Source organism: Tinamus guttatus, unplaced genomic scaffold, assembly GCF_059628265.1.
Source record: "Tinamus guttatus ecotype Peru unplaced genomic scaffold, ASM5962826v1 Tinamus_guttatus_pri_ptg000071l, whole genome shotgun sequence".
Taxonomy (NCBI): domain Eukaryota; kingdom Metazoa; phylum Chordata; class Aves; order Tinamiformes; family Tinamidae; genus Tinamus; species Tinamus guttatus.
The window spans coordinates 354,354-426,442 of record NW_028288605.1 but is presented as its reverse complement, the minus strand read 5'-3'; the positions used below and the strand labels follow the sequence as shown (position 1 = coordinate 426,442).

General features: G+C 44.2%; 2 protein-coding genes and 1 pseudogene across 2 annotated transcripts; all 3 read right to left on the bottom strand.

Moving 5' to 3' along the window:
- Nucleotides 1-20,060: 20,060 nt before the first annotated feature.
- Nucleotides 20,061-23,144, bottom strand: LOC148595726 (uncharacterized). The gene is made up of 3 exons (XM_088519784.1): nucleotides 22,522-23,144; nucleotides 20,424-22,463; nucleotides 20,061-20,064 (listed from the first exon to the last, which is right to left on the bottom strand). The coding sequence occupies exons 1-3, from the start codon at nucleotides 23,142-23,144 to the stop codon at nucleotides 20,061-20,063; spliced, it is 2,667 nt and encodes an 888-aa protein (XP_088375910.1).
- A 3,621-nt stretch (nucleotides 23,145-26,765) lies between these two features.
- LOC148595725 (uncharacterized) lies at nucleotides 26,766-27,982 on the bottom strand. Its single transcript, XM_088519783.1, has 2 exons — nucleotides 27,849-27,982; nucleotides 26,766-27,483 (listed from the first exon to the last, which is right to left on the bottom strand). Exons 1-2 carry the CDS (start codon nucleotides 27,980-27,982, stop codon nucleotides 26,766-26,768), a joined length of 852 nt encoding a protein of 283 aa, XP_088375909.1.
- Nucleotides 27,983-43,899: 15,917 nt separating this feature from the next.
- On the bottom strand, nucleotides 43,900-44,777 carry LOC148595724 (endogenous retrovirus group PABLB member 1 Env polyprotein-like; annotated as a pseudogene).
- Nucleotides 44,778-72,089: the final 27,312 nt, after the last annotated feature.

Below are 72,089 nucleotides of genomic sequence, written 5' to 3'. Positions count from 1 at the left end.
GGAAGTTGCAGCAGCTGCTAACAGAAGCAGAACAAATAATCCAGGGTCAGAAAAAAACAATTGAAAAACCAAAGGCTGGCCCTGAAAGATCTCGGGAAAGCGCCGAAAGGAAAGCTTAATGAAATAGATCTCCCACTCACAAATTGGCGCCTCATAGCTAAAGAATGTGCCCTTGATAGTATTCGCTTACAACATAATGTGTTTCCAGTACGTACGATTCAGGGGGGAGGGGTTCAATGGGAACCGTTAGATTCAAAAATGGTGCAGGCACTGTTTTTAGTGCCGTCAGAATGAAAGGCCCCATCATTTACGATGGTGAAGCAGGGATTGCAGGAGTCCTATGGAAATTTGGTGAATAGGCTCGTGCAATCCCTGGAGCAAGCTACTGATGAACAGACCCTCTGCAAGCTTTCGATCTGGTGCAGAGAGAAAGGGTTCAAAGCCGAGCCCCACCTAGTATTCGAATCCAATGTAAAAGCCAAAAGGAAAGTGGTCGTTGGAGCCATGTCCGCCTTTGCGAGCACTTCAGGACCGGGACCACCACGCCACCGAAAACCGCTGGTGTGCGGAAGATCCATCGCCAACCTCCCCCCGCCCGTGCCTGCCTCTGTGCCAGCACCTGCGGCGCCTACAACGTCTGCGCCCCCGCTTCCGGACCCCGCCCCGTGGCACCTGGAGAACGGCCCGGCTGTGTCCAGGACTTGTTAGATCGCCTTGAAAAAAGGAGAAAGGGGGGGCCGGGGAAGAGAAGGCGAATGAGATCAAGCAAACTTACGTTGCTGAGGACTTGGCAACAGCCAGGGGGGAGGTGCAGGGGAATTTGATCTGTCTTTTAAAGTGGGGGTTGAAGAATTGTAATGCTTTAAGTGAGGACAGAAACTGTTATTAGGGCTATTATTTCTATTTGCTACATTCATCTCTATTATGTGTTGTATCCTTTGTATATTGATGCTGACACGAGGTATAGTTGAAAGCTGGAAATTTGTATGATCTGTAGAGTCATAGGACTATTGTGCGAAATAGAATCCAAGACCCTGAGAAAGAAGAGGTTTGCCTGCCTGGGCTGAGCGATAAGGAGCGCGGAGGCGGCTGCTCAGCCAGGCTCACAGCCGACCTCCTCCGAAAGCAGTTGAAGGCGGCTGCTCGACCGGGCTTGTAGCCAACTTAACTGCAAACATCCTCTGAACTAGTTGGAAGGTCAAACACCCGAGAGGGAGGAAGATGAGAAAGGCAGGACCCTCAGACTGACGGCTGGGACCACTTACTGGTATGCGCACCTGCGCAGCCAGGAGGGAAGGTTATGTGACTGAAGGTGGAGTTTGTCCGCCCCCCGGTCTGCCTGCTGGCACGTACTGGCCCTACGTGGCAGGATGCACCGGGCATAAACAGACAGTGCGGAGAGAGGGGGGGTGAGACTCCTAACACTGAGACCCCCGTTGTCTCTGCGGGGACACCCGCCGAGCTAGGAGCCTGTCAGCAACCCTCTAATCCGCCAACTCGAGAGAATGTTCAGTCTCAGTGCCCTGCTGACAACCAGTGGAACTCACTAGCGAAGTGCACAGCTACGTGAGGTCGTGCCACTGGATAGAAACTGTGTTTGTGCTGTTTGTGTGGTCTTTAGATGTTTATTGTGTAATATATATCAGCAGAGAGGGCTGAATAGGCACAACAAGTAAGTGCAGAATTCGAAAGCGGGAAAGCCAGGAATAACTCAGACTACGGCGTTCCCCCCCACCCCTCACCATTGGAGGACTGGGAGCCGTACTCTGACTTGTATCCTTGGAAGGAGAGGAAACCAAATTGAAGCTATGCAAACATAAATAGAAATGGAAATAGAGAACCTTCCAAAATGATTGGGACATCTTAATAAGTGATTTAAAAGATTGTTTTTTCACCATACCATTGCACCCTGAGGACCATGACATAGTGGAACATATGAACCAAACGCTGAAACGCCAGCTACAAAAAAAAAAATGGCAAGAGCAGTATATGTTTTAATTTTTTTGAGATTACCCCAGGATAGCCTAGTCCCTCTGATGGTCAAACACAGGGCTGGGCTAAAGGGAGCCCTGACAGAAGTAAAGTTGGGTCCATGTAAGGTGATGCTGAGAGACTGGAACACGGGAAAATGGACGGGACCCTTGGACTTAATAACCTGGGGAAAAGGGTATGTTTGTGTTGTTACAGATACTGGAACCAGATGGGTGCCAGTGAAATGGGTGAGACCTTGGCTGGAAGCAAACTCGCATACATCAGACGTAGCAGGCAAGCAGCCGGTACCCTAGCTGTAGAAAGTGTGAGCCTGCAGAAGAACAACATGGGAGGAAGAGGTGTTACTGTTATTATTAGCTGTATATTGTGGCTTTTAGGAGGTAATGTTGCTTTTAACGCTATTATAGGAGCTGATGCTGCTTTTAACGCTAATGGATATGTTATGCTTCTCAGGCGGATTGTTAATTATACCCAAATTAAAAGTTGTTGGCTTTGTGGGACAGCAGATCTATTTGATGCACTGGTGTTAGGTATTCCTGCATCCATCGCCTAGGACAGCTCATCTCCACCCGGTGGGCAGGACGGCGATGCTCTGAGCTTCCGATATGCCTCATGGTCGTCTCCAACCCAATCTCGGTGTTTGCCCTCATCATGCAGTGGCAAAAGAAAAAAGGGGGAGAGGATGATCATCACTACACTCATCGCTTTATCATTCTGGAATGGGTATTTTTAGCAATGCAACCAAAAAAGAGTGTTCAAACTCGAATGGAAGCGCTCGGTGAAGCAAGCAAAAGGGCATTAGATATGTGGCAAATGGACATCACGCATGTACCTGAATTTGGATGCCTCAAGTATGTCCATGTGTCCATAGACACCTACTCTAAGTTTTTGTGGGCCATGGTGCAGACCGGCGAAAGGGCCCTATATGTCTGCAGGCATCTAACCACATGTTTTGCGGTCATGGGCTCGCCTGAGCACATTAAAACAGATAACGGCCCTTGCTTTCGGTCTAGACAAACACAAGCATGGGTGGAAAAATGGGGCATCCGATTGAAACACGGAATCCCTTAGAATAGTCAGGGACACGCTATTGTTGAACGCGCGCATCACACACTTAAACAGCAGTTAACTCGGCTTGGGGAGGGGGAAGGATATACAGGTGGCATACCTCAGAAAGAACAGCAAAAACTTTTAAGTCTAGCCCTTTATGTGTTAAATCACCATTGCCGTGGGGAAGAATCAGTAACACCTATAAGTGCTCATTTCGGACAAGGGAAAAAAGATAAAAGACCACTGCCAAAGGTGCGGGTGTGCGCTGGAGTGATGATAACCTTCCTTCTAATAATGATCAAGATGACTGACGGAGGGTCCTGAAAAGATCCAAGACTGTACAACCGTCACTATGTGCAACAACAGAATGTCTGGGCTATTTCCTCCTCTGTGGTAACCGAGCTTGGAATGGGGACCCCACCAAAACAATTGGAGGGCCATGTACAGTTGGACAGGTCAGTATGGCTATGCCTTGGGTTCACCCAAATGCAACACAGCGGGTGAGGACCTGACGAGAAGCAGGTAGTGCAGTATTGACAGAACGGTACGATGACACCGTAAAACTATGAAATTGGTGGGAGGCTTTCTTTACGTCTCCTTTTGTACCAGGAGCAGCAGCTGCGCGCGCACACAAGAAACCTCAACACTCTGGCCTGTTGGGCAGTAAAGCAGGCTAATGCAACCAGCCTGGTTCTTTCTGAGCTCGCGCTTGACCTCTCGCAAGTTCAGCATGCTGTACTACAAAATAGAGCAGCAATAGACTTCTTGTTATTGACGCATGGGCATGGATGTGAAGACTTTGAAGGAATGTGCTGCATGGACCTCAGCGATCACTCTAAGGCAATACATCAGCAAATTCAACAGTTGATGGATCACACCAAAAAGATACAGGAGGATCTGGAGTTTTTGTCTGGATGGACTCATGGATCTTTTCGGACTAGGGGGATGGCTAAAATCTATAGTTAAGACAAGAATCATGCCCTGTATTATCATAATAGTAGATGCTGTGATGCTTAGCTGTGCTTTACGCTGTATAAGACAATTAATAACCGTCCACATATTACAATTTCTGTTAATTCCGCAACGCAAGAAGCAGACACTGAATAAACGCTTGCATGGGGAGGGGGAAATGTGGTCAGATATGTAGATAGAGCAATATGGCTTCGTGCTTGACATAGGCTGACTTGGCCAAACTTAGGCTTAGGGCTTGGCGCTCGGAAGATCTCACGATGTTACGGAAAGCAAAGGGTTAACAGAAATTAAGGCGAGTCAGCTGTCTTACTTTGAAGAATCAGTACCTAGCCATGTGGGGTGGCATTGTTGCTGATTGGTGGCAGAGCAAGTTTCCGCATTTGCAAGGAGTATAACTGTAGTGAGCAGTAAACAATAAATGGCACTCCAACCATATTGGTGTTATGTGGTTTGTCCCCTAGTGGGGTAGGATGGCCCCGGAGAGCCCGACCTCTGGGTGAACATGTTTTGTTGCTGGAGCCCGGAGACGGCCACGAGCTGAGACTGGAGACAGCAGCCAGCAACACATGTGCATTGCTCAGTAAGTGATATAATAAATATTAATTCATCACTGTTCTTGAAGTATTCTTTAAAATCTTTAAATTTCTTTAAATGTTTGTATTCTCAGGAAAAAGAAAAACTCTTAGAATAACCACAATTACCTGTAGCATTTTCTGCAGCAAAATTATCCTATGATATTGATTGACATTGTGCCAGTGTATCTGCCATGAAAACGTTAGTGTTAATGTCATGTCTCACTGAGACAAATGCACCTTCTGTGTTCATCAATTCTGAATCCATTATGAAGACCCTAATGGCAGCAGTATATAAAGACATGCCACATAATGACATCTTAAATGCTGTTTTTAAATTCACAGCATGAAAAGCCTTTTAGAAATCACTGCTTATGGAGAGAGAGAGAGTTTTTTTTTTTTTTTTTGATAGAAGTTTTCAGTTACTTTCAAAAGAAATAAATGTGTCCAGATAATTAATCATGAAAGCAGAACTCAGGCAAGCTTGCCTGGTTAGTATACAGCAAACATTAGAAAATGTATGCCAGAGTTTAGAAATATATCAGCAGATTACACAAGGTGAAAAGAATAAAAATAAAGTTATAGAGTTATATGTTTAGAGTTAGATATAGAGATACAGAGCATATTGAATTTGGAATGTGTGAAATGTTGCAGTTTGAAAGCCGTAGTGGTAGTGGGGGGGGGGGGGGCGGGAGGAGATATCAAATCAGTATCGGATTCACAGTCTGTGGACCGTAGGTCCGATCGCCTTCCTAGGAGTGAATCGAGTTCCCAAATAGTCCGATTGCCTCCCCCCAAACAAGTAGTCGAGTCGGAGCTGAGTCCATGCGTACCAACCATCCTGGAAGTGGCAACTGTGTATCACCCCAAGCAAGCTTCTGTAATGCCAAAACTTCTGTTAGGTCCTAGTTTTCCTCTCAGTTCCCGCTTTCAAACAATTCTTCCACATTATCCACCCCGTGACTATAGTCACTCAAGCTTCACATGAAGTCGTTTAGGTGTTAATATTATATGGCCTAAACATGATGCAGTTAAGCGAGTGATTGCACATTGGTACATTAGATGGGGGGGAGTTATAGAAAAGGCAGGGAGTCTAGTTCTACAAGAATACATACAGAAATTATTGCAGTTACAATAGTAAGTAATGATTATAACAAACTTTGTATCCACCCCGTTACTCCAGTTACCATTGTATATTGAAATTTAGTCTCAAATTAGAGTCTTAGTATTCGGGACATCAATTGGGTCATCTGCCTGCAAAGGGGTATAAGCGGTAAACTGAATCATCTTTATGTTAATAGCATTCATTATAGTAGGTTTTACACAGGATATTGCTATGCTTAGGATAATCATCATCACAATGAACATCACCACATACTCTATTAAACTTTGGATCCAATCAGTGACACCAAATCCAAACCAACTAAACACCTTCGCCAGCCAACTAGTGTTCCTTGATTCCCAGAGTTCATGGGTGTCTTTCGCCACCTGTCCTATCTTCTCTAATTGGATATCGAGGTCCTGTGTAACATTAGGGATATAAATGCAGCAGTCGGTACTGGAGAGGTTTAGGTAGCCACAAAGTCCATTTTGGTGTAACAGCAACAAGTCCAGTGCCATCCCGTTCTGAAGAGTCATTTTTGATGTGGCTTGTAATTGACGATTGAGCAACTGTATACTAGCATCAGTGGCATTAGCTAATTTTTCTACTTGATAGGCTAGCTTACTTAACCATAATCGCATTTGCATGGTAGCAAAACCAAATCCAAAAAAAAAAGTCCTTCCAAGACAGACCCTGGAAAGAGCCTCAAAACTAAACTGTGGTTTCTTCTTTCTTATGTTCCTTTTTTCCTCAAACTCAAACCTTGTTCTTTTCTCTTTGATCCCAACACGTCTCTCCCCACATCTTTTAACATGCACATATCTTCTCCAACATTCTGTAACACATCTAACCATACCTGTGCTAAACATTTAGCCCTCATTTATTATTTACTGTGTGCAAACTGGAGCTCCCAGGACCCCAGTCACGATGGGAAGACTGGTTTCTTCTCAGTCCTGCCATCCCTCTAAATGTCCTGACAGTTCTGTTTTTACCTGTTTTGCTCAAGCCATCCAGTGGGGTCAGAGAGGAGTCCTCCTCCACATGGGGCACAATGTTGGAAGGCCTAAGGTACACTGGAGTTCAGGTAATCCAGCCCACGAGGAGGTATACATATTGCCATCACTGCAGGCCCAGATCAAACCAGCCAGAGCATCACCAGAAGCTATATGGCAATCATTATGAGGCGCAAAGTCTTCACTTACTCATTTATATTTTATGCTGTGATTATGGCACAGACAGCCTATTTTTAGGGAAATGTAAACTGGCCAAAAGTGTCTGTCCCAATTGTACTGTTCCCAATTGGAGCAATTTATCACATTTTGGCAATACAAAGCCAGTCCTAAAGAAGTGTTTGAACACTGGTAATTATATTAATTATTTACTGATTGCAAACCAATGAGAGATTGCTTTGTTAACCTTTGCGTAAAATGATCGATTGTAATGCTAGTTAGCAAGGGAAGATAAAGCAGCTTAGCTATTTATGAGCACTTTGAAACTGAGTTTCTGGATTAAAATTAATGGAAAGTCTTAGGCTCCTAGAATGACAATATTTAAACCCCAGAAAAAGTAGGAAGTATATTTACTCCTGTGCTAACTTCTTCACTTAAAATTAGTATTACTCAGACAACGAAATATATAATGAACAGAAGATTTGTGAACAGTAAAGCCATTTGACTTTTTTCTTCATTTCGGATGAAGTAGTAGATTGCTCTTGTGCCCAAATAGTCTTTAGATTGACCAGTTTGCCCCTTGGAAGTGTGCATAAATGCTAGCTAGTTTACAAGATAATCATCGTGACACACAGCATTTTTTATTTAGTGAGAAGTTAGGAGGCATCACAAAGCAAGAAATATCTACTGTGTTGCTAAAGATAGAAAAAAACAAACAAAACAACAACAGCAACAAAAACAAGCTGTATTCATAACCTCCCTAATGCTCCAAAGTTGCTCCATGCTGCTTTGAAATATCTGTAAAGAATTTTGAGGAAATCAATACAATTCAAGGAAAGACATAAACTGCAATAACTTTGAAAAATGTACATCATCATCATGCTCACATTTTACAGAGAATAAAATTATTAACCTTTCCTAAAAACTTCATTGGATGATATCTACGAACGTACATTAAGATGCTTTCAAGTATATTACAGATATCAATTTTGGGGATGAATGTTTTTATTTTAGGTTGAGCAAGTGTTTCAGGTAGAAAATCTAAATAAGAATCTGTATTTAAACAGGATCTATACCTGTTCATATTTTACTAGATACTAGTAACACAGTATAATAAAATTTAGACAGATATTATATTCAGATCAGAAGATATTTTGACATTGATATGGCATTTATATGGCAAAATATACTCAATGCGTGATCCCATCTGTTCGCTGAGAGACAAAAAGATTCAACCTTAAAAAACACTCACTTTAATGACACTAACGATGTCCTTATATATGCAATTTTAACCTTGGAACATAAATTAGATACATTAAAAATGACAACAGCTTTAAGTAAAATTTCATATTTTAAATTACTTTAAAATCTTCAAGGTACATTTAGACAATGTGGAAAAGCTGGAACTAAGTTAAAAAAAATCTTTAGGAAACTGACTCAACCAGGGCTGTAGGGCTACAGTCTTACAAAACTATTTAAAATAATACATTTAAGCATGAAAGTATCATCTGCTCCTGAAAGTGACGGTTTCTCTGGATCCTGCTTCAGCAAACCCAGTGACGTCTACACAGGAGGACTTTCTTTGCATGTTATATCTAAGTCATCTTAATCCCCTAAACGTCAGTCCAACCACCCAGACAAAGTGTACACCAAGAGATGATACACTCTCTACAGTGGGATTTAGTGCCTTGTTTCTATTTAGCTCCAGCCTTGGCTATCCTGTCTCGGGATATTAACAGGGGAAGCTCCTCTTCTCAGCCCTCCAAGGTTTTACAGCTCCTTCTCAAAGGTTCAGCATGAGATGGACAACCCCTCCTCCTATCTAGATGTGATGGAAATGATGCTTATCCCTGAAGTAACATGATTTTCTACCTATTGCTCTGCTAGATTATCAAAATTTAATAATACTACAAAGCCAATCAGAAAGTCCTTGGACATTTAAACAGCTTTATCATATTCACACAACTAGAATCCAGGCTTTCTTGGACTAGGCAGCTCCTAAACCAAGTAAAGAAGAAACTATCAGCAAGCAGCTCAACAGCCTAGAAAGCAATATAATTCATCCACACAAGAACACACACAAAAGGCTGATTATGGTTTTCATCTTGCTGATGCTTTGTGAAGATTACTGACATCAGTCTCACAGTCCAGGTATTTTAAGGAAAACTTGCAAGCACTGATAGCCCTTGGAAATTCTCCAGTGAGAATGCACATGCAGGTAGAAAAAAATCAGAGAGCACATTTCCGTCATTTATGGATCACCTCCATCTCTCATCACAGAGTGAGGGCAAATGTATTCATGTCACCATCACCAAATGTCTGCACCTGGTTCTTAGGGGCTAGAAGCACTGTTTACATCTCTCTGGGAGCTAAAAGCTTCAGTCATACATATATTAACCAGAAATTCCAGAACAGAAACAGCTCTCTATTCTCTACTTTGACAAAAAGATAAAACTTTTTCATATAAATAACCTCATCTGCACAAGCTAAGTGCTCAATAGCAGCTTATGCTTCCAGGGCATCTGGAGAGGATGTGTATTTAATTTTCCTCAGCATCTCGGAGGCAATTTGAGCTCATTTAGTGATTTATTAATATTTTCACTGCTGAGAAACACTTGGCACAATAAATTCCCTGACAATTCCTACAATTTATTCATATATTTTTAAACATGGGGGGATAACAAAAGTAAGTATAATGAAAATAAGGCATATGATTTAGAAATGAATGACACAGAATATTATGGTATTAAAAATTAATCTAGAAGTCTATCCGCATTTTACATCTATCCGAAAGTTCCCTAGTTTCTAATCTACTATGCAATTCAACATCAGAAGCCAAGCTATTCTGTCACTAAGTATAGGTCCAGATTTCTACATAGGCCCAAATTCTTGGCTATTAAACAGTCCTATATAAGAGAAACTTGAGCTATATTCCCCCAAAGTGACTGCATTTCAAAAGCTATACTTTCAAAAAGCTAAGCAAACATGTAACTTAACATCATCCTCCAGCTGCCAGGAAGTCAACAGCCGAGGGCACTAAGATCAGCAGTTATTTCTGTTTCTGTGCCTTTTTCTCAAGAATCTCTCTCTCTGATAATAAACACTTTTTCCTCCTCTCCTTTCTCCTCTCTTTTTCACTTCAAATCTTTGGACTTTCTTGCATTTTTTAGCTCTGTTTGTAAGGTATATCTGTTATATCTTCTTTGACCCTAGTGGATGCACACTACAATTGCTTTTCAGTAAGCCAAGCTCACCATTTCAGTAATATTCCTGAAATTCATCACATAGGTGTTTTGAGAGAGTAGCATGTAAGAACTAAGACAGACAACAGGAGTCTCAGCTGGTGTTACTGCTCACTCACCTGATCATCTGCCTCTAATAATTCAGCCAGAATCCTAAAGATGACAGCTAAGCTGGGTGCCCTAAAGCCATGACAACTCATCCATTAAGAGTCTAAATTTCTTTTAAGGAACACAGACTAGTTAGGCCAGTAAGAATTTTCTGCTCCAAATGAAGGTAGATGACAATGTTTAAGTTGACCATTTTGGTGAACAGAACACAGTTCAAAACAGAAGTTATAAATAGCTTCGATCAGAGGACAGGTATCAATATATTTTTAATTTTCTACATAAATGATCATGTTTCACTGAGGTGCTGTACAAATAATTAACAATGTTTTGTAGGGAGGCTTCTCAAGCACACCTTGCTACACAGCTTAAAACAAGTAAGCACTGTGAAATCTGTGACTCAGATTTGCTGTTGTCAAATGGGGAAGCGAAGAAACTGAGTTTTCGGGCAGCCTACAATTGGTTTCAGTTAAAAAGAAAAAAAAAAACTGTGAATAATTGACAGACTTTAGCCAAGGAACAAGCAATGGGTAGAATGCATTTAATGCTAATTTAAAGGAAGGAGCAATGCTTGAATAAGCTGCAGATAAGGGCTCATCTTTGAATACAGATGAAAGCCGATGCCACGAAGGGAGTATAAATGACATTTCATAGCAAACAGATAGGCAGGTGATTTGTCAAATAAAAGCCTTTTGTCTCTGAGCTTTATCCAGCACCATGACTAAACATAAAATGAACTGTTATGCTGTGTTGCAAAGACATACCAAGAAAAGCAGCCAGGTAATATAACCATGAACAATGAAGACCTATACAGAGTTCTGCTTTGTGGGTTTCGAGGGGATCTTTTTTAAAACAAATGGTAAACAAAATGATTTACGACCAAGAAATCTATTCATACTGTATATCCATTTTACCATACATCCATTTTTTTCTTTCATGGATCGGTGTGCTTTTTTCTAGAAATCCCACAAAAAATATTGCAAAACTTATGTGTTTTCAGCAACAGAAGCCATTGGATGTCCAGTGATTCACAAAAAATAACTGCCTCAGCAAAAAAATATTTCAGCGAGATTTTTTTAAGGTTGAACATAATCTTGTAATTAGATTCGCTGTCATATGATTTATTCCATATGTGCTTTTTCAAATAAAAAGCCAGACATTTACATTTCCTTTAGTAATCACTGATTATCGATGCAAGAAGCCAGTGTTCTCGGGGAGGTCTCCCAAATCTTCTCCCTTCTAAGACAAATTCCCTCCATGTCTCTTGGGTCATGAGGCACCTTCAGGGAAATGCCTAAGTGTTTTTAGCATGTGTTTTTCCCCCTTCAGTTCTTAAAAAAAATAAAATAAAATACAATACAATAAAGCAATGAAGCTTTCAATTTCAGCAAAATTTTTAAATTTTTGTTTAAATTAAAAGCATATAAAGTGTTTAGATGCTTTAAGCATGTGCAATGATCTACTAGTGAATCATTAAGTTGATACCATTTCTAAAACAGTGGAAGTTTACATGTAACTTAAGAAGTTAATATTTGCTGGAGTAAACTGCTCTCTTGTAGGGGAAGACAACAGCTTTAAGTTAAATTTCATATTTTAAATTACTTTAAAATCTTCAAGGTACATTTAGACAATGTGGAAAAGCTGGGACTAAGTTAAAAAAAAATCTTTAGGAAACTGACTCAACCAGAACCCTGTATCATACAGATGTAAGAACTACTGAAGGTAACAAATACATTAACCACTTCACTTAGCACTTCTCAACTCATACTCCAAAGATTTCTGATGACTGACCTAGCATGTTTCCCAGGACTTAAGGAAATTGCTAGCAATCAGATACTCATGACCTGACCCTTCTCTCCCAGGAACCTCGGTAATGAGTATCCTTGTAAGGATTCAATCCATGCCTATAGATTAAAGAGCTATTTTATTCTGACTAAAACAACAGATCTTAGCATGGCTACATCCTAGACAAACATTGCTCTTGCCCTATTTAGATGGTTGCAGTCTACAGGATCAGCAGATGGAAAGCTAGGGACTGTGCTGTGAAAGCAGAAGCAATAGCTTAGCCAGGTAAACAGACCAAGCAGACCAAAAGTCTCAGCTACTGCAACAGAGCCGGGTACAGCAGCCAGAGCGCTAGTGCAAGCTACTCTCCTATAAGTCATAACTTAAAAAAAAAAAAAAAAAAAAAAGGTTTCTCACGGAGACAAAAATGAATGTACTTAGCTGAAGGCAGAAAGTGCATGGTGAGAGGAAGATGAAGAGAAAGCGAAGAAAGGAAGGAGGTGGAGTGCTGTCAAAATTACACACAATCTTCCTCTGATTTGCAAAGGGTAGTGGGAACATGAACCAATATTTTTATCATGGAAGCCTACAGGCTTTGTACCTATGAGATTTGTGCGGTATCAGCAGTTTTACCTAGTATCCTATGGTCTTCAGATGCGAGGAAGAAAAATTACATCAAAACAAAAGGCTGGTGCTAAAGTTAGCTTTGTATTAATTTAGTCTCTCCTTATCTTCCTACCTCCATATTTTTCCCACCCAGTCCCTCCCTCCTCAACTTGCATTTACTGTTTTCCCCATTCAGGCCCTACTGCTTTCTGAACACCTCCAAAACTGAATCCAATAGCCTACTCTGTACAAGTCTTATGAGAGAGTTGAGATTTTTTGGTCCAATTGCAACTGGTTACATAAAAGCACTTTTCAATTTTATTGACTGATGAATGAAGACACATGAAGTCACTTTGGTCATTCTTGAAACCTGAGATTACCCATTATCATCATAGTCACCAGTGAGGAAAGTGTTCAGGTTCTCCTATTTTCACTTTTGTGCTTACTGAAATAGTTTAATATTTTTACTAAATGAAAAATAAAAACTCTACTCAAACTAAACAAAGGAATTCCCCTTGAAGTAAAATGGAGGGCGCTTGAAAAGACACTTTCTGGCATAGTTAATTCACTTTCTGCTATGGATACCAAAGCTGTGGATTAATTGGTTTTGTTTTTCAAAGGATTAAGGCAGTTATCTGGTTAAAGGTGGCTGAGAAATACTGTAATACTGTTATGCAAAAACTGTAGTAATTTTTACACTAGAATATATGTTGCAGCTTGGAGCGGGTCAGGAATGCCAGACATCAACTTCATAGAAGCTGGAACTGACTTCGTTCATTAGCTTTTCATGCAGTACATTTATATGATTCTTAACAATTAGTGATGTAATTACACAGGCTCCTAATTGGTAGACAATGATCTAACTCAGACCCTTACAGCCCCCCTTACTTGTTTAGCTCATCCTTTTAGTTCAACAGCTCTTTTATTCCCTCTGACCTTGGTCTACTTTCTTATCTCCTAGTTAGCACTCCCTTTGTTCTTTCACTGAAACCTGAAGGCTGGAATTGAGCAGGCCTGCTGGGCAGCCATGTACGCGGCTCTCTAGCCATCCCTCTACAAATATATTCTCAATATACTCCAAAATATTAGTTCATATAAACATTATGATATACATTTTCATTTTAACTATGCTAATTCTAAATGCAGTGACTACCTACTATAGAGAAGTAAATCCTATACTTGAATTCACATTCCTGAAAAAGGCCATTTAAAATAAGCACTTGATTTATATTTACATATTCAAATGTATGCATGAGTTTTCAAGAGCAATGGGTATCATCCAGCAACTCATTTGGGTATCCAACTTTTGTTTGTATGAAGAAAGTGCTAGTGTAGCTTTGTATTCACAGACAGAATTTGGAATGTCCATGAGCTATTAATGAATAGTTAATGATACTTTTTAGAAGCTGTAAAGAAAAAGGTTACCATCCTGACTGCAGAGATACTTGCCTGGGCAAAGGTGAATTACTGCATTTGAATTTGTGAGGAATACAAAATAAGGCCCACCAATTTCAGTATGATGATTAGTCCCAGGTGATCAAGATCATACCTACTAATGGCTATCTCAGGGGAATAACAGAAAAGATGTCACTAGGTAAGACTTGTGAATTGGGAATGAAAGATGCAAAAAGACTAATCCATCTCTCTGATCACAATTTTCTTTAAATCCATCAATTTCCAAGAAAAGTTCAGCCTTTAGTTTCTAAGACAGATGAGTTATATTCAAGATACACAGAAAGATAATATTGATATTTCTGATGATACAGCTGTAAAAAATGTAATCTATCCACAACAAAAAACTAAGCTGTTTTCATGGCAAATACTATAGAAAATGCTACAGAGTTTTGTGCCTGTCTTCCTACACATAAAGTTCGCATAAATTTGTTATAGGCAGTGTACCATGTTGGTGTTGGACTTTGAAACTTGTTAATTAGCTTATAACTTGGAAACATGTTAGCTAGTATCTGTTGTCACCCTGCAAAGATTTGTAAATCTTATATAGTATAGTGCACGCAGTTATAAGCTAGGAGGGTTCTGATAAATTTAGGTATATGCCTAACTGCAAGCAGTCATTGCTTGTTGAGAGCCTGTGTTTGTATGTTTAATTTAATAGCTTTCTGACTAAGAATCACCCTTTTGGAGAGAAAAAAAAATATTACTCGGGGTTCACATATTTTATTCCTGTTTCCGTTGTGCAAAGATGGATAACCAGATTGAAAGGAATGAACAAATAGGACCCATTATTTACTTTCATGTGAAAATCTTCAGGATTGAATCTCAAATTATACTGTCTTTCATCTAGGTACAGATTAAACCTTCATAAATTGCACAGAAAGTAGTAGTCAAGGAAATCACCATAATAGCATCAGCCTCAGTCACCACGTCACTATATATTACAGTTCAGTTGAAATGTGTGCTATTCTGGATATCATTATCTTAAATATTCAAAGTGATTAAATGTTTTATTTTTAAAGTAGGTACATCAAATAAAATCATACCACCAAAGGTTGATATCTGGAATAAAAATATCTGTTGCAACTTGGAGCGGGTCAGGAATGCCAGACAACAACTTCATAGAAGCTGGAAATGACTTCATTTATTCCACGTTACACACCACAATATATAGGCAACTCGCATAGCAACATTCTGGCAGAGCATCAGTGATTGGTTACATGCATTGACGCGCTAACATTTCATAGGTTGCTAAGCCGTATCCAGGAGCCCAACTGTAACAACCACACTGACATCTCGAGGCGGCTATGCTACCTCAGAGCTGCGCGCCTCAACGGGCCAGCCCCTCCCTCTCATTTCGGCCTTGCCCGGTCAAGGACACCCCCATGTCCCTGTCCTCCACATTTCCCCCTTTCAGCCCCTCCCTCTCGTTTCGGCCTTGCCCGGTCAAGGACACCCCCATGTCCCTGTCCTCCACATTTCCCCCTTTTTCTTTAAATTAGGTGACCCCAGGAAACAAGCCAGCCTTGAGGTGTCAGATTCGGATTGCGTGAAAAAGCAGTTAAGAAACGTGATATTAAAACGCACAAACAGGTCCAAACAATCATTAAGCCAACTACAAGCAACAGTCCCCATAGTAACAACATTAACAGCGATTTCACTAACGATCCTCACATTCTGAGCTAAGAGAGTTCGCTGCTCTTTTTGATCGCCTTAACAGGGTCTTGCTGTTCCCCGGAGGGCCGTGTGGCCAAATCATACTAAAGCAACCAAATGTGCAAGGCCCACCCATAGGCTGGGACGGAATGCCAGCCCAAGCTCGGTTCCCACATGTGGGATTTCTGAAGGGCAGTGGTCATGTTGTGAGCAAGCCAGATAAGGACAGAAGGACTGCTAACTAAGAGATAAGGAGTGCGGCTGAGAGTCAGATAAGGAGTTAATGAGCTGAGCAGTTGTTAAATGTAAGGACACGTGGGCACTGTTAGTTAGCCTCTGTTAGTTAGCCTATCACACTGTATAGTTAGATGCGTAGACACGGGGTCTTAACCAATGATTGTAAAGAAGCGCTCGCGTGCACGGGGAAGTCTTGCATATAAGCGCGATTGGAACCCTAAATAAACTGGCACTGCTTGATCACATTGATCGTGTGAGCGGTGTCCGAGACCCCCACGTCGACAAGTGGCGCCCGAACAGGGACCCTCACGCCGAAGGCTTCCAGGAGCGCTTACCAGCGGCGGTATCCGAGGGTGCGGGAGGATCCAGCCGAAACAGGCGCTGCCCCGGCGCCTGGAAAATCGCCGGCGTAAAGACGAATTTGGAATCTCACCCAGGACAGGTGAGCGGCTGGGGAGGAGATGGGGTCCACGCTAAGCTCTGAGGAAGAAGCAGTGGTTAAGCTCCTCCAACATATCCTTTCTACGAGAGGATTTAAATATGATAAGGCCTTACTCGAGAAACTATTGACATGGGCCCGTGAGCGGGATTTGATCCCTTCAGGAAATGCGGCCTTTGAGATGCCCACGTGGGACCAGATCGGGTCAGAGTTGTGGGAAGAAGTGAGTAAGGGGTCAAAAGATGCTGTCAAATTAGCCACTGAGTGGCGGTTGGTACGACAGGTATTAAAGGAAATGAAGGCCAAACGTGCTGCTGCAACGGCGGTGCTTGTGGCTACCACGTCACCAAGTTCAGAGAGCGGGCCGACGAAAGCGGACGAAAGCGACGAAAGTCCCCCCATCGCCCAAAGGACATCACAGGGCCACCGACGGATCGTGAGTCTCCCGAACCTGCGAGCAGTGTACCTGTAAAAGCCTTTGCGAGCACTTCAGGACCGGGACCACCACGCCACCGAAAACCGCTGGTGTTTGGAGATCCATCCTCAAACCCCCCCCCCGCCCGCGCCTGTGCCTGCAGCACCTGCACCGTCTGTGCACCTGCTTCCGGACCCCTCCGCGAGCCTGAGAAATGGCCCAGTTGGGTCCAGGACTTGTTAGATCGCCTTGAAAAAAGGAGAAAGGGGGGCCGGGGAAGAGAAGGCGAATGAGATCAAGGAGACTTACCTTGCTGAGGGCTTGACAACAGCCAGGGGGGAGGTGCAGGGGATTTGATCTGTCTTTTAAAGTGGAGGTTGGAGAATTGTAATGCTTTAAGTGAGGACAGAAACCGTTATTAGGGCTATTATTTCTATTTGCTATGTTCATCTCTATTATGTGTTGTATCCTTTGTATATTGATGCTGACACGAGGTATAGTTGAAAGCTGGAAATTTGTATGATCTGTAGAGTCATAAAACTGTTGTGCGAAATAGAATCCAGATCTTGAGAAAGAAGATGTTTGCCCGCCTGGGCTGAGCGATAAGGAGCGCGGAGGCGGCTGCTCAGCCAGGCTCATAGCCGACTCCTCCAAAAAGCAGTTGAAGGCGGTTGCTCGACCGGGCTTGTAGCCAACATAGCTGCAAACATCCCCTCAATTAATTTGAAGGTCAAACACTCGAGAGGGAAGGAGATGAGAGAGGCAGGAGCCTCAGACTGACGGCTGGGACCACTTACTGGCATGCGCACCCAGGAGGGAAGGTTTGAAGGTGGAGTTTGTCCGCCCCCCAGTCTGCCTGCTGGCACGTACTGGCCCTACGTGGCAGGATGCACCGGGCATAAACAGACAGTGCGGAGAGAGGGGGGGCGAGACTCCTAACACCGAGGCCTACGTTGTCTCCGCGGGGACGCCCGCCGAGTTAGGAGCCTGTCAGCAACCCTCTAATCCGCCAACTCGAGAGGATGTTCAGTCTCAGTATCCTGCCGACAAGTATTACCTCAAGAGTAATTATTCATACTTTGCTTCTTTAATGTGCTTTCACCTGAATAGAGGCTCGTTGTAGCCACCTTCTTCTGTGTGATTATCGCCAAATCCCAGGCCCATTCGCACCTAATTGGCGACGAGGATGGGCTTTGGCAATTGAGAGAGTGGAACTCACTAGTGGAGCGCACAGCTATGTGAGGTCGTGCCACTGGATAGAAACTGTGTTCCTGCTGTGTGTGTGTGGTCTTTAGATGTTTATTGTGTAATATATATCAGCAGAGAGGGCTGAATAAGCACAAGAAAGTGCAGAATTTGAAAGCGGGAAAGCCAGGAATAACTCAGACTATGGCATCCCCCCCACCAGTGGAGGACTGTGAGCCGTACTCTGACTTGTATCCTTGGAAAGAGACTAGGGAAATACTTCAGCATAGGAAGTAAGAATATGAAGCAAATGCTGAAATGCCAGCTACAAAAAACAAAAAGGGGGAGAATTGGGAATTATGCCTGCAGAAAAATTGGCAAGAGCAGTATATGTTTTACATTTTTTGAGATTACCCCAGGACAGCCTAATCCCTCTGATGGTCAAACACAGGGCTGGGCTAAAGGGAGCCCTGACAGAAGTAAAGTCGGGTCTGTGTAAGGTGATGCTGAGAGACTGGGACACGGGAAAAGGGACGGGACCTTTGCACTTGATAACCTGGGGAAAAGGGTATGCTTGTGTCGTTACAGATACTGGAATCAGATGGGTGCCAGAAAAGTGGGTGAGACCTTGGCTGGAAGCAGACTCGCATATATCAGACGTAGCAGGCAAGTAGCCGGTACCCTAGCTGTGGAAAGTGTGAGCCTGCAGAAGAACAACATGGGAGGAAGAGGTGTTACTGTTATTATTAGCTGTATATTGTGGCTTTTAGGAGGTAATGTTGCTTTTAATGTTATTATAGGAGCTGATGCTGCTTTTAATGGATGTGTTATGCTTCTTAGGCGGATTGTTAATTATACCCAAATCAAGAGTTGTTGGCTTTGCGGAACAGCAGATCGATTTGACGCACCGGTGTTAGGTATTCCTTTAAGCAACTGGACAGATCTGAATCCATATAGCCTACTCAATACGTCATACCAGTGTACACAGGAGAATGTGGCAATGGAAGGAACGCCCTTTACACTTCAATTGGTTAATAACACGGTGCCCTATATAAATTATAACTTATCAGGCCCGAATCTAGGCACCTTTCAAAACAAAACAGGCCACTGGACGACCATAAAGCTTAAATTGACCCATAGTGAGGATGCAAATTCTGCAAGTAGCTATTCTGTGGGAGTAGGAGACCGACTCTGGGCTGACTATTTGTGGGGAAGAGCCACCACAAATACACATCTGAGAATAAAAGCAACCTGCAACTTGCCAGGGGGGCATTGGTGGCTGTGCGGAGACCAAGTTGCCCGAAAACAGCTCCCAGGCAACTGGTCAGGAGAGTGTACTATGGGAGTGTTAGCCCCCCCGCTAACAGTATTTAACCATTCAGACATGAGGGGAATAGTAAGGGGCCTTTGGGGAAAGTCTAGAACCAAACGAGAGGTTAATAATCCTCTAATAAGATACAATACCGGATTCCATAGCTTTGTTAGGGCACTTTTGCCAACCCTTGGTATTGTTCAATTAGAAAGGGCGATTCTAAATATTTCAGGTGAAATGGAAATCATCGCTAACAGAACAGCAGAAGCAATTCTTGGAATGCAAACAGAGGTAGATTCCCTGAGAAAAATAGTCTTACAAAACCGAAGGGCCCTTGATATCCTAACCGCACAGGCTGGAGGAGTATGTACCCTGATAAATGAAACATGTTGCAGTTATATTGATCAGTCCGGCAAAATACTTACGGATGTCCAAGGCATTTGGGATCACGCAAGGATTTTGCATAAAGTTACAGAGGATGAGAGTCTGTCATGGCTGGACAACTGGTTCAAAGGTTGGGGCATTGCGGGCTGGCTACAATCACCGATCAAAACGGGTTTGATGATTCTGCTAATTTTCTTATGCATTTTGGTTGTCGTTCCCTGCCTGATTAAGTGTCTGAGACAGACGGTGGACAAGGCCATCAAAGACATATTTTGGGTAAACCATCAAGAATTCCGGCTCGCTCAAAAACAAGAAGGGGGAATTGTGGGATTTCTGAAGGGCAGTGGTCATGTTGTGAGCAAGCCAGATAAGGACAGAAGGACTGCTAACTAAGAGATAAGGAGTGCGGCTGAGAGTCAGATAAGGAGTTAATGAGCTGAGCAGTTGTTAAATGTAAGGACACGTGGGCACTGTTAGTTAGCCTCTGTTAGTTAGCCTATCACACTGTATAGTTAGATGCGTAGATGCGGGGTCTTAACCAATGATTGTAAAGAAGCGCTCGCGTGCACGGGGAAGTCTTGCATATAAGCGCGATTGGAACCCTAAATAAACTGGCACTGCTTGATCACATTGATCGTGTGAGCGGTGTCCGAGACTCCCGCGTCGACACCCACATATCAAAAACCACCCGGTGGGAAGCTTCCTAGGCAGGATAGTTCCCATATTGTGGGTAACATTTCCATTACACCATTCCTTTTCCCCTCTTGCCTCCTCAACGGTTTTTGCATACTCATCTTTGAGACCTTCCAGTTCAACCTCGTATCTACTGTTCTCATTTTCCATTTTCTTCAGTCTGTTTCTCTCCCCTTCTAGTTGAGCCTGGAGACGAGCATTTTCTTGCCTTAAAAGACTATTCTGGGATTCAGTAGAAGACATCTGAACTTTAGTAGAAAGAAGTTCTTCTGTTGCAGCCCGTTCTCTTTCGGCAGCTGCTGCCAAAAGGGCTTGAGATTCACCAAGTCTGTCGGAAAGATTCTTTTCCAATTTTTCCCACGAGGAGGTTTGCGCTCCCAGCGTGGCTTGCAAATTTTCCATCTGCCGGAGCAGTGGCCGTGTAGCAGATGTAACACTTTGGCTCGGTTCTTGGTTCCGACTCTCCTCTTCTTGCAGTCTCTGTTGTAGTTCACTGATTTCCTGCCGTAAGTAGTCCTCTCTTCTTGCTGCCTGTTGTTCTGCACGTTGCAGCGCTAGCCGCAGGTCTGCCACCTGAATCGCCAAAGCTTCTTGTTGCTGCCGTGCCTCATCCTGGGCCTTCTCCAAAGCTAAACCAAGTTCTTCCTTTGCCTTCATTTCCCGACTTAGGGCTGCCTCTTGTGCCTCACTGTCCTTTGTGGCATTAGGTTTATGAAGATCTGCAAGTTCCTTGTAAGCACTGTCAAGTGCTGCCTGGACACTTCTGTTCCTTTCTTCAAGATCTTCCACCTCTGCCTGGAGCTTATTAAGATCCTTTTCTTGTCGCTCTACAACACTGTTCAGTTGTTTAATACTGTCTCGATGCTGCTTCTCAAGATCCTCTTTGCCATCAAGTGCCTGTTTTAAATGCTGCAATTCCTCTTCCAGTTCCTTAATCTTTTTGTTCTGTTTTGTGTTAGTATTTTCTCTCTCCTTTGCTCTTAGGTTCTTAATAATGTTGGAATTGTGCAGCTGCTGTTTAGAAAGCTTTTCTCCTTCTTCCATTAATCCTTTGATTTGCTCATCTTTTTCTTTCAGTAATTCAGCTGTTTCATTACAATTAAGTCTAGTAGCCAATTCTTCTTTAACATTCTTTACTTCCTTTTTAGCTGCATCCCTTTCTTTGCATGCAAGCTGGAGCTTTTTTTCAGCATCTGCTATTTGCCGAGTGAACTCCTCTTTAAGGGATGAAATGCTATTGCTCTCTTCCTTCATTCTAAGGATTTCATCTTTAAGGTTATCATAAGCTTCCTCCAGCCGTGCCTTTTCTTTACTAGGACTCAATAACTGTGTTTCCCTCTTCTCTAGTTTAGCATGGGTGTTATTCTGGCATCGAGGACACCAAACTCGCCCTTCACTACAGTTTTTTCGGATATGACCCCTCCTTCCACACCTAAAGCACTTAGGGCCGTTCGCGTTTTCCCTCTTTCCTTGGTTTCCTCTTGGGCCCACCAAAGGTTGTAGTGCAGCGGCTAAGACACGAAATGCTTGGGCTTGCTGCGCTGCTGAATCAAGCAATGCCTGCTCTACCTGGGCCCCCAAAAACGCTCCGGGGTTACCCACCCCACGACGGGCCACCTCCTCCAACATCTCCTCCAAAGAGATCCCTTGAGGCAAAGTGACCAAGATATCCCTGGTGCGCTTATTTGCATTTTCTACTGCTAAAGATTGCGCCATGATCCTCCTGGTCTGCTCGTCAAGGGTGTCCATCTCTTCCAGGGCCTTGAGCAAGCGGTCAACAAACTCCCCAAAGGATTCATTCACGCCTTGCCTAACCCCTGCGAAGGAGGGACCTTTCTTTTCCTCAGGAAGAGACATAAAGGCAGACAAGGCTGTTTGTGTTACTAACCGCAGCAGTATAGCAGGATACCTCATCTGTATATCCACCCCACCATATGGTCCTTGTCCCAACACCGCCTCCACCCGCAGCCCTTCCAAAGGATCGCCTTGAGGTCGAGGTAAGGCACATTCCCGAGCTGCGTGGGCTGCCCACTGCCTTTCCCATAGGAGCAGCTGACCAGGTGTCAAAATCAATTTCACAATCTGTTGACAATCACTAGGGAGAAGCAAATCACTATTAAAGATACAGGATAACATCTGTCTGGATGGCTCACCTTTGACCCCCCCAACGCGCCACTGTATCCCGTAACTGGCTCATAATTTTCCAGTCCAACGGATCCCACTTGCCCGCTCCCCCACCTTGGCCATCCGGCTCAAAGGTCACCGGGCACGCCACCCTCATGGCCGGCTCCCATTGACCCTCCAAAATTGCATCTCTAATAACACCGGACCAACGAGAGGAGACCTGCGGACCCGACCCCCCACCAGAGGATCCAGACCACCCCTCGCATGTTTTTGGCCCAGCTGCCTGGACTTGATTAAGGGCCCTGGAGGCCTCCCGGAACAGTCGATCAGAGGGTCGGTCCTGGCACCGTTCCGGCGGCTGCTCCTGTGGCCGGTTCCCAGCTGTCCACGCCGGGGGCGGTGGCGCCATAGGCTGTACTGGTGACTCGGGAGTCGGAGCTGATCCAGCAGAGGCAGGTTCCGGTGGCGGCGGCAGCGGCTCCGACGAGCGACGGGATTGTGATGGTCCTCCTCTGGTAACGCTGTCAAGCAGCTCCCTTGCGGAGCTCTTCGGGGTGGCAATAGCCCCTCGGCCAGGTGCGGCTCGTACCGCAAGCGAGACCTCGGGGGGCGGTTCCTCCCCTTGCAGGATCTGCGTCGCCGCTGCTGCCATCTTCTTTTCAGCCTGCATACACTTGAGCTGATTTGCCACCTCGCGCCAAGTATGACCCAGTTCTTTGGCAGTTTTGCTGCCCTCCAGAGTGGCTTCCCATAATGAGTCCCCTATCTCACGCCACTCTGTTATACTAAAAACAAGTTGTGGCTCCTTTAAATGTCCTTTCTCTCTTGCCCACTTTACAAGCTCAAACAGCTTTTTCGTGCTAACCACTGCCTCCCTTTTTGCTAACAAGTCAAGCAGCGGTTGCACCGCGGCTTCTCGCTCCATCTTGTACGTACAGTCCGGGTCCCGGCTTCTTGGCCCCCAATGCCGTCTATCCGTGTGCGCAATCACGGCCGGCTTACCCGCTCCGGTCCCCTTCTTGGACGGATCACTCAGTTGCGTTTACACCGTCTTCGGTGTCCCTGTTCGGAATCGAGTCCCTGTTCGGGCGCCACTTGTTGCAACTTGGAGCGGGTCAGGAATGCCAGACAACAACTTCATAGAAGCTGGAAATGACTTCGTTTATTCCACGTTACACACCACAATATATAGGCAACTCGCATAGCGACGTTCTGGCAGAGCATCAGTGATTGGTTACATGCATTGACGCGCTAACATTTCATAGGTTGCTAAGCCGTATCCAGGAGCCCAACTGTAACAACCACACTGACATCTTGAGGCGGCTATGCTACCTCAGAGCTGCGCGCCTCAACGGGCCAGCCCCTCCCTCTCGTTTCGGCCTTGCTCGGTCAAGGACAGTCAAGGAAACCCCCATGTCCCTGTCCTCCACAAATATCTATATATCTTCTGTATGTTTAGCAATAGAAAGGAAGAGATGATTTTAAGGAGGATCTGACCATCTTGACATGCAAGCTTCAAATAATCAGCTAAATGCATCTTTTATGAATTTTCATGATGAATTACAGAGTGAGTTTATGCAGTAATAATGGAAGTGAAAATTGTAGGTGAATGAATCAGTATATAGCTTGCTTTATGTATCATGAGCAGTGGAGGAGTGAGTAGAAGCCTATGCTAGCTATGCAGTTTGAGGTTGCAAAGAGTTAGTGGTTTTCTATATATATTCCTTTTAGGACTGCAGCTAATTTTCGGCATCTTTATGGCAGGATAACTTCTGCATAACAAAATCCTGTACCTGACCACAGCAAATAAGCTTCTCAAAAAGGTTTTAACTTACAAATACTGAAAATCATGCAACTCCCTTTTGTTCTGGTTGTTTATTGTCACTCATACTGCAGACTGAAGGTCTGCCATGCTGTACATGGCTTACAGCCATGCTGTAAACAGAATTGCAACTCCCAAGCTCCACTTTCCAGTGCTTCGTGCCCATCTTTATCTATTATTTTGTAAATTGCAAAGACTGGCTTCACTTAAGTGAAACTAGACTGCCTCTCTAGTTACTAAAGAGTCTACAAGGAGGCATTCGGAGAGCTTCAGGAGATTTCTGGTCTTTGAAGCCTTACTCTCATCTGACTACAGAGTGAGGTCAAGGGAAGCTGCTTCTCTATCTTAAATTTGTCTGTTTGAATTTTAGTTTTTATCATCCTTCTGTTTGTTTTCCTGCAAGACAACAATAGCTATCAAGTATGCCTTCCAATATTAAGGGAGATTTTAAAAGAATAAACAAAAATATTTGGGGAATTATCCGGTAATACTTCCGTGCGCTCTACAACTTTGCTTGTCTTCCTTTTGGCAGCAGCTAAACGAAGGGATTCTGTGCTGAGTAGCCCAGATGTTGTCGATGTCACTCCTACACGAAAGCGAAGGCAAAGGATAGGAAAGCCTGCTGGTACAGGAGCTAAAGTAGCAGCTTATGAGATACAACTCCCAGCAAAGGAAAAGTAAGTAATTTTCAAATATATTTGAGTGTTATTGTGTTTGTTTCTTTTTCTGTGTGTGTGTTTGCTTGTGCAGCTTCATAGTATTTCGGAGTATTTCTGAGTTCTGTTGTGGTGCATTTCATATATAGTGATTTACAGGAATTTTAACTGTCGCAGTCGTGGCAGTCAAAAACACAAACAACTGGGGTAGATGCAACACAAACTACGCTTTATTGTTCTCCTAGTACATTATTTATACAGAGCTTTCCTCGTCGTGGCTGCTGCTTATTGGTGAGGACTACAAAGGACAATAGCTAGTAACAGAGTTATGATTGGACGATTCTTGGCTTGGCCAGTTTCTGCTTCGTGGCCAAAACCTCCTTAAACTTGTTAATAACTTTCTGCTGTCTCTGTGTGAATTCCCTATCTCATGGATACACTCTAATCTTTTCAAGGCTAACGTTCTCCGCTAAGGGAGCCAGGGACTTCACAGACCTGCTGTAAACCTGGGCAAGCTCCGGAAGTGTGGGATAGATGAGTGGACAGTGAGGTGGATTAGGAATTGGCTGGATGGCAGAGCTCAGAGGGTGGTGATCAGCGGTGCAGAGTCCAGTTGGAGGCCTGTAGCTAGCGGTGTCCCCCAGGGGTCAGTCCTCGGTCCAGTCCTGTTCAATTTATTCATCAATGACCTGGAGGAAGGCACAGAGTGCTCCCTCAGCAGGTTTGCTGATGATACCAAACTGGGAGGAGTAGCTGATACCCCAGAGGGCTGCGCTGCCATCCAGAGGGACCTGGACAGACTGGACAACTGGGCGGTGAAAAAACGCATGAAATTCAACAAGGCCAAGTGCAAGGTCCTGCACCTGGGGAGGAATAACCCCAGACACCAGTACAGGCTGGGGACCGACCTTCTGGAGAGCAGCTCTGCAGAGAAAGACCTGGGTGTCATGGTGGACGACAAGTTGACCATGAGGCAGCAGTGTGCTCTCGTGGCCAAGAAGGCCAATGGGATCCTGGGGTGCATGAAGAAGAGTGTCTCCAGCAGGTCGAGGGAGGTGATCCTGCCCCTCTACTCAGCCCTGGTGAGGCCGCATCTGGAGTACTGTGTCCAGTTCTGGGCCCCCCAGTACAAGAGGGATGTGGAGCTGCTGGAGAGAGTCCAGGGCAGGGCTACAAGGATGATCAGGGGCCTGGAACATCTGCCCTATGAGGAGAGGCTGAGGGAGCTGGGCCTGTTCAGCCTGGAGAAGAGAAGGCTGAGAGGGGACCTGATCAGTGTCTATAAGTACCTCAAGGGAGGCAGTGAGGAGGATGGTGCTGGCCTCTTTTCAGTGGTGGCCACCGACAGAACTAGAGGAAACGACCAGAAACTGAAGCATCGAAAGTTCCACAGGAACTTAAGGAAAAATTTCTTAACAGTGAGGGTGACGGAGCCCTGGACCAGGCTGCCCAGAGAGGTTGTGGAGTCTCCTTCTCTGGAGATCTTCAAAACCCGCTTGGACGCAGTCCTGTGCCACGTGCTCTAGGTGACCCTGCGTGTGCAGGGGGGTTGGACTAGATGACCTCTAGAGGTCCCTTCCAACCTTAAGCATTCTATGATAATCCCTGACAATTCCCCCTTTTTGTATTTGTGCTACAAAAATGGCACTAACGGTTCGCTGCAGGGCCCTTCGCAGCAGACCAATCAAGCGAGGTACCATTAATAACACAATTACAATAATTACCAAAATCAGCAAACCTGTTTTCACTAGAGATAGTAACCACCCAGACAGACCCCACTTACCAAACAACTTATTCAACCACTCCCATCCATCATCCACTTGCAACTTGCGTACTCCGTCCCGTCTCTCAGTATCTGAATACTCTTGTGTATGGATTCACTGTGATCCGACAAATTCATGCAGCACATTCCATCGAAATCTTGACAACCATGCCCTTGTGCTAGTAATAGAAATTCTATTGCAGCTCTATTTTGCAGGGTAGCCTTACGAATCGAATCTACATCTGCTAGGAGGCCTGCTAAGGCAAGCGTGGTGGCATCAGTCTGCTTCGCAAGCCAGCATCCAAGCTTGGCGAGTTGCTTATGCGCACCGGCAGCAGCAACTCCAGGTATAAATAAGGATGCAGTGATTGCCTCAGACGGATTCCAGAATGTAACAGCATTGTCACAGTTCTCATCGAATTTGTGAAAGCTACGTCGCTCCCTGCCACCTCTAGTATGGGCAAGGATCATGGTCAGATTGGGAGTCAGTAAGGTCAACCTTCCAATTGAACAAGGGCCCCCGTGGGCCCGGGAGGGGATCCCGGGCCAGGCCCGGTCCCCACATATCAAGAACACCCCTCGAGGGAGCTTTAGTGGGTGGTCTTGGCCCACAGTCTTCATTGCACTAACATTTGTGGCCGTCTGGTTGCACCAGTAAGTTGTGTTCTGGCATATAGGCGAATTGGGACCAACATCTTGAAAGGTTCCCTCTTGATCCCCTCTACTACCCCCGTAGTAGGGGTAGTACTCTCTTTGGAGAGAGCCCAGCAAATCAATCTCTTGAGGGTCACTATAACGTCATACTGTGCCATTAACCCATATCCATCGCCCTTCCGGACTCCCTCCCCGATGTACTACAACTAAACAGCAATAGTCCTGACAGCCGGGATTCTCTGTGCCATTACAATTCTGAGGATCAACACTAAAGTTTCTCCCAACAATCGTCTCATTGCACCATGGGTTGCAGTCCTTGTCCTTATAGTAACTCATTGCCGTCACTTCCCATCATTCTCGTTCTTATGCAGGCACTCCAACCAGGCATGTGCTAAATGGATTCTGTGGAGCGTTCGTCGCTAAGCACAGTGCGTCTTGCCCAATGGCGTTCGCAAGGGTTACCCAGACGTTGCCATCTGGTCCTCTGGGTGGAGCTGGAATCCCGAATCCTCTGCCGGTACATGCAAGGAGGAAGAAAACGAGAGTTGCTGCAACACCGGTCGTATGCACCGGGCTGGAACCCATCGTGGTCCCATGCCTGTGGAAACACAAGCATACCCCTTTCCCCAGCTCATGCGACCCAGACCATTGGCTGGTGACTAAGTCACGAACTTGCACCGGTACCCGCTGCGGCACCTTTTCCGTTGTAGTCAAAGAGGAAAAATGCGAAAAAACAGGTGAAAGAGTAGAGTTATTAGGGAAGGAGAGAGAGTTAAGCACATATACAGCTTTGTCTAGTCTTGCCTGTGGGGACTCCCCCTGCATTCCCCCTTTATGTTTTTGCACGAGGCGCTTCAGAGTGCCATGCAAGCGTTCAACGAGGGCTTGGCCTGTAGGGGAATGGGGAATCCCGGTTATGTGGTGAACACCCCATTGATTTAGAAAACTCTGCACCTTTTTGGAAACATAGGCAGGACCATTGTCGGTTTTCACTGTCTGAGGAATGCCGAGAGTTGCAAAGGCACGCTGAAAATGGTGAATTACGTGTAAAGATTTCTCCCCTGCTTGGGCTGTAGCACAAGCAGCGTGGGAAAATGTATCAACAGAAACATGGACAAACCGAAGCCGCCCAAATTCAGAGATATGGGTGACATCCGTTTGCCACAATTGTAACGCTTGTAGGCCTCTCGGGTTAACTCCATAGAAAACAGGTGTCTGCTGTCCTTGACAATCAGGGCAGGCAGCAACTATAGATCGTGCCGTGGATTGCGTCAAGCCAAACTGTCGACTCAGCGCCGAGCTGCCCTGGTGAAAAAAGCGATAATAAACCCTGCTGGTGTTTGTTAGGGAGCGGACCCAAGGCCACAGCAGACACAAGGGCATCAGCCCTTGCATTACCCTCAGCAAAGAAACCAGGTAATGCAGTATGACTGTGAATATGTAATATAAAGTAGGGTTCAGTTCTTTGTTGTATTGCAGACCATAGGTCCAAGAGTACCGAAAACAATGGGCGTTGATCAATAAAAGACAAAACCATCTTATCTAGCCGTGCAACTAGATTGGCAACATAAGCAGAGTCCGTAACAATATTCACAGGTTGGGGAAATATTTGAAAAGCTACGGCCATAGATCGCAGCTCCACTATTTGAGGTGATCCTTCTTTTAAGATTACCTTGTCATGCCATTCTCGGTTGTCGTACCATACCACGGCAGCTTTACCAGTCTTTCCAGATCCATCTGTAAAGGCAGTGAGTCCATCAACTGGCCCCATTTGGCTCAAGTGCTTTTGACCCACCGTAATTTCCCAAAAAAGCTTAATAAGCGGATGTGAGGGCAAATGATAAGAGATCTGCCCATGAAAATCAGCCATAGCTGCTTGAACTTCATAATTGCTGGCTAAGCACCATTCAAAATAACATGTTTGTATTGGGACAACAATGCGATACGGATCCCTTCCTGTCAGTTCCACACATCTTTTACGAGCCTTCATAATAAGCTCTGCTAGAAGTTCAAACAATCCTGGTGCAGTCTTTCGAGGTCGAAAAGGTAAAAACAGCCATTCCAGAATATGTAAAGGATCTGCCCATTCAGGGCACCAAGGCACCGAAAGGAGTTGTCCAATCAATGAGGACAAACAACTGAACTATCTGTAATGGGTCAATGCGGGACACAATTTTAGTTTGTAATAACGACTCCACCTGTTGGAATGTTTGAACTGCTGCAGGACTCAAAGTCCTAGGTTCAGAAGGATTAACAGAATGCTTGAGCAGTTCCAATAAGGGCTGCAGCTGGGAATTTGTGAGACAGGGTCTAATCCAATTCAGCGACCCCATCAATTTTTGGACATCAGTAAGCGTTTGAACATTAGCACTAAGTTTAATGGGTTGTGGCGTCACTCGCCGGGCAGTGACTGTAAGCCCTAAATATTTCCAGGGCTCAGTTCTTTGCACCTTCTCTGGTGCTATAACCAAGCCAAAATGCTGTAAGGATTGTCTAGCTACCTTTTCTAGATCGTTCAGCTGCTCCTTTTTCCGGGCTGCAAGTAAAATGTCATCCATGTAATGGTAACAATAACAGTCTGGAAATTGCTCACGAACGGGAGATAAAGCTTGAGCAACAAACCATTGGCAAATTGTTGGCGAATTTTTCATACCTTGAGGTAACACCTTCCATTGATATCTTTTGGCTGGCTCAGAATGGTTCACAGGTAATACAGTAAAAGCAAATTTCTCTCTATCCTGGGGCGCTAACAGAATGGTAAAGAAACAGTCCTTCAGGTCTATTACCACAATATCCCAGTCCATAGGGATCATTGAGGGTGCAGGAAGGCCGGGCTATAAAGCTCCCATGGTGGCCATGGCAGCATTTACCTGTCGTAGGTCATGTAAAAGTCACCATTTGCCAGATTTCTTCTTAATCACAAATACAGGGGTATTCCAAGGACTGTGAGAGGGTTCAATGTGCCCAGTCACAAGCTGTTCTGACACCAATTCTTGCAGGGCTTGCAACTTTTCCTCTGCTAGGGGCCACTGATCCACCCACGCAGGCCTATCAGTTAACCAGGTTAAAGCAAGTGTGGGTCGACAAACACCCTGCAACGCAGTGGCCCCGGTCAAAAATCCGTCGTAATCCTGACCCCCCCATTGTCCTAAACAATCTCTTCCCCACAAGTTCAGGGGTGCAGAGGTTGTGTATGGTTTGATCATTGCTGCTTGCCCTTCAGGATTGGTGATCAGCACAGGTACAAGAGACACGCCCCCCTGAGTGGATCCCCCCAGCCCTACTACACCCATCCCAGTGTTTGTAATGGGTCAAGAAGACGGCCAGGAATGTTGAGAAATAATAGTCACATCAGCCCCAGTGTCCAACAAACCTGTAATCTTCAACGTTGATGGTGAATAGCCTTTGTTGGAGATGGTACGTCATTTGCGGCCTCCGTGCTGACACAGACTGTGACCAGAAAACTTGAGGTGGACCCGTAGAGCCAAAGCCTCCTTCTCTCCACTCCTTAGACTCTGCGTGAGGAACACGACTCGAAAAAGGCACGAGTTGAGCAACATGAGTACCTTTAGGAATGGTTACTGGAGGATAGGGAGCAGCCATCATTCTCTGAAATCCACAGTCATTCTCCATGACCCGTCACTCTTTTTGACGGGCCAGACAGGGTTATTCCAAGCTGTGGTAGTGGGTTTAAAACTCCTGCATCCACTAGGTCTTTAATTGCCTGCGAAATGTCTTCATGCCCCCCAGAATCTTGTACGGCATCATGGCCATCAATTCAGTTGCGGCAGGAATGTGCACAGGAGGCTGTGGAATAATTGTTTGAAAGCAGGAACTGAGAGGAAACCTAGGGCCTAACAGAAGTTTTGGCATTACAAAAGCTTGCTTGGGGTGATACACAGTTGCCACTTCCAGGATGTTCGGCACGGACTCAGCTCCTCCACGGTTCCCTAGGCAACACAATCATCTGCCCTCCTCGCAGCTGCAAAGGGGAGTAACGGAGGATGGAGCAGAGTGAAGGCACCGCGGCCAAACTCTGTTGCACTCCCTGTGCTGGGCTGCTGATAAGCCGCGCAGTGACTGTCTAATGGGAGATATACGATAACATGTCCGGTGCTGAGCCAGCAAAGGTGGCAAATCACTCCTTTTGGATGAACTTTGCTTGAACTTTGCTCATTATAATGTCAAAACCACACCTCCATCCCAAAAGTTACCCGTCTTCGATGTACGACCGCTCCTCACTGGGCATGCGCTCTAGATTTTCGATTGACTGTACCTTTAAATGAAAGCGAGAAACTTTTTCACCAATCAATAACAATATTAAGTATGACTCTAGTCACTCAAGCTCCACCTGAATGTAAAGAAAAGTGTAAAAGGTGAACTAAGGATGAAAAGGAGGAGGGAAGAAACCATCGTCACTCCTGGGTCAGTCGACGGGCTGAGCCCCCTTTCCTCCCCTTGGGTTGGGACGCCGCCTGAGGAGACTCGAGACTGAGCCCCCTCTCCCATCTTCTGGGGTGAGTGATGATTGCACATTTGTACATCAGAGCTAGCGAAAAACCCCACGCTGTAGTAGAGAATTTCCTGTACTCACATCCGAAACCTGCTTTGTAAATGTTGCATTTGAATAAATCATACTGTTTGTGAACTCGACTACTTGTTTGGGGGGAGGCGATCGGACCTACAGTTGACGGACTGTTCGTGAATCCGATACCGATTTGATATCTCCTTCCCCTGTCACCACCACTACCACTACGGCTTTCAAACTGCAACATTTCACAGGGGCGTTTTTACTTTTCTGACTAAAATTGTCTGGGCACTAATATAGTTCTTTGTTCCAAATTGGTACAAACCGTCAGAAAGGTTCAAGGCAGACCCTCTCTGCTTATATATTTTACACAAGAAAGACCCAAAGACCACAGACGCAAACAGCACGAACACAATTCCTATCCAGTGGCACGACCTCACGTAGCTGTGCACTCCACTAGTGAGTTCCACTGTTTCAATTGCCGAATCCCATCCTCGTCGCCAATTTTGTTGCGGATGGGCTTGGGATTTGGCAATAATCACAAAAAACAAAGTGGCTAGGGCGAGCCTTTATTCAGGTGAAAGCACATTAAAGAAGCAAAGTACGGATAATTACTCTTGAGGTAATACTTGCCGGCACGATACTGAGACTGAACATTCTCTCGAGTTGGCGGATTAGAGGGTTGCTGACAGGCTCCTAACTCGGCGGGCGTCCCCGCGGAGACAACATAGGCCTCCGTGTTAGGAGTCTCGCCCCCTCCTCTCTCCGCACTGTCTGTTTATGCCCGGTGCATCCTGCCACGTAGGGCCAGTACGTGCCAGCAGGCAGACCGGGGGGCGGACAAACTCCACCTTCAGTCACATAACCTTCTCTCGTGGCTGCGCAGGTGCAGTAAGTGGTCCCAGCCGTCAGTCTGAGGGTCCTGCCTTTCTCATCTCCCTCCCTCTCGGGTGTTTGACCTTCAAACTAGTTCAGAGGATGTTTGCAGTTAAGTTGGCTACAAGCCCGGTCGAGCGGCAACCTTCAACTGCTTTTGGAGGAGGTCGGCTGTGAACCTGGCTGAGCAGCCGCCTCCGTGCTCCTTATCGCTCAGCCCAGGCGGGCAAACATCTTCTTTCTCAAGGTCTAGATTCTGTTTCGCACAATAATTTTATGACTCTACGGATCATACAAATTTCCACCTCCTATACATGCCACCCTGTGATCTGTAGAGGTCAATCTATTGTAGCGAAGGACCCGAACAGATAACATTTTCATAGCAGTTTCAACCATACCTCGTGTCAGCATCATTATACAAAGGATACAACACATAATACAGACAAACATAGCAAATAGAAATAATAGCCCTAATAACGGTTTCTGTCCTCACTTAAATCATTACAATTCTCCAACCCCCACTTTAAAAGATGGATCAAATCCACGGGCTGGATATCCTTACCCCTCCCGGACTTATCCAGGATATGCTGCATAACCAGCAGCGCCCTTTCATGCTCTTTGGTCACGGATCCTCCCACGGTTCTCGACAGCCTGGCTCCTACCTTGCAGATTTCTCTACCCGTAGATAGAGCTTCTAAAGTTACCGGAGACACGGAAGACGTTCTCTCCCGTCCGTCCTGTCGAGCTTGCTCCACCGACCGAGACCGTGACTGAAGCACGCGAGAACGTGACCGTTCCACCCGCCGACCACAGCTCGCTCCCTTTGGGGCGTGCGCCCTGCGAGTCCCAGTCCGGATCTTCTGGCAATGGGGGCACATCCTCCCCCATCTTTTTCTCAGGCTGTAACGTCGGGGATGGTGGTAAAGGCCTTTACTGGGGATCTCCATCTTCCTTCTCCTCCTCCTCCTCCTCAGGAGGAGCAGAGGGGAACACAGATTTATTCAAAGCCTCCCACTTGGCCAACTGCTGCGCAGGTGTCTTATAGAGAGGGGGCAAAAACTCATTGGGAGACTTCTCCCGTCGTCGCATCTTTACCAGCTCATCAGGCGAGGGGTACTTATGACTCGAGGTGGTTTCGTGTTTTGACGACCCAGAGGTGCCCGTGGAGCACTGCAAAGTGTCCATTGCTCCATAACAGACTCTAGGGGGGAAGGCTACGCCGGGCTCTGCCACCACCGCCAGTCGCCAGGCGGTCCGCTTCTTATCATCACGTCGGGGTCACCAGTTGTTGCAGTCGTGGCGGCCAAAAACACAAACAACTGGGGTAGATGCAACGCAAACTACGCTTTATTGTTCTCCTAGTACATTATTTATACAGAGCTTTCCTCGTCGTGGCTGCTGCTTATTGGTGAGGACTACAAAGGACAGGAGCTAGTGACAGAGTTATGATTGGATGATTCTTAGCTTGGCCAGTTTCTGCTCCATGGCCAAAACCTCCTTAAACTTGTTAATAACTTTCTGCTGTCTCCGTGTGAACTCCCTATCATCTCATGGATACACTCTAATCTTTTCAAGGCTAACGTTCTCCGCTAAGGGAGCCAGGGATTCCACAGACCTGCTGTAATCCCTGACATTTAACCAACTTTGAACAGGTGTGAATAACTACATAAAGTCAGGCCCAAGGAGTTACTAACACTTTAGAGATGTATTAGCATCAGTATTAAAAGTCTTTCCTTTAAGTGACTTGGACTAGTTTAAGCAAATAGATCGAAGCCTAAAACCATATTCTGTAGCTCACCACTACATATCCCTGCAGGTAAAAAAGAACGCGTTGGTAGCAAGCATCAACCTAAGATGCAGAGCATGAATTAAGTTGAAAAATAGAAAAATACTTACAGAAAGTAACAAGATTAGTGTCTGTATAATTTCTGAATATTTGAGTAAATAAAAAAAGATTTGGTTCATAAAAAGAAATAGTTAAAAATGCCCCATTTCACAGGATTTCCCATGATTTTTAATAAAACAAGCTTGGGTTAGAGTTCATACAGATTTCCTTTGAAATATGATCAATGGAAAAAAATAGTCAGAATTTATAACAATAAATATCTTTTCTCTCTCTCTCTCTCTCTCTTTTGCATAAGTATGGCTCTCTCGGCTTTTATCAGTAATAAGCAGAATTACCTCCAGGCTGCAATATGATTGGTGACATTTTCTTCAAAAACTGATCTTTTTTTCAAAGTTGGTGCTAAATTAGTTTTGAAAATAGTAATTTCCTCCTTTTATCTGTAATATTCAATAGATAACAAACTATCTAACACAGTATAGACACAAATAGAGTGCAAAGACATTTCCTGTGATTAGAAGGATTTCTATTTAACTCGGTAAGAAAAATACCTTATTTTGACATAGAAGATTGTGTTTTGATGGCATCTGATTTTTTAAATGCACAATCCTATTTTTTTTATTCTTTTAGTAAAAGAAATAAATATTTTGGGGACCTGTTTACAACAACAAAGTTGCATTCTGCTTCTCTGCTCTTTTGGAGTCCTGTATACTGCGATCAACAATACCATTGCCAACTGTAGGTAGTTAGGACAGTTTTATTTTGAGATAGTCTGTCAATATTTGCCTGAAATATATTTTTATTGCCTTTAGTATTGATCATACAAGGAAAAAAAATGATTGAATTGGAGTAAGAAGATATTTCTCTGAAATGTGACAGGGCTTGGGCTGAGTCACCCTCAGTGTACGAACCTCCGAATCTAGTGCTTAGGACATGGCCTGGGATGATCTTTATGTTTTTGTTTTGATTCCTGTGAATGAGGCAAATTCTAAGAAAACACATAAACATTAGATATTTTTCGTACTATGCAAAATGTTTCTAATATAGCTAGAGTCAGAGCTCTAGTATCCCTGAATCTGAGGACTGATTCTTTTCTTGGCTTTATCATAATTAGTAATGTTCTAATACCAACCATGCCGAACTTTGGTTCTGTCCGTCTTTATCCCTATTTTTTTTTTCTTGCATCTAGTATATGTGAATTGTACTGTAAACAACTGCTTTGCAGTACAGGTCACAGCGTTTGACATGTCATCTGCCTTCAATAGTGTGATAGTGTATCTGAGGATGAAAGATGCATGTGATTCTCTGTGATCCCAAAATGAGTTCAGAAATCAAAGTTATGTCCCTTGATGTTGGAATATGTTTTTGGGTCCTTTATCTAATTAAAAATGCAGTGGCGGTGCTAATTGATTGATCTGAGAGGAAGGCGTTAGATCTCCCCAGTTACCTGAAAAATTACAAAAGCGAAACAAATGATTTCCATTTCACTGATGATTTTTCTAAATTGTTGCTGCTCCCTTCTTCCTTTTTTGAACTTTATCTGGAGACTTTTAGCAGCTGTTAATCAAGCTTTCAGGCAGTTTTCTTGGCTAATGATTTTTATTCCTTTTCAGTCTGTCAGTCGTAGGTAGGATAATATAAAATCATTATTACAAGTCTATAAAACTTCTTCAGTAACTTATGCTGACTGAAGTCTACATCCTACACAGTGCAAAGGGCTTTATCTCTAGCAGATGGTATATTGGGTGTCCTGCCCAATATAATTTCCCATATTGTGCTGCTTAACAAAAGGAATCCAAGCAAATCACCCCAGCCTGCTATTGGAGAAAAAGTTAACCTCTAAATCCGTTCACTTGTTGGAAATGCTACATCACAAATATGCATGTATGGCCCTTGAGAGCATGTTATGCTTTTCTATTTGGCAATAAGATCAAATGACAGGTTGTGATCACCTTTGCAAATGCATGACTGAATCCTTACTTCACAGCTGACCTGCAGGAAGATTTGACTCTTTACTACTAGTGTAAGTATTCTAAGGTGCTATATCATAAAATCATATCCCATGGTTCTTGCTTTAACATACTAAAGAGTATTTAACAGTGTTTTCCATTTTCAAGTTTTGCAGATGTCATCAGTGCTTGCTTCGTGTTTGCCAGGCAATGAAAGAGCAGTTACAAACCACACATCAAGCACATAATGTTGTCTTTATATTGCTGCATCTTAGGTAAACTGATTAAAAAAACCCCTAAATTAAAAGAAAAATTAATACCTCTTTATTGGCTAGGTTCATCCAAGTTTTTCTTTCTTTTTTTTTGCTTTCTGAAGCAGAAATGAGGAACTGAAGGTTAGCAACATGCTTCAGCTTTTCTTGAAAATGCAGTATTTTTCTCGCATAGTAGGAATTATATCTTAACTGGTACCGTTCAATGTAAATCTTACTCTGCAATCATGTCTATTCAACATTTTGTCTTTGTCTCCTAAGATTTTAAAATATGGTAAGACAGTATCATTGATGTTTAAAGTTAAGAGCATCCTAATTAAACAAAGAACCATAAAAATGAAAGGATTCTGTTGCTCCATATAGTTTAGATTTATGGACTTTAAGATTTATGAGACTAGTTATGTAGCAATACCCAAACCCTTTGGAATGAAAATATTCTTAGATATGAGCAATAATACTGCAAAGAATGCAAATAAAAATGTTTAGCATAGAAATTAGAGCAAAAGGAGTACTGTCTTTCTCATTCGTTGTGAGTAGGTGAGAGGACAGGAGATGGCGTTGAATTGCATTTATCTATACAGACAGAGAACATTGTGAATTTATTCAAGGCTTTTTTTTTTTTTGGAAACTTACACATATGACTTGGATATATTAAGCTAAGCACAAGTAGTGTAGATGTGAGATCAGTAAAAAACTGAGCTAGGATGTGTGGAACAAGATTTCTTTAAATAGTCTGTGTAATCATTTGATGAGAAAATGATGTTCTTTAGGAGAAAGGAAAAATTCAGCATAATTAATTAATTGGTCAGTGAAGAGCCCAAATTCAAGTTTATCTGGCTCTATAGCAGGATATTTTCCAATCTGAGACATACAAAAACAAGCCCAATGCTTCTTTAGGCTGATGTTACTTAAAGATAACAGCCAAGTGTGGCTCATAGTTGACCCATTTTTTTAAATGTTACAAAGGTTTGTTTTTAAGATTCTTTAAAGTAAGTAAAATAAAATTATCCAGTAACCGTGATGGTATTTGTGAAGCTTTAACTGCAATGTAATATCTGGCAGTTTCCTAAGGTACAAATGAGAGAGAATTTGTCAGCCAAGACTATGAAGAGCAAGTTAAGATGCAAATTCTACTTTTCATAATTTGTACTTTATACCGGGGAAAAAAATAAGAGTAATTCCAATTCATATTTAGAAATGATGCTTATTAATGCATTGCTCAAATCTTCAAGGGAGCCACATATGAATAACACTGCTCTCTACGTAGAATGTGCATGCAATAGGGAGGCTTAAGTGTAAGGCCTGTCAGCCTGAATTTATAAATAATTATTTCTATAATTATTCAAATTATTAGAACTTATTTCAGAGCAGATAGTACATACTGAAGACACAGAAGCAAAAGATTTTATAAATTAAGCATAGTATTTACAGATATTTACAGAATACAGACTGTTTAAGTAGTTAGTGTAAACTATAGTCACAGAGTACAGTGGGACTCAAGCAATGGAGGAGTCACTGTAACTGGAACAAAAGGAAGTCTGGAAAAAGCTTCCATTTCTAGTATTTACAACTATTATTTGATTCCTGCAAGCCTAAACTTATTTTTCTGTGTTTTTTTTTCTATAAAAATTGGTTTTATTTGGAGATGAAAACAAACCCTTTTTTTATGTCTGTCTTTTATTTCTTACTAATAAAGAATATAATTGTATGGGCCTCATTCACATATTTATTCTAGGAGGAAGACTTTACTGGTTAAGACTCAAAATTTCTTAATGTTATTCTGTATGTTTCAAAATGTAATACACTCCATCTGCAATGTAATGGTTGTAATTTTCTTTTTTTCTGTTGAAGAGTTGCAAAAAGAGCAGTACTATAATCTGATCAAATGATTTAAGGTGTGTACAGTCACAGAACACAGGTGTACATGGGTTTGGGAAAAAGCATCTTAAATATAGCAAAAACCTTAGGGATGCAAGTATGCTGGCTTCCCCAGGGGATAAGAGCAGACGCGACCAAAAATATTGTTACGGAGAAAAGGCTTCATGATTATGAGAAGCAAATGCTAAGAAATACTTTTATTCAATTGACTGGGATTTAGCAGATATTATTTGCTTGGCTTTTCCATGAAGAACCAGGTGTTTATCCCAAACATTGTGACTGTCTTTTTAGGTGTTCTGTATGTCAGAACTTTCTTGTATGCATGTCTTGTTTTGCATATTTATAGTGGATGTAGATTTTAGTGTCTTATTTTCCTCTTTTTTCATTGCAATTGAAATCTGATTACTGCCGGCCTGATCCTTCCTTCAATAAATGAAGGAAAGAGATGTTTCCCCCTAACATTGATATATTCAGTTTTATTGAAATATTTTGATGTAACCATAATCCCACTGAATTTGAGGGGATCAATGGTTTAAATCTTTCTTTCTTTGCATATGAATACTGCTTTTTCAGAGAGTTCCAGCTGTTCAACATGTATTTAGAAGTCCTCAAAAACATCTGTGAGAAGTAAAAAATCATATTCAGATTTTGCAGGTGGGTAAATGAGGGCCCTATGTGCCCTGGGTTGCAAAGTGTGTCTAGGAATCTAAACTGGTATCTGAGACTCTCGACAAGATGCTAACTAGGTATTTGGAAGCATCACAAGTGGCAAAGGGATATTGTGTGTCATCTGTGCTACAGTCAGCTGCTCCACCAGGAGAGAATAGTAGTTTGCCCGGAAGTAACCCAGCAACCTTTTACCTACTTTTACAGTGCCCCACACCCCAGTTACAAGAGGGATGTGGAGCTGCTGGAGAGCAGCTAGCTAGTTATAGAGGGTGTAGGGTACGGCGCTCGGAAGATCTCGCGATGTACGGGAAGAATAGGGAACTAAGGCATATGCCATATTAGGTAAAGAGCAATGCTTATTGGCTATATAGGCATGCTTCCGCCTTTGCTACCTTTATAAGATCCAGCCTGCGTATATTAAACGCCATTTGCAGCATCCTCATATTGGTGTCTGTGCTCTCTGGCCCGGGCACGGGTTGGACGTGCCTGGCCGCCTCGGCGGACGGAGTCGATTGCCAATGTCAGGCAACAAGAGGGTTGGGAGCTGTCACAAATGTGCCATATCAGAATGAAATAAAATGGACATAAAAGCAACTATTATCCCTTTGAGTAAGAAATCAGGCAGGGGGGGCAGGAGGCCTGCGTGGATGAGCAAGGAGCTGCTGGCAAAACTCAAACAGGAAAAGGCACTATACAGAAAGTGGAAAAAAGGACAGGCTCCTTGGGAGGAATATAGGAATGTCGTCAGGGAAGGCAGGGATGTGACGAGGAAAGCCAAGGCACAATTGGAATTAAAACAGGCAAGAGATGTTAAAAATAACAATAAAGAGCTTTTTCAAATATATCAATGGTAAAAGGAAGATTAGGCAAAACGTGGGTCCGCTAGTGAACAGCATGGGTGCCCTGGTTATGAAAAACACGGAAAAAGCAGAGCTACTGAATGCCTTCTTCACTTCAGTGTTTTCCAAGGGCAGCCCTCTGGAATCTCAGACCCTAGAAACCAGAGAAGGTGCCTGGAGAGAGGAAGACTTGCCCTGGATAGAGGAAGATTGGGTCAGAGAGCACCTAGGGAAACTTGACATCCACAAATCCATGGGCCCTGATGGGATGCACCCAAGAATGCTGCGGGAGCTGGCGGATGTTACTGCTAAGCCGCTCTCCATCATCTTTGAAAGGTCCTGGAGAAGGGGGGAGGTGCCAGAAGACTAGAAGAAAGCCAATGTCACGCCAGTCTTCAAAAAAGGCAAGAAGGAGGACCCGGGCAACTACAGGCCAGCCAGCCTCACCTCCGTCCCTGGAAAATTCAGGGAGCAGCTCATCCTGGCTGTTGTCTCCAAACATGTGGAGGATAAGAAGGTGCTCAGGAGTAGTCAGCATGGGCTCACCAAGGGGAAATCATGCTCGACTAACCTGATAGCCTTCTCTGAAGGAATGAACAGCTGGGTAGATGAGGGGAGGGCGGTGGATGTCATCTACCTGGACTTCAGCAAGACTTTTGACACAGTCCCTCACAGCGTCCTCCTGGGCAAGCTCCGGAAGTATGGGATAGATAAGTGGACGCTGAGGTGGATTACCAACTGGTTGGATGGCAGGGCCCAGAGGGTGGTGATCAGCGGTGCAGAGTCCAGTTGGAGGCCTGTAGCTAGCGGTGTCCCCCAGGGGTCAGTCCCTGGTCCAGTCCTGTTCAATTTATTCATCAATGACCTGGAGGAAGGCACAGAGTGCTCCCTCAGCAGGTTTGCTGATGATATGAAACTGGGAGGAGTAGCTGATACCCCAGAGGGCTGCGCTGCCATCCAGAGGGACCTGGACAGACTGGACAACTGGGCGGTGAAAAACCTCATGCAATTCAACAAGGCCAAGTGCAAGGTCCTGCACCTGGGGAGGAATAACCCCAGACACCAGTACAGGCTGGGGACCGACCTTCTGGGGAGCAGCTCTGCAGAGAAAGACCTGGGTGTCATGGCGGACGACAAGGTGACCATGAGGCAGCAGTGTGCCCTCGTGGCCAAGAAGGCCAATGGGATCCTGGGCTGCATTAAGAAGAGCATCTCCAGCAGGTCGAGGGAGGGGATCCTGCCCCTCTACTCAGCCCTGGTGAGGCCGCATCTGGAGTATTGTGTCCAGTTCTGGGCTCCACAGAACAAGAGGGATGTGGAGCTGCTGGAGAGAGTCCAGCGCAGGGCCACAAGGATGATCAGGGGCCTGGAACATCTGCCCTATGAGGAGAGGCTGAGGGAGCTGGGCCTGTTCAGCCTGGAGAAGAGAAGGCTGAGAGGGGACCTGATCAGTGTCTATAAGTACCTCAAGGGAGGCAGTGAGGAGGATGGTGCTGGCCTCTTTTCAGTGGTGGCCACCGACAGAACTAGAGGTAATGGCCACAAACTGAAGCATCAAAAGTTCCACAGGAACTTAAGGAAAAATTTCTTAACAGTGAGGGTGACGGAGCCCTGGAACAGGCTGCCCAGAGAGGTTGTGGAATCTCCCTCTCTAGAGATCTTCAGAACCCGCCTGGATGCCATCCTGTGCCACGTGCTCTAGGTGACCCTGCGTGTGCAGAGGGGGTTGGACTAGATGACCTCTAGAGGTCCCTTCCAACCTTAACGGTTCTATGATTCTATGAACTATATGCAACAAATACCTGCGTTTGTAAGCATGTGGAAATACATTCTCTCTGCTTCATATATATTGGGTTCTAATCTCCCCTCTGCCCTTTAAAAAAAGCAGAGTACAAAGTTTACGATTCCCTTGATTTGGTTTTATATCTTTTGCTCCCTTTAATTTATACAGTAAGCCAAAGCACTAACAAGATGCTGCTGACAGTTTGAAGTTTGAAAATGCCTCTCCCCACCACATCAGGTCACACGTAAACAAGCCATCTTTCAGAGGGTCTGTAACATAACATTTGATCATCTCGAAAGCAGACTTCTTAACTAGTATCTTCTTCATGAGATGTTTTTGCCTACTGTATAAATAAATGAGCATTAAGTCAACAGGCTCAGGTTAATCTTTAAGAACAAGCTAGATATAGCTAAACACTAAATATATCTACATTAGAGTAATAATTATACAGCCCTTTTTTGCCTGTAGCCACTGATTTTAAAGCCATTTTTCCCCCCTTCTCACTAAGTTTTTCAGAAGCCTGACATTCTGCATGAAGCCTTTGCACACAATGCATATAGTGTTATACAGGCTAAGGAAAAAGGTCCCCGAGGAGAGCTTTCCATCGGATGAGACAGAGCATCCCAGTCTTCAAATGTGATATTCAAAAAGAGCTATCCAATAAATTGGGCATCATGCCAAGTTATCTCTAAAATTGCTCATCTTTTTGGAATTTAAAATATATTTATCTCCTGTCATCTCACGCTCGATATCTTTTAAATTGATATAGGCACTACATTGTTGATAATATAAGCTAAAGAAGAGATAGCGAAGTGATTTTATGAGAACATATAACTCAAGATGGAAATAAATAATAAACACTAAAATAACCGTTTTGGAAGAGGACAGAGAGAGGGAAGAAGGGAAAAAATAAACTCACAAGAATTTGAGAAGTATTACATTTGGGACTTTCAGCCCATGGAATGAAGGAATTTCCTTCCCTTTAATCAAAGGCTTTATAAAAGTTCTTTTAAAATCCTTCTCTATTCTTACTTTATATAGAGCGAAGATCTTTAAGTTTTTGTAGATATGAATTATGCTTCCAGTCAAGTGTCAAATGGAAATTTAAAATACAGTATAGGGTTACAGGAAGGTGTGAAATGTTGCAGTTTGAAAGCCATAGTGGTAGTGGTGGTGGTGGGGGGGAGGAGATATCAAATCAGTATCGGATTCACAAACAGTCTGTGGACCGTAGGTCCGATCGCCTTCCTAGGAGCGAATCGAGTTCCCAAATAGTGTGATCACCTATAAGCTCGACTCTGGCAGTATCGGATTCACGAACAGTCTGTCAACTGTAGGCCCGATAGCCTCCCCCCAAACAAGTAGTCGAGTCCACAAACAGTATGATTTATTCAAATGTAACATTTACAAAGCAGGTTTCGGATGTCAGTACAGGAAATTCTCTACTAGAGCGTGGGGTTTTTAGCTAGCTCTGATGTACAGATGTGCAATCATCACTCACCCCAGAAGATGGAAGAGGGCTCTCAGTCTCGAGTCTCCTCAGGCGGCGTTCCAACCCGAGGGGAGGAAAGGGGGCTCAGTCCGTCGACTTGTTAGGTCCGGTTTTCGAATCGACGGAGAAAGAGGCAAACACCATCGATATATTGTGCTTTTTAATAATAGGAGAAAGATAATAAGTATTACCAGCTAGCTGGGGTCCGGGCTTTCCCACGCAGGGGTCACACCACGGACCCCGACCGCTTCGGTCATCCCTCTTTTATACCGTTCTTACCCCAAAAATGTCCCCCCTCCCATTTTCCTGTTCTGCTTTCATGTCAATGTTATCTATATTTTATTGCTGACTGGGACCTCTGGATAAGCAACCCCTCCATGGAGATCATCCTGACTTGCCATATATCAGGAGTCCTTGTAGATAGGCAACCCCTTCATGCAGAACGTCCTGACCTGCCATATATCAGGAGTCCTTGCAGATAGGTAACCCCTCCATGCATAGCCACCTGTCTTGCCAATTATCAAGAGTCCTTGCACCTCGAGACTAAGTATTGACTAGCTTATTAGTACACTCTACATTAACTATTTCATCCCTACATTCCCCCCTCTTTCTTTTGTTCATATCAGAGAATCCTTTCTCGATTCTTCTGAGTTTGTCGCATAAGCATTATATGCATAGAATTACCTCGATTTGTAGCTTTTTCCATAACCCCCATTACACATTTCCATATTATACAGATACTTAGTAACAGCAATAACAGAATTACAAATATGCGCAATCCTTCTTTTATCAGTCCTGATATCCACCCAGGTAACCCTCCAAACAATGACTCTAGCCATCCGTCCATCAGTCCTTCTTCCCGTGTTATCTTCTGAGTATGTTCCTTGAGCCAGCGCAATTGTTGGTGAATCGATTGGTTATGATAAGACAGGTTAAAACAACAAAGTAAGTCCTTCAAACTCTTCACATCCTTGCCCATGCGCGAGGAGCAAGAAGTCTATAGCCGCCCTATCCTGTAGTAGTGCATGTCGCAGGCTGTTCTGATCAAGCAGGAGTTGTTCCAATACCTCGGTTGTCACATTTGCTTGCTTCTCACTCCAACAGGCTAACTTCGAAAGTTCCCTTAATGCATTTCCTGCTGCAGCTCCTGGTACAAAGATAGCTAAGGCGACCCGCGCAGTTACAGATATTAATTGTACATTATCATTACATTCCGGTGTTAAACCAAGGGAACGCTTTTGCCTTCTTTGTTCCTGCTTCATAGTTAACAACGGGGCTATCATTGCCAGTTGTCCTAAATAACACGGTCCCCCATAGGCATTCTTAGGTATTCCCTGCCACGCTCTATCCCCACAAATTAAAAACACTCCATCTGGCAAGGCCTTAGCTGTATCATTATTCCATAGTAAATCTGTACTGTTATGTACCTGTCCTGATGGATCCCCCCCACCTGCTCCTAAGGGTAATCCCGCACGCAGGGAATCGTTGTTGTAACCCGTCGACTGTCCCATTTGTCCCACAGAATGTCCCGTTTGCATATATGGGACCGCTACCACCTGGGCTGTTTTTCGCTTAGTGGGGAAGGCCTCCACCCACCCCGAGAATGTGTCTACTAATACCAATAAATATCTATACCCATATTTACCTGGTTTTATTTCCGTAAAATCTACTTCCCAATGCCTTCCAGGTTCACCACCCCTTTCCCTTATACCTTCATGTACCTTTCTGACCCTTGATGGCTTCATTTCCTGACACGCTTGACACCCTTCTATTATCTCTCTTAATATTTTCTTCTGATCTTGGAATCTCAACCCGAACTTTTCTATTAACAGTCCCATTTTTCTTTCCCCCAAGTGTGTGGTACTATGTAACTGCTGCGCCATCCTCTGTCCCATCCGCTTGGGAATTAACATTCTTCCTCCTGTATCGTAATATCCTTCTCCAGCACTTTGTTCTTCAGTTCTGCTCTTTGAGCCGAAGTGCCGTCTGGTAAACGCTGGCTCCAAACTATTTCTCCGTTCTGATTTACCACTGCAGCTCCCGCCCTTCTTTTTCCTTGCTCGACCAAGCTACTTCCATCTGTAAACCACACTTTTCCTCCTTGCATCGGCTCATCCTTCAAATCTTCCCACACTGTTGTAGTTTCAGCTAACACCTCCTGACAATTATGCATAGGTGTTTCATACTCTGGGTTAGGTAGGAGAGTGGCTGGATTCAAAGTCATTGGGGACGTATACATAATTCTTCCTGGGTTTAAAAGCAAGGCTTGATAATGAGTCAGCCTAGCATTTGTTATCCATCTTTCAGGCGGCTGTTTGAGTAATGCCTCTACGTAATGAGGAGCCGTTACATACAGCTTTTGCCCAAACGTGAGTTTGTCTGCGTCCTTAACCATTAACGCCACGGCTGCAATAATTCTAAGACACGAGGGCCACCCTGCGGCAACTGGATCTAATTTTTTTGATAAGTACGCCACTATCCTTTTCCAAGGGCCTTGATTCTGCGTTAACACTCCCTTGGCAACTCCTGCATTTTCGCTCACATATCTGGGTCCGGGAGTGCAAGTGCAGGGGCCTCTAGCAGGGTTAATCTCAGTTCCTCAAAAGATTTTCTCATAGCTTCTGTCCACTGCCAGTCCGGCTTCTCTCGACTCGCCTCATACAGAGGTTTCGCTTTTTCTGCGAACCCAGGTATCCACAAACGGCAGTATCCCACCGTCCCCAAAAATCCTCAAACCTCTCTTGGAGATTTGGGTTCCTGAATCCGAAGAACAGTCTCTTTCATGGCATCGGTTAGCCATCTCCTACCATCTCGTATCTTATATCCCAGATATGTTACTTCCGGATTACATAGCTGAGCTTTCTTAGCACTTACTCGGTATCCTAGTTTATTTAATTCTTGCAACAACTTCCTCGTACCTTCCTCGCACTCCTCTTTCGTTCTTGCCGCTAGCAGCAGATCATCCACATACTGAAGCAATTTCACACTAGGATTCTGTCTCCTGAATTCACTCAGATCTTCCTGCAGTATTTCATTAAATAAAGTCGGTGAATTTTTGAACCCTTGTGGTAATCGGGTCCAAGTTAACTGACCCTTGTATCCGCTCTCGGGATCTTCCCATTCAAAAGCAAACATTTCCTGGCTCTGTTCCGTCAGAGGGATGGTAAAAAAAATGCATCCTTTAAGTCTAAAACCGTATACTATCCCATATCTGGTGCCATTGTACTTAACAGAGTATATGGATTTGGGACCGTAGGATGCACATCCTCCACTCTTTTGTTAACTTCTCTCAAATCTTGAACTGGCCTGAAATCTCCTCCGGGCTTCTTTACTGGCAGCAGAGGAGTATTCCACGGAGATTTGCATTTACGCAGAATGCCAGCTTCCAGTAACCTTTTAATATGCTTTGCTATTCCTTGTCGAGCTTCAGGGGTCATTGGGTACTGTCTAGCCCTAATCGAGTGAGCTCCTGGTTTCAATTCCACGACCAGAGGAATTTTCCTTTTAACTCTTCCTACTCCCGAATTCTCTGCCCATACTTCTGGGATTTCCCTCATCCATTTTTGAGTTTCTGGTCCAATTTCTTCCTTCCTCTCTTTATACAGTCTATATTCGTCCTCTAATCTAACGGTCAGGACCTGTATCGGTCGTCCTTCTCGGTCATTGATTTTTATTCCATCATCCTCAAAATATATCCTTACCCCTAATTTAGTTAAGAGATCCCGGCCCATTAATGGTACCGGACTCTCCGGTATATACAAGAAAGAGTGCGTGATCTGTCTATTAGCTACATCTACTTTCCTTTCTGATGTCCACCGATACACCTTACTCCCATTTACCCCTTGTACTCGAGTTTTCTTTGTCGATAGCTTCCCTGCTGCTTCATTTACCACCGAATATTCAGCCCCTGTATCTACCAGGAATTTTACACGTTTCCCTTCCATTTCTAATTCTATCTAAGACTCGGGGAAGGGTTCCGAGTCCCGGCCCCTTCAGTCGCTATCTTCATTTGCCACCAGTACTCTAGGTGGCCCCCTTTCTCCTTTTTCCGGACACTCATTTTTCCAATGTCCTTTCTTTTTGCAAATTGCACATTGATCCATTCCTAACCGTACCTCAACTCCTCTGGGGGGTGACGGTCCCCTTCTTTGCCTCCCTGACTTTTCTCCTGCTTCAAAAAATCTCCTAGCCATTTCCCTTTGATTTCTCCAACTTTCTTTTGCCTGGTATTCCCGATCTTCCCTTCTCATTCTTTTCCTGTTTTTCTTCTGGAGTCTCCCTGTTGTTATACACCTTTTCTGCTACTTTTAAAAGATCCTGTAAAGTTTGCTCCCCCAACCTATCAATCTTTTGCAATTTCTTTCTTATATCCGGGGCAGCTTGATTTACAAATGCCAAGATGACAGCTGCCCGATTCTCTTCCTTCATAGGATCTAAAGGAGTGAATTGTCTGAACGCCTCTAATATTCTTTCTAAGAAAGCGGCAGGGTTTTCCTCGGCTTCCTGCCTGACAGCATTTACTTTAGCTAAGTTAGTGGGTTTACGCGCCGCCGCCCGCAACCCTGCCATCAACGTTTGCCGGTATGTTCGGAGACGTTCCCTACCTTCAGGTTGTTCAAAATCCCACGGTGGTCTTACCAATGGGAATCCTTCATCGATAAGGTTCTGCTGCACGGTGGGTCTCCCGTCCTCTCCCGGCACCAACTTTCGTGCCTCGATCAGGATCCTCTCACGCTCTTCGGTCGTAAACAACACTTTTAAAAGCTGCTGACAGTCATCCCAGGTAGGGTTATGTGTAAACAAGATGGATTCTAATAAATCAATCAACGCTCCCAGCTTCTTGGAAAAAGAGGGGTTTTGACTTTTCCAATTATACAAGTCACTAGAAGAGAGTGTTCACTAGAAGAGAGTGTTCAGGCGGCGTTCCAGCCCGAGGGGAGGAAAGGGGGCTCAGTCCGTCGACTGACCCAGGAGTTACGATGGTTTCTTCCCTCCTCCTTTTCATCCTTAGTTCACCTTTTATACTTTTCTTTACATTCAGGTGGAGCTTGAGTGACTAGAGTCATACTTAATATTGTTATTGATTGGTAAAAAAGTTTCTCGCTTTCATTTAAAGGTACAGTCAATCGAAAATCTAGAGCGCATGCCCAGTGAGGAGTGGTCGTACCTCGAAGGCGGGTAACTTTTGGGATGGAGGTGTGGTTTTGACATTATAATGAGCAAAGTTCAAGCAAAGTTCATCCGAAAGGAGTGATTTGCCACCTTTGCAGGCTCAGCACCGGACATGTTCTCGTATATCTCCCATTAGACAGCCACTGCGCGGCTTATCAGCAGCCCAGCACAGGGAGTGCATCAGAGTTTGGCCGCGGTGTCTTCACTCTGCTCCATCCTCCATTACTCCCCTTTGCAGCTGCGAGGAGGGCAGATTGTGTTGCCTAGGGAACTGTGGAGGAACAGAGTCCGTGCGTACCAACCATCCTGGAAGTGGCAACTGTGTATCACCCCAAGCAAGCTTTTGTAATGCCAAAACTTCTGTTAGGCCCTAGTTTTCCTCTCAGTTCCCGCTTTCAAACAATTCTTCCACATTATCCACCCCGTGACTATAGTCACTCAAGCTTCACATGAAGTCGTTTAGGTGTTAATATTACATGGCCTAAACATGATGCAGTTAAGCGAGTCATTGCACATTGGTACATTAGATGGGGGGGAGTTATAGAAAAGGCAGGGAGTCTAGTTCTACAAGAATATATACAGAAATTATTGCAGTTACAATAGTAAGTAATGATTATAACAAACTTTGTATCCACCCCGTGACTCCAGTTACCATTGTATATTGAAATTTAGTCTCAAATTAGAGTCTTAGTATTCGGGACATCAATTGGGTCATCTGCCTGCAAAGGGGTATAAGCGGTAAACTGAATCATCTTTATGTTAATAGCATTCATTATAGTAGGTTTTACACAGGATATTGCTATGCTTAGGGTAATCATCATCACAATGAACATCACCACATATTCTATTAAACTTTGGATCCAATCAGTGACACCAAATCCAAACCAACTAAACACCTTCGCCAGCCAACTAGTGTTCCTTGATTCCCAGAGTTCATGGGTGTCTTTCGCCACCTGTCCTATCTTCTCTAATTGGATATCGAGGTCCTGTGTAACATTAGGGATATAAATGCAGCAGTCAGTACTGGAGAGGTTTAGGTAGCCACAAAGTCCATTTTGGTGTAACAGCATCAAGTCCAGTGCCATCCCGTTCTGAAGAGTCATTTTTGATGTGGCTTGTAATTGACGATTGAGCAACTGTATACTAGCATCAGTGGCATTAGCTAATTTTTCTACTTGATAGGCTAGCTTAGTTAACCATAATCGCATTTGCACGGTAGCAAGACCAAATCCAAAAAAAAAAAAAGTCCTTCCATCTAAGACAGACCCTGGAAAGAGCCTCAAAACTAAACTGTGGTTTCTTCTTTCTTATGTTCCTTTTTTCCTCAAACTCAAACCTTGTTCTTTTCTCTTTGATCCCAACACGTCTCTCCCCACATCTTTTAACATGCACATATCTTCTCCAACATTCTGTAACACATCTAACCATACCTGTGCTAAACATTTAGCCCTCATTTATTATTTACTGTGTGCAAACTGGAGCTCCCAGGACCCCAGTCACGATGGGAAGACTCTGGCTTCTTCTCAGTCCTGCCATCCCTCTACATGTCCTGACAGTTCTATTTTTGTCCGTTTTGCTCAAGCCATCCAGTGGGGTCAGAGAGGAGTCCTCCTCCACATGGGGCACAATGTTGGAAGGCCCAAGGTACACTGGAGTTCAGGTAATCCAGCCCATGAGGAGGTATACATATTGCCATCACTGCAGGCCCAGATCAAACCAGCCAGAGCGTCACCAGAAGCTATACGGCAATCATTACGAGGCGCAAAGTCTTCACCTACTGTAGAGAAATGCTGTGCTGTGGATCTGCACCACCTGCGCCTTGCTGATAATGTACAGGGGCCAAAAGTTAGCGAATTGTCCTTGGCCGGCGGGGAATGAGAAGCTAGCCGCTTCGGGTAAACAACTTTGCAGAACTGAGAAGAGCCTATGTGGTCGGGACCTAGCAACCCTCCTAGCAACCAATCATAATGAGCCTGGAAATCCCTCAGATGCTTGTAGTATAAATATACGCGCACTTCGGCTAATAAACGAGCAAGATTATTAACTCATATTGAGTGTATGTCTTGACTCTGGCTGACTTCCTACATTTGGCGCCCGAACAGGACCTTGGGACTATCGCTTAAATGCGGACGGGGAACTCTGTTGGGTAAGCTGGAACTCGCTTAAATGCGGATCGCTTAAATGCGGAACTGCGCTTAAATGTGGATGGCCTAAATGCGGAAAATCCCCTCGAATCTGCATCCCGAAGATGCTGGTTAAGGAGGCAGACGGAGGGGTGGAAGTCAGAAGCAGGCAGACGTCTGCGGTAGCAAATAAGCTGGACTCGACCCAAAGAAAAAAAAAAAAAAGGCACGGACCTGCACCGGTAAGACCGCTCTCGAGAATGGATAGGGAAGCGGCACTCACTTTGCTGGGACAAATTCTCGCTAAGCGAGAGGCCAGCGTGAGTACGAAGGTCTATGAGCTGTGCAAATGGGCATGAGACAAGGGACACTTGCAAAGCCCCGAGCTGATGTTTAGTGTCACGGAGTGGCTGTCGGCGGCCGAGGCTGCAGCGGTGAAACTCCTCCAACATATCCTTTCTACAAGAGGACTTAAATATGATAAGGGCACCATAGAAAAGCTGCTGATATGGGCCCGGGAAAGGCAACTGATTCCCATGGTGAATGCTGCTTTCAAGCTGTCTACCTGGGACAGAATAGGGGTGGAGGAAGAAGCAGTGGTTAAGCTCCTCCAACATATTCTCTCTAAGAGAGGAATTAAGCATGATGAACAGACCCTCTGCAAGCTTTCGATCTGGTGCCGAGAGAATGGGTTCAAAGCCGAGCCCCACCTAGTATTCCATGTGGAGACGTGGGAGAACGTAGGGCGGCAGCTCTGGAATCATATCGCTGATGGGGATAAGCAGGCCAGGGACCTTGCTACTACATGGCAGCTGGTCCTATCTACCTTATCCGATGTGAAAGCCAAAAGGAAAGTGGCCGTCGGAGCCACGTCCGCCTTTGCGAGCACTTCAGGATCGGGACCACCACGCCACCGAAAACCGCTGGTGTGCGGAAGATCCATCGCCAACCCCCCTGCCCGCGTCCTCGCCTGTGCCTGCGGCGCCTGCACCGTCTGTGCCCCCGCTCCCGGACCCCCGCCCCGTCGCGCCTGAAGAACGGCCCGGCTGTGTCCAGGACTTGTTAGATCGCCTTGAAAAAAAGGAGAAGGGGGGGCCGGGGAAGAGAAGGTGAATGAGATCAAGGAGACTTACCTTGCTGAGGGCTTGACAACAGCCAGGGGGGAGGTGCAGGGGAATTTGATCTGTCTTTTAAAGTGGGGGTTGAAGAATTGTAATGCTTTAAGTGAGGACAGAAACCGTTATTAGGGCTATTATTTCTATTTGCTATGTTCATCTCTATTATGTGTTGTATCCTTTGTATATTGATGCTGACAGGAGGTATGGCTGAAAGCTGGAAATTTGTATGATCTGTAGAGTCATAAAACTATTGTGCAAAATAGAATCCAAGATCTTGAGAAAGAAGATGTTTGCCCGCCTGGGCTGAGCGATAAGGAGCATGGAGGCGGCTGCTCAGCCAGGCTCACAGCCGACCTCCTCCAAAAGCAGTTGAAGGTTGACGCTCGACCGGGCTTGTAGCCAACTTAACTGCAAACATCCTCTGAACTAGTTTGAAGGTCAAACACCCGAGAGGGAGGAAGATAAGAAAGGCAGGACCCTCAGACTGACGGCTGGGACCACTTACTGGTATGCGCACCTGCGCAGCCAGGAGGGAAGGTTATGTGACTGAAGGTGGAGTTTGTCCGCCCCCCGGTCTGCCTGCTGGCACGTACTGGCCCTACGTGGCAGGATGCACCAGGCATAAACAGACAGTGCGGAGAGAGGAGGGGGCGAGACTCCTAACACGGAGGCCTACGTTGTCTCCGCGGGGACGCCTGCCGAGTTAGGAGCCTGTCAGCAACCCTCTAATGCGCCAACTCGAGAGAATGTTCAGTCTCAGTATTCTGCCGAAAAGTATTACCTCAAGAGTAATTAGGCATACTCATACTTTGCTTCTTTAATGTGCTTTCACCTGAATAGAGGCTCGCCGTAGCCACCTTGTTTTTTGTGATTATTGCCAAATCCCAAGCCCATTCGTAATCTAATTGGTGACGAGGATGGGATTCGGCAATTGAAACAGTGGAACTCACTAGTGGAGTGCACAGCTACGTGAGGTCGTGCCACTGGATAGAAACTGTGTTTGTGCTGTTTGTGTGTGTGGTCTTTAGATCTTTATTGTGTAATATATATCAGCGGAGAGGGCTGAAGAAGCACAACAAGTAAGTGCAGAATTTGAAAGCGGGAAAGCCAGGAATAACTCAGACTATGGCGTGCCCCCCACCAGCGGAGGACTGGGAGCCGTACTCTGACTTGTATCCTTGGAAAGAGACTAGGGAAATACTTCAGCATGGGAAACAAGAATGTGACGGCCAAGCTCCAGCGCGACTGGCACGGAAGGACCTGCAACAGTCCTTACAAATTGTAAAAGCCTCAATTGCTACTGGAGCGGAGGCCTCCTTAATATATGGAAATCCCAAGCAATTTCTGGGGAGGAAACCAAATTGAAGCTGTGCAAACATAAATAGAAATGGAAATAGAGAACCTTCCAAAATGATTGGGACATCTTAATAATCGATTTAAAAGATTGTTTTTTCACCATACCATTGCATCCTGAGGACCATGACATAGTGGAACGTATGAACCAAACGCTGAAATGCCAGCTACAAAAAACAAAAAGGGGGAGAATTGGGAATTATGCCTGCAGAGAGATTGGCAAAAGCAGTATATGTTTTAAATTTTTTGAGATTACCCCAGGACAGCCTAGTCCCTCCGATGGTCAAACACGGGGCTGGGCTAAAGGGAGCCCTGACAGAAATAAAGTCGGGTCCGTGTAAGGTGATGTTGAGAGACTGGAACACGGGAAAATGGACGGGGCCTTTGGGGAAAGTCTAGAACCAAACGAGAGATTAATAATCCTCTAATAAGATACAATACCGGATTTTGTTAGGGCACTTTTGCCAACCCTTGGTATTGTTCAATTAGAGAGGGCGATTCTAAATATTTCAGGTGAAATGGAAATCATCGCTAACAGAACAGCAGAAGCAATTCTTGGATTGCAAACAGAGGTGGATTCCCTGAGAAAAATAGTCTTACAAAACCGAAGGGCCCTTGATATCCTAACCGCACAGGCTGGAGGAGTATGTACCCTGATAAATGAAACATGTTGCAGCTATATTGATCAGTCCGGCAAAATACTTACGGATGTCCAAGACATTTGGGATCACGCAAGGATTTTGCATAAAGTTACAGAGGATGAAGGGCTGTCATGGCTGGACAACTGGTTCAAAGGTTGGGGCATTGCAGGTTGGCTACAATCACTGATCAAAACGGCTTTGATGATTCTACTAATCTTCTTGTGCATTTTGGTTGTCGTTCCCTGCCTGATTAAGTGTCTGAGACAGACGGTGGACAAGGCGATCAAAGACATATTTTGGGTGAACCATCAAGAATCCTGGCTCGCTCAAAAACAAGAAGGGGGAATTGTGGGATTTCTGAAGGCCAGTGGTCATGCTGTGAGCAAGCCAGACAGGCGCCAGACCTAGATAAAAGGGCAGATAGGCACCAGACCTAGCTGAAAGGGCAGATGGGCGCCAGACGGGCGCCAGGGCGCCAGACCTAGCTGAAAAGGATGAAAAGACTGTTGACTAAAAGATAAGGAATTCGGCCGAGAATCAGATAAGGAGTCAAAGAGTTGAGACAAACAGGAAGAGGGGGACGGTCATTAAATGTAAGGACACGTGGACACTGCTAGTTAGCCTATCACACTGTATAGTTAGATGCGTAGACGCGGGGTCTTAACCAATCATTGTAAAGAAGTGCTCGCGTGTTCCGGGAAGCCTTGCATATAAGTGCGATTGGAACCCTGAATAAACTGGCACTGCTTGATCACATTGATCGTGTCTGTGGTGTCCGAGACCCCCGCGTCGACAAAGAGCAATTTAAATTATGTTTATGTTGGGGGGGACAATCTTGCCCTCTCTTCCACTGTATACACCAGGATGCATTTATAGGTTGACTATATTGCAGAGTGGCCGTTGCTCGTCCCCAAGGTTGCAAATCTGTTGCTCCCCATAAAACCCAGTCACAGGGAAGAGTTGCAGTACTATTGTTTTCATAATAAGTGCAAATTGTCTTATCAATAGTAGAAATATTAAATGGCCGACTAAACTGCACCGCAAGTCACTCTCTCTTTGAAGAATAAGGATTCACTATATGGAGAGTACCCGGTGTACTCCACAACCTCAGCAAGCTCCCTGCTATGTCAGCGGGAAGGATACCCATAGGAAGGGGGTCTTCTACAGATTTAGGTAGAGGCAAGCAAGCGGTAATACTAGATTCATTGAGAGCCGTTGCAAACCCCTTTATTAAAGTTAGGGCTAAGTTATCCCTCAAACCATGTGTGGCAGAGTCAGGGACGGATAAGGTTTGTGCGTTGTCACTTTGAGTATCTATCTCCTTGATTCCAGTGCACTAAACATATCAAGCCAAAGCATATCTTCCCAATGCAAGTTGTAAATATCATATTTGCTAATCCTAACTACAGCTCTATAACCCTATTACAAACATCTGATTTACAAATATCAAAACAACACTATGCAGGAAACTAACAACCCCGATGGATACTCAAGATCAGTATAGGAGAGTCCTTGGCTCCAGGTACAATTGTCCAGCCTACCAGGATGTATTTTCGACCACGAGCAGGTCTTAATGGTCCTACATAATCGATTTGCCAGGTGCTCCATAAGACTTTGTTTCTTTGAATGTGCTGAGGGGGAGCTTGATTAGGATGATTCATTTTCAGTCAGAGTTGGCATTGAGGGCAAGCTGATATGATTTCACTAACTAATGCTATTGACACAGGCGATCCCCGTGCCACACACTCGTGATATAGGTCATTTTTCCCCGAATGTCCCCTTTTTACATGCAACCATTCGATTAGCCTTTACCACTCATCTCCTTCAGCAGCTACTGTTTGCACTTGTGCTAACTGATCGACTTCCTCATTCCACTTTGTCGCTGGTGCACTAGTTTTTGCATGTGCCTTTACCCATCCTATCTCTAAAGGTCGGTGTCTGCTTACTTCCAAAAGTCTCTGCCAGTCACTTGCCCTCCACACTGGTACACGATTTACCTCCCAATTATTTGCCTCCCATTGACATATCCCTTCTGTTGCTCCCTTAAATGTGGCATAGGAATCAGTATAAACTACCTCAGCTCCGTTTTCCACAGCTAACAGCAGGGCTCGGAGTTCCCCGACCTGGGTGCTACCATCACCTTTCTCAGTTACTGACCGTCCTGAGCTTATTTCCAGGGCTGCTGCCTTATAATTCCACCCTGTGCTTGTTCTTCGGGCAGATGCATCAGTAAACCATACTCCATCCTTTTTAGAGGATATAGTGAATTCTGGAGCTACCTTAATAGGTGAAGGCTTATAAGGAAGACATAACTTTGTAATGTCTGAGCTTACTGGCTGTTGTAATTTGGAGGTCTTGGTTGGTCCTTCTTTTAGTGCTAACAAGTGGCTCATTCCTTCTAGATAAGCATATCATTTGCGGATCATTCCCTTCTGTGCGACACCCTCAGGAGGGGGGGTGCCTTTAAGGATAGAGCTTAACAATGGAAAAGGCCCCTGAACAATGATATCCTGTGAGGTTTGTAGTTTTTCTGCCTCTTTCACTGCACAAACTAAGGAGAGGAGTCCCTTTTCCCACTCAGAATAACACTGCTCTGTCTCTTTAAAGGAGGTAGACGAGGAAAGCAGGGGTTGTGAAGGACCTGAAGCTCCTTTTTGAAAGATGCCACAATAGGAGGCATGTTCAGAGAAACCCCATTTAGCCCAAAAAGGGTCCACTGGATTTAGGGGGCCTAGCCTCTGATTGATAACTAATGCATCCTTTAGGGTTCTAATGGCTTCTGCATGGGTCGGAGTCCAAAGCAAAGGGTACTGGGGAACATTGGTCACATGAGATGGGGGCAGGGCATGGGTTACTTCCAGCACTCCTACCGTTATGCTTTCCTGCTCCTTTCCTCCAAAATTCCAAACACTACCATTAGGCAGATACCATCGCTTTCCTCTAAGCACATCATATGTGCAGAATGTTCCCTGGGTGTGAACTTAGTACCACATCCACAGCTGTCATCCTCTTTTCCCCAGGCAACCATAATTGTGTCCTAGCAAGTGGGCATTTTTCTTTAGCACCTGTAACTCCACTAATCACAATAAATTTTTGAGAAGGTTTAATTCCTAATGATTCTGCTTGCAACTTGTTCAGAACACTAATCTGTGCTCCAGTATCAATCAAAAATTCTAGACTAAGTTTTTTTGGACCAACAGGAATTGATATATTGGGTTCTTTGTTTTTGGACCATTGAAAAATATGTATCATGTGGGTTGGGCGGCCCGAATCCCAATCCGCATTGTTTAGTTTTTTTGATCTCCTAAACTCTTCGCTTAGAGGCGCAAAGGGATTGTTTGTTCTGTCAGAGGCGGGACAAGAGGAGGAGTTCTTGTCCTGTCCGCTTGAAGGAGGAGATTCAGTTGCTCTGTGTTCCAGGATTTCAACCAATTTTCTGATGCAGTTAGTGCATTGCCCCTGCAGCATAGCACGGGGCACTCCTAAAGCTCATGCTTGTCGCCATAAATCATTGCGCAGAGGGCTGTTAATTTGATTTATGGATGCCGGCAGACCCTGAAAGGGTTCCAGTTCATGTTTTGGGTAAGGTCAACCCTCCAATTTTCTTGTGTGAAATACCTTCCTACCTCTCCCTAACTGTTCTGATAGAGGCTCAAGGTCCGACCATGCCATCTCTCGTCCATAACTCACCATGTCATGTAACAGCTCTGCCCAAGTAGGGACGTGTGCAGGGGGGGCGTGAAGGTTCTGATCATTATGCTGTTGGGCCCGAATGACCCTTTCCTTTAAATTTTGCATATATATCTTTGCTGTGTCAGGCAGACCCTTAATAAGGGGCCTTAGGTGGACTGGGTCTACCCAAGCCATTAACGGAACATCAAAGCGTCCTCGGTCATACATTGCCTGAATACAAGCAGCTTTCTGCATTGCCTCTGATAAGCCAGACAGTCCCCTAACTTTGATTATTAGTGGCTCACCTCTTTCTCTGGGGTCTATTCCCCCTGCCCAGTAAGCAACTCGAGCAGTAATAGATCAATTATCATCTGGGAACCCCTCATCTAGAAACACCCCTGGTCCCCAGAAGCCTAAAGATTCTTTTCTGTCTAACAATATTCTGTCGCCACCTGAAAGAGAAACTCTCCACAAATATTTGGTTTTGGTTTCCCCAGGCTTTCTTGAAAATTTAGTCTGCAGTTCTCCTAATTCTGAACCTGAATAAGGAGCAGTCCGAACTGTGGTGCAGGGATTCCGACCTCGGGGTCCTTCAGATGTTTCGGTCTTTATCGGCGGCCGAACAGCCACTAATTCTGAGGATTCTTCTTCTATCTCTTTATCTGGATCTCCCCATATGTCCCCGTCCCAGTCCTCAGGCTCAGTGTTAGTAATTAACTTTCTGATTTGCTGCATATTAGGGGGTCGGGGTGCCTGCATCAGCATTGTTTCAAATCGCTGCTCCAATAACTGGGTGCGTCTCTTTTCCTTCCCTAATTCATACTGCAAGTGTTGAATTTCTGCATTTTTACTTTGATAATCTAATTTCAATCTCTCACTTATTTTATAGTCCTTCTGCGCCTGAATTAGGCAACTGCCCAGAATGGCACAGATAACACCCTTGCCTTTGCCGTCCTTAAACTTAGCATGGCATTCCTCCATTCTTTGCAAAACCTTTTCAGGATCTGACCAATTATTTCTGGCCCAATCTTCCCCACCTTCTGAGGGGCCACATTTCTGCCTCCGTAGGAATTCCTTTATCAACATCCTGCCGACTACGCCAATTTTGTGAAATGTTTCGCTAGCTCTGATGTACAAATGTGCAATCATCACTCACCCCAGAAGATGGGAGAGGGCTCTCGGTCTCGAGTCTCCTCAGGTGGCGTTCCAGTCCGAGGGGAGGAAAGGGGGATCAGTCCGTTGACTGACCCAGGAGTTACGATGGATGCTTCCCCCCTCACTCCTTAGTCTCCTCAGGCAGTGTCTCGGCCTGAGGGGAGGGAAGGGGGCTCAGCCCATCGACTGACCCAGGAGTTACGATGGATTCTTCCCCCCCCACCTTTTCATCCTTAGTTCACCTTTTATACTTTTCTTTACATTCAGGTGGAGCTTGAGTGACTAGAGTCATACTTAATATTGTTATTGATTGGTAAAAAAGTTTCTCGCTTTCATTTAAAGGTACAGTCAATCGAAAATCTAGAGCGCATGACCAGTGAGGAGTGGTCGTACCTCGAAGGCAGGTAACTTTTGGGATGGAGGTGTGGTTTTGACATTATAATGAGCAAAGTTCATCCGAAAGGAGTGATTTGCCACCCTTGCCGGCTCAGCACCGGACATGTTATCGTATATCTCCCATTAGATAGCCACTGTGCAGCTTATCAGTGGCCCAGCACAGGGAGTGCAACAGAGTTTGGCCGCGGTGTCTTCACTCCGCTCCATCCTCCATTACTCCCCTTTGCAGCTGCGAGGAGGGCAGATGATTGTGTTGCTTAGGGAACCGTGGAGGAGCTGAGTCCGTGCGTACTAACCATCCTGGAAGTGGCAACTGTGTATCACCCCAAGCAAGCTTTTGTAATGCCAAAACTTCGGTTCGGCCCTAGTTTTTCTCTCAGTTCCTGCTTTCAAACAATTCTTCCACAGAAGGAAACCCAAATAGAGTAACCAACTTTTCAATCTAGCAAAGACCTAACTGATCCACAGAATGAAGTTTAGTTAAGAAAAATTCAGGTTAGCGATAAGGATGCATATTTTAACTTGGAAAAAGTAATAAATCAAGAAAGCAACCATAGGCTACAGTGCAATCTTCACCAGACTAGCCTTTTAATGAAGATAGACTGTTTGCTCCAAAGAAACATTGCAATACCACTGGGAAATAATTCAGAGAATTATTATGGTCATTGTTATGTAGGTGGCCAGAGCAAACCATCCCACTGTACCCCCTTCCAGCATTTGATCAATATGTATAAGTACGTGAGGGGAGAATGTAAAGAGGTTGGAGCCAAACTCTTCTCAGTGGTGGCCAGTAACAGGACAAGTGGTAACAGATATAAATTAAAACACAGGAAGTTCCACCTCCATGTGAGGAAGAACTTCTTTCCTGTGAGGGTGACGGAGCCCTGGAACAGGCTGCCCAGAGAGGTTGTGGAATCTCCCTCTCTAGAGATCTTCAGAACCCGCCTGGATGCCACCCTGTGCCACGTGCTCTAGGTGACCCTGCTGGAGCAGGGGGGTTGGACTAGATGATCTCTAGAGGTCCCTGCCAACCTCAACCATTCTGTGATTCTGTGATTTGTGTTAGAAAGAAAGCAACAGTCAAAATTCAGAAGGGAAAGCTTGTCACTGTGAAAAAAAAATCAGTGCAAGTAAAAACCAGAGGAAGCTTTTGATTGCTTGCATCACTGTGAACCATGACAAAACACACTCAAAACATGATGTTTAGGAAGACATAATATTCATCTTAAAATGGGAATTGCTCTTTTAAAATGTGCACACAGTCACAGGTTGCAGGTCATTGCAGGAACCTTGGCCTCAGCGTGCTGTTCATGGAGCACAAGATTCTCTAGGCTGCAAGAATCAACAGCATCCGGCCTTTGTTGGTTGCCTCTGATATGCAGTCTATTCAATAGCTCAAGATAAGGCCTTTTATCCAAACGTTCAGGATTATAGAAACTTGCTATGAGTACCACTGCAGGAGCTATTTTTCTCAAGGACCAATACTTCCCTTTGATGAAAGGATACTTTGCTAAGAGCTGATACTGGTAAAATTGAGATCAACTCTTCTCATATATGTCCATATTGCCATGAGGAAAGGGAATAGAAATGCATTGTGTTATTTTCATTTGAATTGTTCTATTTTACCTCAGTTTAACAGGAGGTATACTTAAATATGCTGACGTCTTGCTTTCCTTTCTGAACTACATGTGTGCGTAAAACTATTCAGATATCAAAAGCAAATACCTTTCACTACCAGACAAGTATACAAGAAAAAAAGATAATACATAAATTATTTGACCATGTCTACATTTTTAATTGGGAGACTAGAGCAACCTGGATATGACTGACAGATCTTAAAGCTCTCTAGTGATTAATTATGACAGAATTGCCATCACCAATTGCCATGGATGTGTGACAAGGGCTTAAACAGCAGGCTTCAATTATATTAGTTGAGACATGAAAGACAGCCTAATTAGGCATGAGCCTAACTCATGGATATAGACTTCCACCTTGCATGATTAGGGTACACCAAAACTCTTGGACTGGTTAGAGACTGCCTTAAGCAAAATTCTGAGAGTCTAGAGGTGTAGGACCTGAAGGTTTTCTCTTCCTTTCCCACGTTCACCTGCTTCTTTTATGTCTATTGTGTTAGACAGAGAGCTGTCAATATTTTGAACAACACTAGACTTTGCTTACTGGGATTTTCCCAAAGTCACACGTACTACCATCTCATTCAATTTCTGGATTTTTTTGATGCTGTTAAGAGGGTAGAAAACCTCATTAGACTTGTCCAGCTGGGTACTCCCTGAAAAAATCTTTCTTGCCTCCTCCAATTGCAGGGGGGTTGACTATTCTAGAGACTGTCCATCCTACAGCATACCCTCATATTAGAAGCATTTGGCTATCCTAGAGACTACCTGTCATGAAGAGCATTCCAGGAACCCCATACTGAGGGTGGGTTGCTGTGCTTGCTCTGGTAAAAGGAGCCAAGTAGTTGAGATCCCAGATGAGTTAGGGCCTATCCTGCTTACGAGATCAGCTGGTGGTTGGATGGTATGAGTAGATAGTGGCAACTCAAAGGAAATAGTTCTGCTTATCTGTGTCTTTTACTTAGTCCAGTCTAATCCTCCATATGTCCAACTGGGGAAACATTTCTTGTGTATTGCAGATAGGGTGGAACTAGGGTGGACAGTGCCTGGTTGTCCTGTGCTAGAAAAGCTGGTCTAAGGAGTACAATTCTCATTGCATTCCTTTACTCTCACACCCAGACTACAAAGCTAGAGATATTTAATTCCTTGTATTCTTCCCATACATTAGTCATTCTGCAAAATTGGTTAGAGCAGGACACAAGTTTCCCTTTTTCCTCACCTTAAAGATCCAATAAAACAGAGGAATACTTCTCAAATTGTGGATAGGTCACCTCTGTAGACATAAGGGCTTCAGAGGCCTTTGTGAATCCATGGAGCACAATGTGTCCAGGTGCTCCCCAGGACACTGCAGTACTGAATTCACTGTATTAGCTGCATCACAGATCAGTGCCTGCTAGGCTCTGTCATCTCATCTGCTCAGCTGTGCATTTACCTCACCATTTTACAGGTGTCATCTGCACCTATTTGAGTAGCTTCATACGATTACTGTAAACATAAGCCTAGTTCAGAACAAGCTGAACAACTATGTGTTGCAGATAGATAGGGAACAGCGGCCGGAGGATATCGTGCTGTACGGAAAGATAGGGCCCCTAATAGCCAATAGCGTTTAGTTTATGATGTAAGCAGACGGATGTGATGTTGTAACCCTTAGCTATATAACACCTTGTTACCCATCAATAAACGCCATTTGCCGTCCACCACATTGGTGTCAACTAGCTGATGGCCCGAGTGGCTTGGGGGTGGTCGCCGTGCCCTCCCTAAACCAGGTCGCTGCGCCGTTTGAACTGCAACACTATGTTAAATTTTTCATATATAATCTGCTAGTTGTTGTCACTGGTCAATGATTATTAGTTAAATTAGTGTATTTTTTACTAACAAAAAGTTTCAATCTTAAATGAAGTGTATTTTGAATGAATTCAAAATTCCCAGAAAAAAAAGTTATTTGGTGAATTGAAAGAGCAGGTAATTGAAAATGTTTGTTAGAACTCTTTTGTATTCTAAGTTAAATATTTTAAAACTGTAAACCACATAATTGGAATACTTAGGCCTTTTCTTCTTGGCACATAACCTATTAATTCTCAGACATTTTTTCTTGCTTTTTGTATTAATGTTTCTTATCTCTTCTTCCACATACCTCTAGCCTGCGAAGTACAACCACTGCTATTCCCTGAAGCTAATACAAGAATTTAAAATTCAAATTACTGACAGACATGGATTGCTGTTGAAACAAGGCATCTAAATGTTCGCAATCACTTTGAGTTATACGTTCATAATGTTTTAGATCACTGAAAGCTATAATATGTTTTTTACTTATATTCACTTTTCTATCAATAAAGTTGTCTTTTGCATGGTCTCTGAAGCCCAGCGTGACAATTGTGATATTGTTTCAGGTATTTTATATACTTGAAGTATAAAGAAATATGAAGAACAATATAAAGGATATATAAAGAGCAACTATAAAGATCAAAGTATACATATAAAGAAATATAAAAGAATATAAAGAACAAAGAATAAATATTGCATGCATGACATGGTCTCTATAGTTATTAATCAGCACAGATTAACTTTTTACAACTTACAATTCTTTCTTGACATTAAGAAAAAAATGAAAATAAACTGTACTTGCTCTTTGAATGTACCAGAGATATTTAGACCAATTTTATTGTACCATGTATTGTAGTACATGATACAAACATTCAGGATTTAAAATGACGGTTTAGGTAAACTGAAAAACTAATTCACAGATATGGTGCCTTTTTAGCCCTAACTGCAAACTTTCTGAAGATTTATGATGCATCCATTTCCTTTTCTAGGTTTGAAAAAAAATCATGCAAACAGTAACGTGGAAAAAATACAGTACTGATCTGAAGAGAGTGAGCCTCAAAAAGGGGATGACTTGGACTATGGGAAAAATCAATTTTGTTGCAAACACATATGATTAAGGTGTGATCGATACAGTGTGATTAAATGGACAAACATAGGTGCTTATCAAATCATACATATGTATTTTTCCTTTAATGTATGGATCCAGTCTGCTGAGTTCTATTGATTGTGAAAATCACTTGGAGGGGAGCTAGATTACCTGGGAATCAAAAAATCACTTTTTGGCCTTTCAGTAGCAAATTTGTACACACAGCAGTCAGGTACACACTGAGCTGGTGCCACAAGTTCAGGTCTTAGAAGGGCTTCATAAGGCCCCTGTGTTCATTTCTCTTATCTTAAAAATGCACTGTGTCATTATATTTGTGGCTTTTTGAATTTTTAGTGAGAAAAAAAGAGGAATATAATAATATTAATTTAGGAGCACTGAATCCTCTGTTCCTTATTTCTTATCATGCAATTCCTAGGAATTATTTCATAGGTGATTTTGTTATCTGAAAAAAATGCAGATCAGAATTGCGAACTCACAGTTCTTGAACAACCTTCAGGGCTTTGATAAAGATGTGGATTCTTCTTCTATGGGTTTAGGCAAAATTTAATGTCAATTACTTTTATACAGCATGAAGGTTTTTGGTTAAGAAATATGAAAAGGTATTTTGTTTTCCAAAGCGAAAAAATAATAATGGAAAATGCATTTACTAATGTTTCTCCAGGGAGTTGCATGAATCATTAAAGCTTTCATGAAAAGATGCTTCAGAAAGAAGCAGTCTACCAAATTTTCAAGTTAACCACAAATTTTCACTATGTTTTGGAAATCAGGCTGACAGCCATTTAAATAAATGGCAATAAAGGACAACTGGAAGCCATAGCATATTATGGCTCACTGAAAGACTGCAGGAATCTGGTCCCAGTATGAAGTGAGAACATGAGAGCTTGTGTCTAATTGCTAATTACTTCCCAGAAGTTGGGAAGTCTCAGGAGATTGCTGTTGCCCTAGTTCTCTAGGAAGTCATTGCTGTTTTGGAAGAGAATTTAGCTCCTTTCTAAGTGAAAAGCCCTTATCGCAGAATATGAAATAGGAGGTCATGCTCATGGTTGCTGTAATCTGAACTAGTTTCAGTGACATCCTGAAGCAGGATATTGGAATGTGGCGTTTCAAGACAGTATGTGGTTTGAAGGAATTGGCACACTTGTGCTGCTGAAAAGCATCAGTTTGAACCACACTCAGCATGAATATTTGCATTGCTACTTTAGCTTATGGCAGCATAACAATGGAAAAAAGAAATACTCAGAAATGCTGATGACGGGCAGACAATACCTTTATGCAGCTGTGGAGCAATATTAAATTCTCAATCATGGGTTGTTGTTTTTGAATTTGCACTTGCTGATAATCCAGTGTAGTTCCCATTGAAATAGCATCGTGAGCATTCCTATTGTTTTTCAGAGTCGGTTGAGGACCTTAATGAATTATAAAGATATCATGTGTACCTCTGAGGGCGAAAAGCTTTCATGTTCATTCCCTCAGGTCCCTTTGCGTTCATACTCAGAAAGTTCACCTACTGAACTGCCCAGCATAATGCGCTGACAATTTGCTTAATAGAAGGAGAAGGAATTTATCGCTAGCGTGTCTCAGGCTTGCCAGAGCTGATGTCTTATTTTGAACTGTAGCTGTTGAAGCTCACAGGGCTGGTGAGTGAAACTCAGAGGGGAAGTGAAATTATTCAAAGCAGTCATGATTTAAAAACTGGTTGCCAGGAGCTAGATTCCTAGGAATCCCTTTGATTATCTAGGGGAAGATATGTAAGCATCCGTGACTTGTGAGTTTAAAAACATCCTCCTCCATTTTACTTAAAACAAAATAGGAAAATTATTTTAAAATGACTTACTCTGTATCTCACTGTGTAACCTTTCCCACCCTCAGATATGCATTATGGTCCATTGTGTCTTTTGCTTTTGCAAGTGGACTGCTTGGTCATCCTGCTATTAGCAGTGAGGCCTTACTATTAGCTTGATAATGTAGAAAAAATATTGCAAAATGAGATGTTAATTTAACAAGTGAATTTAGAGAGCAGTAGTATTGCACAAGTCCTCACATGATGCTCTTACTCCAGGACGGTTCTTTTTTGTACTTTAGCTTTATTCAGTTCCTGAGGAGACCAAGCCGGGCTCCATGGAGACAGCCTTGTAGCGCAAAAATATCCATGAGGAACTGTTCTACAATTGCTCTTCTAGGGTGTTTCCAAAGTAGAAAAATCTCGATTGTTTCAAGCCCTTTGAAATTGTTATGTTATCAAATAGATGCCCTGCCGTACTAGTGTGTTGATAAATTTACTTCGTGAGAGATAGCTCAGCTTGGTCAGCTTATAAAAATAACTGTGAAGTTGAGAAGTCTAAAAATCTTGCTTTTCTTGTGCTTGTGTAGAGCTAAATGAGCTCAAGTCAGCTGATTTAAAACTTGCTTCATTTCAGTGTCTGGATAACATTGGTACAACGATGTGTTTTGGATGTACTTTGATACTGTATTTGGCATTCAATCAAGCAATTTTTTTTTCTTTTTAATATTTCTGTGGCTTAACCTACAAGACTGCAGCACTAGCTAAATATAAATAATGATATAGGACAGAACTTATATTACTGCTCACTCTGTATACAGTGCAGATGGAGAAATAATGCAAAAAGTATTAACGATTATTATGGAAAACATGAAATGCAGTTCTTACTAGAACTGCAGGCTTATTACACATAAGAAACTGTCCCATATGTGGGGTCATCAGAGATTCTGGGGGGGGGGGAACAGAGCTTGGAGAAGCTAATTCTGGCAGTTTACTAAAGGCACAAAGCAAGACAAACCAAGAGAAAAGTAAATAGACTGACAGTTGCCTTTGTCAGGGCAGATTTGGGGCACAGGCACCTTGTAGTGTTGTTGCTTCCTGTTGTAGCTACCGCAAAGGCACCTCTCCCCATCTCTACTGGTTGAGCCCTTCTAGTGCACTTGATTGCTCTTTCATCTCTTCTCCTGAGAGTGGGTTATAGTACGTCCTCGTGACCATTATTTTTGCCTCTGAAATTGTACTAGCGATATGAGTGCAGATGCATTTTAAGATGCAAGGGATAATGATCATAAAAATAAGAATTAATATTATGGAACCAGCTATTGCTGACATTAGGGTGGTGAGTCATGGGGACCAGTTATACCACGACTGGAACAGATTCTGTTCTTGCGTCCCACGGTAATATTTTTCTTTTAGATTTCTGCGCACCATGGCTAATGTTTCCCTAATGACTCCTGACTGGTTTGCATAAAAGCAGCACGTTTCTCCAAGAGCTACACATAGGCCTCCTTGCTTCATAAAGAGAAGGTCTAGTCCCCTTCTATTTTGGAGGACTACTTCGGCTAAAGAGTCCACTCGATTTTTCTAATCTTCCCACTGTCTCTGCCATATATCCCATATCTTAGGCTACTCGTGAGCTTAAGTCCTGCAATCCCTGTTTTTGAGTGATTAACACAGAAGGCCCGACCACGGTGGAGGCAGCTATTCCTGCCCCAACGAGTAATGGAATTAAGATAGGGGCTGCTCTTTTCTCTCTCCCATGATGATGTTCAATGCAGCTCAAGTGGGCCCTTCCGTTATCCCCGCCATACAAATATACTTAGGGTAGAATATATACTAATACACAGAAATCAGGCCCTGCGCCCGAGGATTCAAGTTGCTGGGTGTTTACACAGTCAGTCAGCCCGCTCATACAGGCTCACCACGCCCCTGTCAGGGCCTCATAATACCTGGTTCTCGTAACATTGACTCTTAATGTTCAGTTACAATTTTTCTGGTACAAGGGGAGTATCTCTCGCCCTGCAGCAATCAAGCATAGTCCTTCTCCCTGCACATCCCCAAGGGTCAATCTGGGGTGATCCCATGTACACTTGTCTGAGTGCTTCCTGGGAGTAGGTGCTCCTTCAATAGCTATGTCTATAAAGTAAGGGGGACTCTGATCTAGATTGTTGGCTATGCCTTTCTCAAAAGTAGGGGAATGCTTCTGTATTGTTATGGAGACCCCTGGGTAAGGCCCATGGACATACAGCTGTAGTCCCCACGTCCTGCCCATATCCCAGGTTGTTCTGTATCGGCCCCAATACTGGGGTTTAAAAAGGATCGGATTGCAGGTTCCGGGTATACTGCATTTACCCTTCGGACCCCGCTCTGTTCTTATGAAAGGGTCGTGATGCCCCCAGGAGGATTCTGTTTCACAACCCCATTGGGCACAGTGAACCTGGCCATCCCCTTGACACCCAGGATTTCCTATAGCAGAACATATATAGTAGTGTACCTCCTGTAGTAATTCCTCCCCCACAATGGGGACCATATCCCTGAGCCGCTGCTGCCCTTGACCCCCTGTTTGGTACTCTGTTCCTCCTGTTGCCAAGGCTCGTCATATGGGTATCTCTATTTTGCATAAATCAATTGTTATTTCAGGGGCGTCACTAGTGCTTATTGCCTGGATTGTGCTTCCTGTTTACAGTATCTCTAATTTCCCATTTCCAGTTAATGGGGTGATAAGGACTGTGTTCATATCTTAACCCCAAAGTTTGCATACACAGTTAAAATTAACCAGGCTCCCCATATCTCTCTACTCCTTTTCTCCATATTGTGACCCTTAGCGGGTTACTAGGGTCCTTGGAAATAGTCCACTTATCTGAATCTGGATTCGGTTGAGGAGGAGTTGGTTTCACATGGGAGTGATGAATCCACGCAGTTTTTCCGGCAACCTTTACCGCTGTTGGAGTGTGAAGCATCACTTGGTGTGGCCCTGTCCACCAAGGTTCCAATGATGCTGTTCGGAACCTTTTGATGTACACCAAGTCCTCTGGTTGGTATGGGTGAGCTGGCTCTTGTATAGGTTTCTGGCTCTCGTGGTGGTCTCACAAGCCTCGGTGTATCTGCTCTCCTACCTTTTGTAATGCCTGGAGGAACACTGGAGAGCTGTTAGTAATGCTCATGGTTTTGAGGAACAAAGGCAGGGGTCTCCCACAGAGTATTTCATAGGGGGATAGTCCTATCTTATATGGGGTGCACCGTGCTCCTAAAAGCGCCATTGGGAGTAAATCGACCCAGTTAGCCCCTGTATCAATATTCCATTTAGTAAGTGTTTCCTTTAAGGTACAGTTCATTCTTTCTACCTTTCCTGAGCTCTGGGGGTAGTAGATACACCTCAATTTCCACATGATTTCCAAGGCTTTTGCTACTAACTGTGTAGTAAACCAAACCAAGGAACTATTCCTTGCATGAGCTTTTTCGCAGTTATAGCGGCGGTTTCTGTTTTTGTTGGGTAAGCCTCCACCCATCCTGAGTATGTGTCCACGAATACCAGTAGATACGTATATCCTAACTTTCCGGGTTTTATCTCGGTAAAGTCTAGTTCCCCATAAACCCCCGGTGCATCCCCCACTTCTTTAGTGCCCTGGTTTGGTGAGGATATTTTTGGGTTCACTTGAGCACATATAGAACATCAGGCAGAGATTCTCTCCAACTTCTGACGTAGACCTGACGTCCAGAGGTGAGGTCATACCAACTCAAGTGCCTTTTTAGGGGAGAGGTGCATGCTGGAGGGGAAGTCTCATAGCCAGGTTTCTGCCATCTGGTCAGGAAAACACAGTATTCCTCTTGGCAGCTACCACCATCTTGCATCTCCCTCTTCCCCTTGATGGTTCTTTATATAAAACTTTCTCAGCTTCAGTATATTTGGGGGGTGTTTCAGGCCACTGGATCTGAGGCATTAATGTTAATATTTGTAGTGGCCCCACTGGCTGTTGAGCCACCTGTTTTGCTTCTTTATCAGCTAGAGTGTTGCCCTGTATCTGGGGACTACTTCCCTTTTGGTGCACTGGCCAATGGATAATGGCTACTGCTTGGGGGGGCCCACACAGCTTCCAGTAGGGCTGAGACCTCCTCTTTTTTATGCCTTTTCCTTCTGATGTTAATAGTCCCCCTTTCTTTGTATATCTGCCCATGCACATGGGCAGTGGCAAAGGCGTACCAGCTATCAGTATAGATGTTTACCACCTTTCCTCTTGCCCATCATAGAACTCATGTCAGAGCAACAAGTTCAGCTCTTTGTGCCCAACTACCATGTGGCAACGATTGGGCCCATATTACTCAGCCTTCTTGTGTTCCCACTGCGGCCCCTGCATACCGGACTCCATCTTTTACGTAACTGCTGCCATCTGTCCAGTGGCACCCTGTACCCTAGTTGTCTCTTAGGACAGGAGACCTGATGGTTCTTCAAGTACTGAGTGCAATGCTCCAGTGCCAATAAGGAATGACACAGGTTGCCCCCGATCCTTCAAAGTTACCCTGGGCTCTTGGGGCTGCCAGAGCCCCAGCCCCATCAGTCGTTTTCTTTTTTTAATAAATAGAATTTCTCACAAGTTTGGTGGCACATTTTGTTAAGGACACTCATTTTTCCAATGTCCTTTCTTTTTACAAATCATGCGCTGATCTCAGTCAAGAATGGATCATCTTGGGGGGTTCCCCATATTATCTCCTCTTTCCCTTTCTTGGGGAAACTTCCTATCTAGGACAATGGGGTGGAGTGGCTTGTAAAGCTGCCAGTGTTGCTATCGCTGCTGTTTTTTTTGCCAAGGCATCCTTGGGTGTATCCTATCAAATACTTTCTGATCAATTTCTACTAGCTCAGTTCTAGTTTTTCCTGCAAACCCATCTTGTTTTTGTATCTTTTTTTCTGAGGTTGATTGATTCAGAGGATCCCTGTTTAACTTTTGCTACTTTTGACAAATTCGTAGGTTTTCTGGCTGGTGGTTTTTTTTTTTTTTTTTTTTTTTTTCTCCAAGCCCTTGTATCAGAAACTGCCAATACAACTCAGTGGACCTCCACCCGTCCACTGTATGGTAATCCCACTCCGGCCGTTGGAGGGACACACGTTCATCTTGAACGTTTCTACAACCATGTTCTGTCAGATCTTCTATAGCTGGTATCAATTCTCTAGCTCCTCTTAATATTTTCTCCCTCTCTTTCAATGTAAAGAGAGCATGGAGGAGCTGCTGACAGTCATCCCATGTGGGTTGATAACTATACATTATCAATTTAAGATCCTGGGAGCATGATATCCCTTTGAGACAGAAGGGTTTTGTTGCTTCCAGTTATACAGGTCTGTGGTGAAGGGCACGCTCCCACTTCCTCCAGGGACCTGCCTTAGCAGTAAAACTGATACCATGGAGCTGGTGGAGTCAGGAGAGATGGCTTCACCAGTTCCCACCGGGCCATAAGTTTGACTCCTTCTGGTGTGGGTGGGGATAAAGGGTCATCCTGGGCAGGACCACCGTGTTGATCCAGCACCACAGTGGGGCTTTGTGCTTCTTGGGGGCTATAGGATGGTTAAATTAGATCTTCGGGTGGCTCCTGGAGGACAGGAAATTTTGGCGCAGATGGAATGGGGGGGCTTCTTTCCCCCCATTCTCATTGCTAGTACTTTGTGCCCGTTTCCACATTTTACCATACACATTTGTAGCCAAATGGGAGGTTCTTTTAGGATATCATTCCACAGAACGATATAAGGAATCTGATTGGGGTGGCCAGGATCCCCCATAATGATAAAAAGTACTCTTCGGACTACGTCAGGGTCGAAAGACCCCTCGGGAGGCCAACCCTCTCCAAAAGTTGGCCATTCAAATTGAAAATCTTTTGTAAAAGTATCTGCCTTAATATTAAACCCATAATTTAGGAGGGTCCATCTCCTAAAATTTTGAAAATTTGACAAAAAACAATCAATGGGTCCTTCGGGAACAGAACTTGATTGTCCCATTCCATCTGTATCAAAGCAATTTAGAACACAACACAAATGACAATTAGTACGACAACCGACACAAATAATGACCACGATACTACTTGCGGAACGTTCCAACCTATTCCAACCTTTTACCCAGGGCAACGCAGTGGCATCCCACGCATGGCAGTGACGGGGAGTTATTGTCTCATCAAACCTCCCACAGTCCACCACACCAGAAATCGGGGCGCCCCTTAACCTCCTGAATTGTACGATACCTTACCTCGAGGTTTTTCGAGATCCGGGGACCTGGAACATCATCAGGTAGTGCTCCCCCTGGACCTCCGAGTTCCCTTAGGCTTGCGAGGTACCGCCTGGTCCCCAAGGGAAGGTGGAATCCAGGGACCTGGAACGTCATCAGGTTCCAGCGCTCCCCCAGCGAAGTCGAGCGGCCCTTCCCAACCAGGGAGAGCCTGGCGATTACTGAGATCCTGGACAAGCCCCCAAAATGTTAGTCCGTAATCTCAATAATCACCCGCACACTCAACCTGGTGGGTTGAAAAGCAAGTTTTTAGTAGCCAGCCAGCAGCGGACCTCTTACAGTTTGCCTGAGATCCACGTCATCTTTGGAAAAGTTCATGTTTTTATAGACAG

Excerpts from the sequence above, each read along its gene's own strand:
- LOC148595726 (XM_088519784.1), bottom strand. The coding sequence starts at position 23,144 with ATGGCAGCAGCGGCGACGCAGATCCTGCAAGGGGAGGAACCGCCCCCC. Across the intron at positions 22,464-22,521 it reads GCGCGTTGGGGGGGTCAAAG|TGATTGTCAACAGATTGTGA; the intron begins GTGAGCCATCCA and ends GCTTCTCCCTAG.
- LOC148595725 (XM_088519783.1), bottom strand. The coding sequence starts at position 27,982 with ATGGGACCACGATGGGTTCCAGCCCGGTGCATACGACCGGTGTTGCAG. Across the intron at positions 27,484-27,848 it reads GACCAGATGGCAACGTCTGG|AGAGTACTACCCCTACTACG; the intron begins GTAACCCTTGCG and ends CTCTCTCCAAAG.